This window comes from Saimiri boliviensis, chromosome 1 (assembly GCF_048565385.1).
Source record: "Saimiri boliviensis isolate mSaiBol1 chromosome 1, mSaiBol1.pri, whole genome shotgun sequence".
NCBI classification, from domain to species: domain Eukaryota; kingdom Metazoa; phylum Chordata; class Mammalia; order Primates; family Cebidae; genus Saimiri; species Saimiri boliviensis.
In genome coordinates this window covers 267481784-267548675 of record NC_133449.1, presented here as the reverse complement: position 1 = coordinate 267548675, position 66892 = coordinate 267481784, and the positions used below count along the sequence as shown (strand labels likewise).

Here is a 66892-nt window from a genome sequence, read left to right as displayed (position 1 = left end):
GTACATGTTTAGAGCCATATAATATAGTCATTCAAAGGCATGATGTAGAGTCATGGAAGAATATCCCCATATATATTGTTAGGGTTAAAAGCATGAAAACTTATATCTAGGACGTAGGATTATGGAGGGCTTTCAAATTCTATGTTATATATTTTTGTGCCATTTTCCTTTTATTTTTACAATACATATCATTTGTGATGATAAGAAAGATACATTTTAAGAGTATGGTATATGTATCAAATTTTAAGAGACTGCCATGTAGTGGTAAGGAATGGATTAGTGCCAGATGGCCTGGGGTATAATCCCAGCTCTGTCTTTAGCTGTGTAATCTTGGACAAATCACTTTACTTCTCAGTTTCCTCATTCATAAAATGGGGATGATAATAATATAATATCTACTTCATAGGGTTGTTATTAACAAGTTAATGTAAGTAAAACGGCAAAGAAGTTTCCTGGCACATAGTCTGTGCTACTTAGAGATGATGATAGTGTTGTTGATGATGACAATGATGATGACTGCAGATGGGAAGAGGATAACTAATAAGGAGCCATTATAGTTGTAAATAGAAAATCATCACTGATATTAGCATGAGCTGTATTCGTAGAGAAGACCTTTGAGATTACTGTTTGTCCAGTACCTGATTAAATAACTCCCATAATCAGAAATTTACTATCTCTCAAAACGTTCCCTTCCTTCCATTACTGGATAGTTCTGATTGCTAGAATGTAGTAGTTAAGGCCATAGACTACATTTAAAGTTAGACATGTTAGACATATCTGTGTTTGAATCCAGGTTCTACCACTTTCTATGTGTCTCATTTTTCTCTGATGAGGATTAGAATAGTATCTATAATATGGAAATATAATGAAGAGTAAATGAGATCATTCACACAAAGCACTTAGCACAGTATCTGGTATATAGTAAGTGCTCAATAAATATTAGCTATTTTTTAACAACTGCACCTAGTCATCAAACTTATTGATGTATGAATGCATGAAGTTATCAACTTAATATTTCTGTTAGATGTCTCTGGAACAGCTGTATACTGAAAAGTTAATTTGATACAACTTTTGATGGGTATAAAGCTGTAGAAGCCAACAGAAGAACAGGGAGAACCATCCTTTCTCCTTACAAGAGGGGAGCAGAGGAAGGTGCCTCAATGCCTATTAACCTATTAGTGATCTATTGATCACATGAACAAAATGGAACAGGCTCTTCTGGGCTGAGGGGCTGGAGAAGGAAAGTATGGTGGAAATGGGGATTTGGGAGGTGATTATCTCCAGAGAAAAGTGAGCAAGGAAGAAGAAAGTATATGATATGCTTCAGTATGTTTTGTGTCAGCCAGACCAGTCTTAGGCAAGACCTTAGTGATGAAAGTATGTTCCATAAGCTGCGTTGTTTCCAGGCTGCTGCATTCATCTTATTTTCTTATCATTTATTAGTAAACATTAGAACACTCCATCTACAAAATTAAGGAGAAAATATCTGGCCAAACTTTGGTGTGAGTGAGTGAGGAGCACAATCTGCTCCAGCAGCCAGGTATCCAAACAAGGGGCAGCAACTTTTCCAAATCAGGATTCTAGGACTAGCTGGAGGCATTAGGGGAGGTAAACAAGTGAAAACTTGGAAGCCTTTAGTTCCCTGCTTGACCGTCTCCTTTATGGGGAACAAGGGCTGCTAAGCCACAGTGAGCCAGCTCAGTGTGCTTTGTCTTTAGCAGAGCAGTGGGGAGCTCTGCAATCTCCAGCTACTCTGCCATGCCCACAGAAATAGCCTGGTAGTAGGGTATAGCAAGGAATAGATCAGGCAGAGCAAATCCTCTTAATCTCACGGGCCCATTCTGTTACTGGTTTCCTGGAGTGATGCTTGATGTTCAAGAGCAAAAGGCTGGGTTTGGTGGAGCTTGATCTATTAGTGTTGTCTCCTTGGGGTATGGGTGGGGGAATAGCTGGACTTCTATCACGTTTGCTGCTCAGGTATAGAGAAAAGAGCACTGTACTCTGAGTCAAGGCACCCATGTATGAATCCCCAAAACTATGAGACCTTAAGATACTTAAGTATTGAGTCTCAGTTTCTTCATCTTCATTCATTCCTTTAACAAACATTTGTTGAGCACCTACTAAGTGCCAGGTGCAGTTAGAACTGCAGGTGATAATAAGATAAATAAAACATGGTCATTAATCTTAAGGGGGCAGCATTCTAGTGTAAGAGACAAACATGAGAAATAATGAAAACATGAAGTATAAGTTCTGGAAAAGCAATGACAGCAGAAAAGAGAGACAGTCTGAGAATTCGAAAAGACTTCATAGAGAGGGTGACATTTGAGCTATTTCTTAAAGGACAAGTAGCAGTTCATCAAGATGGAGAAGAGAAGCCATCCCAGGAAGAAGGAACTCTACATACAAAGGCACAGAGGCATGACAGAGGGCAGTGTCGCGGAGGAATGGTAAGTACTTTACAGCTGTTGTACAGGGCATCATGTCCTGAAGGGGGTTGCAAGGATGCTGATTCAAAGGGATGTGCATCAGTTCTCTGGGGGAGGGAGAAAGGCTCTGTGGCAGAAAGACTAAGATTAATTAAGGAAAAATAAAAACTGGCTTATACAAAGTGACACAAATTACTTTCCTGAAGGGCTTCTCCAAACTTTTAACATACAAAACATTCCCTTATTGACATGTTGAGAGCAAATCTGTTTTTTAAATTTTTATTTTTACATTTAATTTGTAGAGATAAGGACTCACTGTGTTGCCCAGGCTGGCCTCAAACTCCTGAGCTCAAGCGAACCTCCCACCTCAGCCTCTCAAAGTGCTGGGATTACAAGTGTGAGCCACCGTACCTGGCTGCAAATCAGTTTTTTAGAAAGCATTGTCTTTTATATACCTGAAGTCTTTTTTGAAATGATCAGGGATTTAAATTTTGGCAAATAAAACTTTGTACTGTCTTTAGAACCAAAGTAGAGAAACTACGGTTTGGTTTTGTTGAAAGCAAAGGATGTAGTGTGTGTTTGCACTGAGGGAATACGTGAATACTTTTGCAGTTTGGTAAGGAATTTTGACCACATTTTAGGACATAAAGTATTTATGAACTATGACTATCTCATCAACTATTTAATCTGATCATAGAAATATGACTTCAGTGCATCCCTATAAAATAATTTTTCTTTTTGATTCATGGTGGTTAAGAGCTGTAGTTCTAGAGACAGGCAAGCCTGAGTTCAAACCCCAGGATTACCACTTTTTAGCTATGTGTGATTCTGGCTTCCTCATCTATAAAATGGGGATGAGTATAGTACCTGTGTGGCTGTGAGAATAAATGAGATAATGCATAATATGTAAAGCACCTAGCAGAGTACCTGGCCCCATAGTAATCATGTACTAAGTAACAACTATTTTTATTTTTACTGAAAGCTGGTCTTTGAGTTTATTGCCTTTTACTGACACCATTGCTGCATGAAGTAAATGGAGATAGGGGCTGATTATTTTGTAAAGCTACTATGATTTGTAAAATCTATGAAGCTGATGTGAAAAAACATTTTGCTGGTTAACATCTTCACAGAGATATAGATTTTATAGAATACATAGAGTTTATAGATATAGAAAGGGATATATATGTTCTGGAAACACAGGTAATATCATAGACAAGCAGTCTGAGACAATCACCTAAACTGAAAGATAATATATACACTGAGGAAATCAGTTGTCCTTTCAGATTTCAGGCAAGGGAAATCCTGCCACCTTGTGGTGTGAGAGAAGTGGGCCCAAGGCTGATTCCTACTTCCTAACCCTAGCAGCAACATAGCTCTCTCACAGTTCCTTGCCCATCTCTGAATTTATAAGATCCCTGAGCAATTGACTTAATCTGTGCCTATTTCTTCAGCTAATTTGGAATCTCATTATCTCCTGGTTTACTGCAAAGGAAGTTAAAGTGCCAGACAGCTTTCTGTACTTTATACAGTCCACTAACACAGAATAAACCAGTCTTTTGTGCAATTTGCATAAAAGCTCCAAGTTCATAAAATTTTGTATCTCATACTCTACAGAATATTCTTTTTAGGTAAAAAAGGGCCATGAAAACCACGCTTTTTTCATGCTTGAGGTAGAAATAGTAGGTAACTGAAGAACATTTAATAGAACTGTGTTTCTGGAGCAGTCTTTTGGATCATAACGTATCCAACTCCTGCTGAGCTCCTTCAGAAATGGGAAATCAGAGGACAGACACCTCAATGGCTAGAAACAAGCAAGAGTGATCCTTCACAGGGCTTTAGGCTCTACGTCTCTGTGCTCGTGAGAAGAAACCACGTGAAAATCATGAATGATATAAAAGGCCCTAAATTAGATAGGTTTTCCTCCTGGGATTTAAACAATCCGGGTAGCTCGGATATCCTTAGTTTGCCATCTGAATCAAGGGAAGCGCTCTCTGCTTTTTAGGAAGAAAACCCAAGACTCTAGTCCAATTTTAGAGGCCTACTAGAAGAGCCAACATTTTGAGAGTATAGTCATGTGGTGGAATAATGGTGACACAGTTGCCCCAGACTAAGTGCAACCTTTAGCTCAGGTAAGGCAATGAGATCTGCTGCTAAGGGAGGCAGGGCCAGTTATGGAGGAAGAGAAGGCAAGAACCAAGAAAAATGCTCAAATGGTTTTCTGCTTTCCTCTAGGTCTTCTGTTATCAGTAAATTGAAAACCTCTACACAGGATAGCCAACAATAAAAACAACCTTGTTGATGATAAAAATTCTGGACTACAAAATGTTTCTCAACACTGATAGCATGACAGATCTAAAACAGAAGTTTTTTTTTTTTGTTTTGTTTTTTTTTTTTTTTTTTTTTTTTTTATTAAGGACTCCAGAAAAAAGGGTCCACTTAGTAGCAGCATTCCAGGTAAAATACCCAAGAGCCATTAGAAACTAGGATCCTGATCTATGACTTGAGGGAAAGAACTCTTTTAAACACATGCTTTTGTTTAAGTTATAGTTTCCTGTGTCACTGGGACACCATTACCTTCCATTTCCCTTTTTCTCTTTTTCAGCTGTGATTAAAAAAAAAAAAATCTGCAATACCTAAGCAGTTTATTGGTGAACACTTTCATTTGCTACAGTTGACCACTGAATAACGCAGGGATTAGGGCTCCTGATGCCTTGTGTAATCAAAAATCTTTGTAAAACATTGGATTCCCCCCAATCTTAACTACGAATAGCCTACTGTTGATTGGGAGGCTTATTGATAAGGAAAACAGTTGATTAACACATATTTTGTATGTTACATGTATATTATGCATTTTTATAATGAAGTAAACTAGAAAGTAGCAAAGGTTATTAAGAAAATGAAAAGGGGCCAGGTGTGGTGTCTCATGCCTGTAATCCTAGCACTTTGGGAGGCAGAGGAAGGCAGACTGCCTGAGCCCAGGAGGTTGAGGCTGCAGTGAGCCAAGATCATGCCACTGCACTCCAGCCTGGATGACAAAGTGAGACCTTGTTCAAAAAAAAAAAAAAGTCCAGGCGCGGTGGCTCAAGCCTGTAATCCCAGCACTTTGGGAGGTTGAGGCGGGTGGATCACGAGGTCAAGAGATCGAGACCATCCCGGTCAACATGGTGAAACCCCGTCTCTACTAAAAATACAAAAAAAAAAAAAAAAATTAGCTGGGCATGGTGGCACGTGCCTGTAATCCCAGCTACTCAGGAGGCTGAGGCAGAATTGCCTGAACCCAGCAGGCGGAGGTTGCGGTGAGCCGAGATCACGCCATTGCACTCCAGCCTGGGTAACAAGAGCGAAACTCCATCTCAAAAAAAAAAAAAAAAAAAAGAAAATGATAAGAAAATATATTTACATTACTGTATTATATTTATTGATTCTGTAAGTTTACACTGTTTACAAAATGAATCCTGTGACTGAAATGAAGGGCAACCACAGCCACAGACCTCAGTCTTTGGATACATATCAAGCAATTCAGCTTTTTCTTGTAATGTCATGACTTCTCTCTACTTCTTGGGAACACTTCCAGCATCACTAATGGCACTTCATATGGGTCCCATTGTATTACTTGAGGTTTATGGTACTGCACTAACCACAATGAAAAATACTTAAGAATCTCGAGAGAGTACTTCTTTCTGCCACATGAAATTTACTGGAGAGTCTAACTGCTCATGCAGAGATGATTAGCATCACACACTGTTTTGAGAGGATATTCACAAAACCTGAGCACACTGTGCAGCAGGAGGAGGCAGCTACAAAAGGACTGTAGTACAGTATGTGCTCCAGTCGGCTTTATGCAGCTATGATTTAACCCTGTATCTTTACATTTGTTTACATTTCTCTGGACTGTGAATGGCACCATGTATTGTATATGTGTGTAAATTTTATGAATATTTCATTTTATAGTAGATTTGTGCACATTTTGTAGTAGCAAATGATAAAATAGACTAGTATATATATTTCATGCATTCATGACATACCTTTAAAATTTTTTAAAAAATATTTCTAGGCTATGCAGTTTGTGTTTTTTTCAAATTGTCACTAAACACCAAAAAAAAAAAAAAAAAAACCACTTCTAATGAATTTATTGAAAAAAATCCTTGTATAAGTAGATTTATACAATTCAAATCTATGTTAAAGGTCAACTGTATTTGGAAGTGTTTTTAGTCACAGCCTGTTTGAGGTCATCAAAACTGCCTTGTGAGGAATAGTTTGAATCTTCTGAAACACTTGCCCTGATCTGATTTACTGAACTCATCATAGCATGTTAAAAGTCAGAAAGTCAGAAAGGACCTTCTTATTTCATAAAGAAACTAGTGTCAAGAGAGAGTAAGTGATTTGTTCAAGGTCAGCTTGGTAACTATAAAGCAGACTTCCTAGATCACAGATGATTACTCTTTCCATCCAACTCCACGGCCTCCACCAAACTGGATTAAAAAGGCTTGTTTTAGGAAAAGAATACTCACTGAGGTTGTGAGTGTGAAGAAAATCGTTAACCTCTGAATAAGTGTATGTCTAGGAAAATAACTGGCAATCTTGTATGCCTTTCTTGTGAATTCAGGGACAGAGAAATCTCATTTGGGTTTGTGCTATAAATACTTTGATTTTTCCATCTTCATTTTTTCCCAGTTGTCTAACTTGATTTAGTACAGCTCAAATGGCTAGGTGTGGCGGCTCACACCTATAATCTCAGCACTTTGGGAGGCCGAAGCAGGTGCATCACCTGAGGTCAGGAGTTTCAAGGCCAGCCTGAACAACATGGTGAGACCCTGGCTGAGTGTGGTGTCGGGCACCTGTAATACCAGCTACCTGGGAGGCTGAGGCAGGAGAATCGCTTGAACATAGGAGGTGGAGGTTGCAGTGAGCCAAGATTGTGCCACTGCACTCCAAACTAGGTGACAAGAGCAAAACTCCATCTAAAAAAAAATAAATAAATAATAATCATCATCTCAAAGACTCCATGTCTTTGGGGATCCAAGTGTATCACTACCAACATCTATATCAACATACTCAAGTGCTTACAGAACCACATTTTGGTTCTTCATTCAGAAAGTTATTTCAGTCATTTGTTCAGCATGTAAAATCTAAGAATCAACCAGTACTCAAGGTATAGTGAGTTGTGTTCTGCTGTGGCAGAAGTACACATATAACAACGAAGCCAAAGACTTGCCCTCTGCTAGTAGTTGCCAACTAACTCCCAGGATGCTTTACGGTTGGCACTCAGGATCAAGGTCCCACATTGCAGCCCGGGCTGAAGGCAGCTATGTATTCCATTGCCCTTCTCTGCTGTGCTTATTAACTTGGCCTGTCATTGTTCATTTTAGCCCTGTCTGGAGATGGGGCTGCTGTTCTTCCCCAGAATATTCTGGATTATAGTAGCTTCAGAAGAGTTGTTTCCATTTTCACACACGTAGTTGAAAATGGCTTTGTGACAATGACTGACTTTAAAAATATATACCAGAAAGAAATGGCCATTTAGACTCCATTTTGGGTGGCACCAAAACTTATGAAATATTACTACTTTGCAATCCTAAGATCTCCAAACCGACAAATCTGTATCAATAAACAGTAGCATAACATTGTGAAATAATATTTTATGGTGTACCTGTTCCTGCATTTGAAATTTGTTGAAGAGAGATCCAAGATGGCCTATTACTAGCAGCTCAGGATTGTAGCTCCCAGTGAAAGTGAAGAGAACAAGAGGATGCCACACTTTCAGATGAATTTTTGTTGCTCATGGACCAGGAGATTCCCAGCGGAGGAGCCCCATGGGTCACCAGCTCAACTCTTGTGGCCGGCGCAGCAGCTTTGCTGGCGCCCTGGCATGGTTCTTGGTGCAGAGTAAATGGGACTGGGTCCCCTTTTGGTTGACGTTTGGAGCTCCAGGAAGGCAGAGTCGCCCATTCAGCTGATTGAACACCCAAGAGGGAAGCCAGACTGGAGATTCCTGGGCAGAAAAGCACCAAGAATCTTAAGGCGGCGCAGTGGGTCACTCAGATTTCCGCACTGGGAATCAAGTTGAACGTTACTCAGAGACCTAATTTGAAAGTCGGTAATTACAAAGACGACAGGTGGATAAATTTACAATGAGGGGAAGACACCAATGTAAAAAGGCTGAGAATACTCAAAATCAGAATGCCTCTCCCTCTACAGGTGATCACAGTTCCTCATCAACAAGGGAACAAGGCCTGATGGAGAATGAGTGCATTCCAATAACAGAATTAGGCTTCAGAAGGTGGATAATAAGAAACTTCTGTGAGTTAAAAGGACATGTTCTAGCCCAATGTAAAGAAAATAAGAACATTGAAAAAAGGTTTGACGAAATCCTAACGAGAATAGACAGTTTAGAGAGGAATATAAGTGAATGAATGGAACTGAAGAACACAATACGAGAACTTCATGAAGTACGTACAGGTTTTAACACTCGAACTGATCAAGCAGAAGAAAGGATATCAGAGGTCGAAGCCCAACTTAATGAAATGAAACGAGAAGACAAGATTAGAGAAGAAAAAGTAAAAAGGAATGAGCAAAGTCTCCAAGAAATATGGGACTATGTGAAAAGACTTAATTTACATTTGATAGGTGTACCTGAATGTCATGAAGAGAATGAATCCAAGCTAGAAAATATTCTTCAGGATATTATTCAGGAAAACTTTCCTAACCTAGTAAGACAGGACAATACTCAACTCCAGGTAATAGAGAGACCACCACAAAGATATTCCTCAAGAAGAGCAACCCGAAGACACATAATCATTAGATTCACCAGGGTTGAGATAAAGGAGAAAATTCTAAAGGCAGCTAGAGAGAAAGGTCAGGTTATCCATAAAGGGAAGCCTATCAGACTCACAGCAGATCTCTCAGCAGAGACCCTACAAGCTAGAAGAGAGTGGGGGGGGGGGGGGGGGTCAATATTCAATATCCTCAAAGAAAAGAATTTTCAACCCAGAATCTCATATTTAGCCAAACTAAGCTTTATAAATGAAGGAAAAATAAAATTTTTCGCAAACAAGCAAGCACTCAGAGATTTCATCACCACCAGGCCTGCTTTACAAGAGCTTCTGAAAGAAGCACTACACACATAAATGAACAACCAGTATCAGTCATCCCAAAAACTTACCAAAAGGTAAAGAGTATCATAATGAAGAATCTATATCAACTAATGGGCAAAATAGCCAGCTAGCATTAAATGACAATATTAAAGTCACAAATATCAATATTAATCCTAAATTTAAATAGATTAAATGCCCCAATCAAAGACACGGACACGCAAATTGAATAAAAAGTCAAAACCCATTGGCACCCTGTATCCAGATCCATCTTATAAGCAAGGACACACAAAAACGCAAAACAAAAGGTTGGAGGAAGACTCACTAATCAAATGGAGAGAGAGAAAAAAAACAAAAACAAAAACAACAACAGGAGTTGTAACTTTTGTCTCCGACAAAATAGACTTTAATAGTTACAAAGACTAAAAGAAGCAAAGAAGGACATTACATAATAGGATCAATGTAACAACAGGAGTCAATAATTACAAATATATATGCACCCAATCTAGGAGCACCCAGATACATAAGACAAGTTCTTAATGACTTATAAAGAGACTTGGACTCCTTATTCCTTCCTGTCTCCACTGTTAAGTACAATTATTGGCATAAAAGAGGTTTTTAATACCTATTTTTAGATTGCATTCCAGCCTGGGCAATAGAACAAGACTACTGTTCTCTCTCCCCCTTTCTCTTTCTCTTTCTTTCTTTAGGGAAAAAAATAAAAAATAAAAAATAAAATAAAGATAAGCTCGATATTAGGCCATATCAAAAGCAAAATACAAGAAAAAAAAAAAAGAGAGAGAGAGAACCAATTACTAAAAATGAGATATATTAGAAAGCCGATAAGCAAGCCAAATTATATTAGGTAGCTGTATAGTTATATATTTAAGGCCAGTATCTCTTTAAGAAATAATTTCATTAGTATTTATTTAAATTACTTTATATATTATGTTCAGCTGAAATAGCAATTCTGAGTTTAATTTTAAAAAAAGAAATTTGTTTTCAATATTTAAAGTTTTTATTGTCAGTGTAAAGTTGCTATTATCTGAGATTTTGATGTTAAAATGTTTTATAAAATGGTGGTGATACTGAATATATAATTTTAACATACTTATACCTGGCAAAATAAGTTGGCACCTATATTGGTCCCCAAAGTTTTCCCCAAAGGCTTTTTTTTAAAGCAGTTTTAGGTTCATACAAAATTAAAGGAAAGCTACAGAGATTTCCCATTTACCCCCTACCCCCACACATGCCTAGCTTCTCCCTTATCAACATCTCCCACCAGAGTGGCACATTTGTGACAGCTGATAAACCCACACTGAGACACCATTATTACCCAAGTCCATAGTTTACATGAGGGTTCACTCTTGATGGTATACATTCTGTGGGTTTGGACAAATTATAATGACATGTATCCACCATTATAGTATCATATCTATTAGTTTCACTGCCTTAAAAATCCTCTGTGCCCTGCCCCAAAATTTTACTATTTTGGGGGAAATCCCAAAGTCTTAAGAAGTCACATTAGAAATATAAAGCTGCATTCTCACTGCAAAATTATAGAAACTACTTTCTAAATTCAGTCAATCTGGATACCACAATCCAATCACACACCTGACATTTCTAACAGATCTAACATACACAGCTCTCACAATTCTTCTGAATTAGCTAACAAACACTGACATTTTTGAAATGGATGAGAATTAGCTATTTTCTGGCAATCTGTACCAAGTTAGAAAAAAAAAGTTCAAGCCCATATCAAGCTGTCTCATATATGGATTTCAGTAAACATTTATTATTATTATTTTTCATTTTTTGTTGAGACACGGTCTTGCTATCCTGCCAGGCTGGAGTGCAGTGGCATGATCATAGCTCACTGCAGTCTTGAACTTCTGGGCTCAAGCGATCCTCCTGCCTTAGCCTCTGGAGTAGCTGGGACTGCATGCATACTCCACCACACCTGGCTAATTAAAAAAAAATTTTTTTTTTGAGAGATGGGATCTTGCTGTGTTGGCAGATTGGTCTGAAAGTCCTGGGCTAAAATGATCCTCCTGCCTCAGCCTCCCAAAGTGCTGGGACTACAGGTGGGAGCCACCATGCCTAGCTCAATAAACATTTTTTAGCAAGCACACAAAATAATTTATGTATCTTGTTCTTTTTGTTCAATGAAGCCCTATTTGCTGATTTGGTAAATTCACCCACGACTGCATTAAAGGTCCACTTAAGGCAGGTTTGACAATTTCCAGAAATACTACTATCCTAACCTAGTCAGCAACATCACCAGAAATTCTTGGACAAAATGGCAGGAAGCAAGACCATTTTGGGATCAAGCGTCAGGTATTATGCCTAAGGGTACAGGCCATGGGCTTTATCAGGTTGTTTCTTCCTTTTCATTTAAGTATGAGGAATTACTCTGAAATAATTTACTAAGTTCACTTATCCTGAATACCTCTAGTTTTGCCAATGAGAGCCACTTAGTATCTATTGTAATGATCAACAAGCTACGAATTTTCAAAAATATACTTCACACATTGACTCTGCTGATTATCAAAATCTCTGAACGTAACTGAGATATAGATAGAAAAAGTACTTGAAGGACCAACTGCCTTTGGTCCTTCTGATTAGAACACTAGCTGTCCACTCCTGAGAAGGAAATCCTTGTTAGAGCTAATGACTGCTCGTGGGGTGCTTGTAACCTGACACTAGTAACAAAGCAGCACCACCTATTCCAAAGAGAATGAAAGCAAATTACAAACATAATTGGGAAAAGAAAAAATACTACACACTCCAATTTCTCAGGACCCAATAGATTTTATTTCAGGTGGGGATAAGGGTCAAGCAGTGTGAAGACCGGGAAGGAGAGAAGGAAGTCTCTAAGCTCTGAAAAATTCCCTAGCCCAAACTGTTGAAAAAGTGCCACATTCTGCCCTTTTAGCAATTTTAACCAATTTTTGATAACACCACAGAAACCCTGTGGCTTCCTATTAAAATGAGTAGGTTACAAGCCTTTTTTTTTTTTTTTTTTTTTTTTTTTGAGACTGAGTTTTGCTTTTGTTACCCAGGCTGGAGTGCAGTGGTGCGATCTTGGCTCATGACAACCTCTGCCTTCTGGGTTCAAGTGATTCTCCTGCCTCTCTTGAGCAGCTGGTATTACAGGCATGTGCCACCATGCCCGGCTAATTTTGTATTTTTGGTAGAGATGCAGTTTCTCCATGTTGGTCAGGCTGGTCTCAAACTCCCGACTTCAGGTGATCCGTCTGCCTCGGCCTCCCAAAGTGCTGAGATTACAGGTGTGAGCTACTGCGCCCGGCCACAAGCCTTATTTTTATTAGAAAAGTGGAATTTAATAAATATTTTATTTTTATTATTTTGAAGCATTTTATCAATTCTAGGTGGAAGCACTACATTATCAAATGGGAAATCAACAAATGAAAAATGAAAAATAAAAGATTACTTATCCATTCATAGTAAGCAAAATTTTGCTAGAGAGAGAGAGAAACTTCAAAAAGACAAAACTAAAAGTCTTAAATATAAGATTGTATTCTATGTTACACATGAATTTGTAGTGGTACCAGTGTCATCTGCTCTGCCTGAAGGAGCACTCCCCCTAGTGGTTTTCCATAGGAAATAAATTCAAACTTTTATTAAAGTAAAAATTCCTGGGTCAACTAGAACACACCTAAGGAGGAAATTCTTTATAAAATAAATACCTTGATGTTAGGGTGATTTAGAACCAATTCATTAGTTTCTGAATTCTAATTAGCTGAAGACATGCAGCTAAAATAATAGTTTTATTTGTTTATTTATTTTTGAGACGAAGTCTTGCTCTCTTGCCCAGGCTGGAGTGCAGAGGTGATCCGGCTAACTGCAACCTCTGCCTCCCAGGTTCAAGTGATTCTCCTGCCTCAGCCTCCTGAGTAGCTGGGATAACAGGCGCATGACACCACACCTGGATTTTTTTTTTTTTTTTTTTGTATTTTTAGTAGAGACAGGGCTTCACTGTGTTAGCTAGGATGGTCTGGATCTCCTGACCTCGTGATCTGCCCGCCTTAGCCTCCCAAAGTGCTGAGATTATAGGCATGAGCCACTGCACCTGGCCTGTCTCTACTTTTAAAGTAAATAAATCAAAATAAAATTTAAGAAAGATACACAAAACCATCTTTTGTGTCTATGTAAAACACTATGCAAATCTTTTTTTGTTGTTGTTTGACACAGAGCCTTGCTCTGTCACCCAGGCTGGAGCTCGTGGTCCTCCCACCTCTCAGCCTCCTGAGTAGCTGGAACTACAGGCATATGCCACCACACCCAGCTAATTTTGTATTTTTTTGTACAGATATGTTTCACCATGTTGCCCAGGCTGGTCTCTGAGCTCCTGGGCTAAGAGATCAACCCACTTCGGTCTCCCAAAGTGCTGTGATTACAGATCCTCACCATCACACCTGGCTAATTTTTGTGTTTTTAGTAGAGGCAGGGTTTCACCATGTTGGCCAGGCCGAACGCAAACTCCTGACTGCAGATGATCCACCCAAAGCATCCCAAAGTGCTGGGATTACAAGTGTGAGCCACCACAACCGGCCTAAAAATAATAGTTTAAAATGTGCAAAAATATCCATCCTTAGTTTTAAATTCTTTTAGATTCAGCTTTTAAAAAATACATTAAGCTGGGCGGATTGCTTGAGCTCAGGAGTTCAAGAATAGCCTAGGTAACATAATGAAACCCCAGCTCTACAAAAAATACAAATTAGCAGGTCATGGTGGTGTGCACCTGTAGTCCCAGCTATTTGGGAATCTGAGGTAAGAGGATTGCTTGAGCCCAGGAGATTGAGGCTGCAGTGAACTGTGATCCTACAATTGGACTCCAGCCTGGTCAACAGAGCAAGACCTTATTTCCAAAAATAAAAATAAACCTTAGATCAAAATAAATTTAGAGCTAAATCAGAATTAAATAGTGACTAATAAGATGCTAAAAGAAGATCTGAAATTGGAGATTCTTTCATCTAAGAAAGTTACTAAATGCCAATTATATACACTGTTCTTTGTTCACACTAGTGAACAAAAGAAAAAAATAACTATGCTATTTCACATTTAATGGTCCTTAGAATGTTGACTGATTAAATATTTTCTTAAGTATGTTTTAGGTTTGTACTGTTCTTGGTGTTCATCTAAACAAAAAATATTTTGACAACATTTAGTAAATTCGTCTGTTTCCTACTTGAATACATATACTTTATGAAATTCCAACTTCTTCTGTAGTTGCTAGGCATGCTGAGATTGAGAGACTTACTAGTTATCAGGTGCTGACCCTGGCCACCTCCCAGAACTGTCCATGTGCCTGGGAAGCAGTGCCAGCCATTGCACTGGAGCGGCTTCCTTGCAGCACACTTTGCGTAATACTCTCCAAACCAATTTTCTCTAACACTATGTGACCTATTTTAAGGTAAGCATTCCAGTATATCCTTAAATCTTGGTGAATATCATTGAACAGTTCTCAACAATGAATAGTTTGGCACACTTTTATTTGGCAGCAGATGGTGGTCACAATGACCATCAGTGGGTAAAGGTCAGAAAGGCTAAGTGAATCCTGCAATGGGATGACAGTTTTTTATCCTAAAGAACTGTCCCACCCAAAAGGCTAATAGTGCCTGTCCGTGGAGAGACACTGAGCTGTTGTCACCTGGTACAGTAACAAAGACAGAAGCTTCACTTTACTCATGTAATTTTTTCTACTAGAAAATAAGTCAGATAATTTTAGTATTGTATTTTATTTTTTTAGTGTTGTATTTTATTAAATAGAAAAATATTTATATACCACAAAAATTATTTTAGTCACAACTACCAGGAAAGTACAAAATCCCTTATAACTATTTTTTTACACCTTGATTTGTCAAGAAACTCAGAGGTAAATGCAAAGTATCTAATAAGTACTTACTGCAGTGAACAGTTTTGAGAACAAGAAGAAAAACCTGTAACTCTGAAAATTGTTTTATATCCCATTCATAGATCTCTTCAAAAGTCTACTCTAAAAATGAATCACATAAAAGAATTTTTCAGACTTGCTTGGTGATGCTTCAACTTCAGAACATTTGTAAGGAAATGACATGTAAAAGCAATCACCTCAGTACAATTAAATGTTTTTGTTTTGTTTTGTTTTTTAAGTTTCCTTTAAAACAGTGGTTCCCAAAATTTAGCATGCAACAGAATCTCCTGAGGGAAGCCTGTTAAAATACAGAATGCTGGCTTCCTCCGCAGTTTGCTACAAGTTTGCAGGCAGTTCTGATGTTGGAGGGGACACAACACTTTGAGAACCACTGCTTTAAGATCTAGTCTCTAGAAGTCAAACTAAGAAGCAATGCTCATATGCCTTTCCCATTCTAACAGTAAATAAATAAAAGAATATTTTCGGTAGCTGCATCAAACTTTCAGTCTTTAGATTCTTGGGAAGTTCTAATGAAATAAAACGTTGTTTCTCATGGCTGACAATTATTCTCATGAGTTCAGAAAGAACTACAGGACAGTCCTGAATAATCTATGACTACATGAAAACATGTATTTACATACCCTCTACAAACTGTATTTATAAAACATATAGTAACGATTGCGGTACACAACCTTGCTCCAATCTTCTCCATGCTTCTTCTCTATAGAAAATCTAATATGAAATTATAAAGAGTATTGTACTCAGAATAAGAACTTCATTTATGTACACATAAGTATCAGTGAATTGTCATATTCTAGATTCAGATTCAGGAACTTCTTCATCAGGGCAGCAGTAATATTCTACAAAACATATTTGTCCATCTTCATTTCTAATCATATACTGCAATGAAAGGAAGCCTCTGTTATCTGTCCGAATAGATACCTTACAAGATAGGACTAATGCCTTTGTAGAGGGTTTCAGTAAGGAAATCTTGTATCTGTAGAAGAATAAAAAGCTGTTATTCAACACAGTTAACATTGCTCAGAGCTCCAAGTAAAGGACAAAAAGTAGCAAATCTAAGAATAAAATCAAGTACTTATCCAATTTGCTAATATTTTCTTTTTTTAAAAAAAATTCGCCGGGCACGGTGGCTCAAGCCTGTAATCCCAGCACTTTGGGAGGCCGAGGCGGGTAGATCACGAGGTCAAGAGATCGAGACCATCCTGGTCAACATGGTGAAACCCCGTCTCTACTAAAAATACAAAACATTAGCTGGGCATGGTGCCACGTGCCTGTAATCCCAGCTACTCAGGAGGCTGAGGCAGGAGAATTGCCTGAACCCAGGAGGCTGAGGTTGCGGTGAGCTGAGATCACGCCATTGCACTCCAGCCTGGGTAACAAGAGCAAAACTCCGTCTCAAAAAAAAAAAAAAAAAAAAAAATATCATCCACTGTTAGCATCCTACAACTCCTAGTAAGTCCAGTACTCTACTGTTCATGTTTATAAAATGCTGTGCATTTTTATTAACAAAGTGGGTTTTTTTTTTTTTTTGAAATGGAGTCTCACTCTGTTGCCCATACGATCTTGGCTCATTGCAACCTTTACCTCCCAGGTTCAAGCAAGTCTCCTGTCTCAGCCTCCCGAGTAGGTGGGACTACAGGCGCCTGCCACCATGCCCAGCTAATTTTTGTATTTTTAGTAGAGACAGGGTTTCACAATATTATTGGTCAGGTTGGTCTTGAACTCCTGACCTCAGGTGATCTGTGCCCACTTGGCCTCCCAAAGTCCTGGGATTACAGGTGTGAGCCACTGTGCCCAGCTGAAAGTGTTTTTATTTAACAGAAATCTGGTATTTAGCTTCCTCTTTATCACCAATGGCAACCTCTATATTAAGGACTAACCTGTTGACTTGGGTCTGATTACAATGAAATGCTTCCATCAAATCAGAATCTTTGGGATAGTCAAGGTGAGAACTTCCTGCATTTCCAAAAGTAGATAACCTATAGAAAATGATTACTTCATTTATTTATTGGTCCAGAAATAAACCACATTAAGATCCAAATAAATTAAACACTTCCTTAAGAAATTCATACTAGTGGGTGAAACAGACATGTATACAAATGGTTACAATACACGGTAACAAGTACCATAATAAAGCTCCCACAGGATACTGTGGGAGTTCAGGGCAACTAGCAACTAATCAACAGCTTTGAAGAAAGTTAATCGTAAAAGGAAAAGGGCAGGGCACAGCTTTAATTTCATTACCCTAATCCTATTCTGAAAGCAGATTTTCTCCGTCGTTAAGTCAGAAATACATAATAGGAGAGAGAATAGAGGACTGATGGAAGACCTTGATCGAAGTTAACTGCAAACCTTGGGTTCTGTTCCCAATCCTATAGCAAGCAATTAGAGCTTTTCTGAATCTTAGATTGCTCTTAAGGTTATTTCATGGTTTTCCTCACTAGGTAATACCAGAAGTTATGTGTAAACAACTTATAAATGTTAATGTGCTGATTTCATCCGCTAGACTGGAGCATTTCCTGCAGCTGCTAAGCATTACATGAGCATAGTGATATGACCCAGGTGTTGGTTTTCTCTAAGCTCCATTTCTACCCTCATCTTCCAGGTGCTGTTTTTCCCCAGGCCCATCTTTTCTTTCTAATATAATCGCTCTCTCTGACCCGTCTCATCTATGCCCAGCCATGATGGTGGTTCCCAAATCTAAATTCCCAGTCTAGATGGATCTCCTGAGCACCATAACCATATATCCAGCTATTCCCTAGTGTCACAGGTACTTAAAATTTAACATATCAAGAAAAAAAATTTCAACTCCAACCTCCCTACCACCAAATTGTTTCCTATTTTGGAGATGAAAGATACCATGATCCATCTAGCTACCCAGGCTGAGAGAGATTACTGAGGAGATCCTCTGAAATATTGTTTAAGTACCTGAATTTTTCACTTCATTCCACTGCTAAAGTAGGGTTTTCAATTTCCATTTTGGTTAATACTTTGTCAGACCGTGAGACAAATTTTTAACCACCCAAAGTCATGAGAAGGACCTGTAATTCTTTTTCTTTTCTTTTCTTTCTTTTTCTTTCTCTTTTTTTTTTTTTTTTTTTTTTTTTTTTTGAGAGTCTTGCTCTGTCACCTAGGCTGGAGTGCAATGGTGCAATTTTGGCTCACTGCAACCTTTGTCTCCTGGGTTCAAGTGATTCTCCTGCTTCAGCCTCCTGAGTAGCTGGAATTACAGGCACCTGCCACCACACTCAGCTAATTTTTCTATTTTCAGTAGAGACAAGGTCTCACCATGTTGGCCAGGCTGGTCATGAACTCCTGACCTCAAGTGATCGAACCACCTCGGCCTCCCAAAGTGCTGGGATTACAGGTGTGACCCACCACACCCAGCTGGGCCTGTAATTTTTCTAAAGTAGTTACAAAAAGAATACCTTATACCTTTTATTCCATTATGTATTTAGTGCCTTTACTTAATATTCTGATATATTTGAAAAGAGAATATTTAGATCCTCTTACTAGAATTTCTAAACTAAGTCTAATCCTGGAAAGAGACTTGTGTTAAGGTATCAGAAGCAGCTTTTCTGACATTGTCTTCCTGCTGAAAACTGCCCTCGCTTTGGAAGTGAGCATTGAGCTATCCTCCCTAAATCTTTTTTCAGTGTTTCCCAGGGATCTCTGTGTGCTATCTTGGTACTTAACGGTTTGCTGTTTCACATATCTTGGCTTCACCTGAATTTTAAGTTGTTCTTCCCACAATGTTCAATAAGATGAATAAGCACATGTTGGGTGATCAACAGATACTTAGTGAATGAATGAACCACGTGCAGAAAACATGTTCTGCATCCTGAACTTAACTTGAAAAAGATACCATATAATACAAACACCCTTTCCAAACACTTAAACCCAATTTTCCTCACGATGTAACCTGATATATGACAGTAAGTAGTAGCACAATGAAAGCATCACTAGTTTAGAAATTAGGGGACCGGCCTTCTCATCTAGATGCCAACACCATCTAAATAGGAAATAGTGAGTTAATCTTTCTGGGTCTTAAGTTTCTTGATCCATAAAATTACGAGTAAGAGTACAAGCTATTTAAAGTTGTGAAAGCTCTCAAAATGTGGATAATAAAAATTTTGCATCCTAAGCAAATGTCTAGAGGGAAGACGGAGTACAGACCACATGAACTATAACTGCACTGCTCTCGAGTACCTGAAATAAGGCTTGTCAGGAGACATCGTAATTTGTAAGACTTCACTCGTCATATCCAATTCAGAAAATGCTTCACGGAGCCCCTCTGACTGCAGAATAATTTTATTAATAACATTGGTGCTGCAGAAGTCAAAGTCCAGGGTCTCCTCAGGCTCCTGCGTATTGATTTTGCAGACCGTCACCACTCCTCCTTCTTCTAGGAACAGCATCAAAGGGTAACCGTAACCTTGGTAACACATCCGAAGAGCAGTTAAAGTCCCTGCAGTAAAAAGAGATCATACTTGGCCTTAGCTTTATAGCTCTGGGTTCAGCTTCTCCTAAAAATAATAAAAAAATTTCTCAAGAATAATTCATTCCACTCAATTTCTCACATACATGTTATCTCCTCATAAAAAGGGATTATATCTTCCCTGATGATAGTTGTGTGTAGACAATTCTAAACACACAAGAAAATTGGGAACCAGAACAAAACGTAACGTGACTCTCTGGTATCATTTTCAGGTTATCATAAATACCTCAGAAATAGCTTGATTTTATATACATACAATTTCAGAATAGAGAATCTACATGGATCAACACAGCAAGTAACCAAATTGCTGCAGAACAGAGTATGCTATTTCTTGAAGGTTCAATGTGTGTAACAGTGGACTGCTACGTGTACTGTAATGTCAGTGTATTCACTCTTATGAGGATCCTTCCAACTTTTCCAACTCAGATACTCTTTATATTTCCTCAAATGTCAAAATCAAATTGAGACAAAAAGACGGTTAATAGTGGTGTAAATTTTAACACTGCAAACCATTAGGGGATGGAGGAAAGTGACAGGATATTCAAACTCCTCCTTGATGCATGGAGAGCCACAGTGAGTAATGGAAGATGACAGATTCTTTTATGAAAAACCAGCTGGAGAACACTGTATTAGAAAATGTATAGTTAATAACAGTGGAATTGTCAGTAGAAAATTAAAATACATTTTTTCTGGCGAACTATATTGAATTTTTCCTAATCTCCAGGTTGCTTTCCTATGAAATAAAATCATTCTTCTGGGGATTCCTTACAGTTTTAGACCCACAGCAACTGAATTTCACCATTCTTAAAATTAATTCCTTTAAGAAAAAATATATGTTTTAGAGAAAATCATTTGGCAAAATAGACATAACTTATAAAATATGGCTTGAAAGAAACAAACTTTGAACACAGTATAAACTAGGAGTCAGTAGAGCTGGCTTCTGTTTTTCCCTGCCACTAACTAGCTGAGTAATTCTGGACAAGTTCGGGAAAAGAAGCAATTACATTTCACAATGTTAAAGATATTTAAGACATGCCCAAAGTATTCTTTTGGCCAGTTCAAATTTAAAATCCCTCAAAGCCTTGTAAATTAATAAAAGAAGAATGTAAATACTTTTACAAATGAAAAGAACTATAAACACACTTGCAATTAACATTGGGAAAAGTTAGAACCTATGACTGTGGCCAATGAAAAATGAATTGGCAATAATTTTCTGAACAAATGTTTATATTCCAAATAACTTCCTGAAAATTACTTGCTTCTTTTCCCTAACTTGTCCAGAATTATTCAGCTAGTTAGTGGCAGGGAAAAACAGAAGCCAGCTCTATTGACTCCTAGTTTATACTGTGTTAATTTTTCTGACCATTGTATATAACATTTTTATGTCCTTCTAATGATAATAGTTTACCTGGCATAGGACTTGATCCAAAAATAGATAAACAGTCTAAAAGGACAGTTAAATTAATTCGAAACGTAACAGATTCTTCCTGAACTTTAAACTCCTGAAATATTCCAGCCTATGAAAAAAGTAAAAATGAAAATGGTTACATAGAAGAATGAAAACTAATATATAAGGTCCTAGATTTCACTTTATATGTTTAAAAAATACAATACTGTGCTAATCCCATGAGAATAATTTCTCATTAGCAATCAAAACATCTTAGAGACATCCTTGTGACGCATCCTTATCTCCATGCCTGGATCTAAAACTATCCCTCTGTGACTATCTCTTGTCTCATTTTTGTGCCTATCACTACTGCTAAGGTCACTTGGAAAATACACAAACGACTTGGTAACGCATTAGCAATATTAGTTTCAACTTTTATTATTTTTTATTGATATGGGGGTCTCACTAGTGGTTGCCCAGGCTGGAGCCATCTTCCCACCTCTGCCTCAGCCTTCTGAGCAGCAGGGAATACAGGTGTGAGCCAGTATATCATGCCCTGCATGAGGACAAGAACCATGACTTACTTACCTTTCTATCCCTGAGGTCATGCTGTGCACTTAGGTGTTAAAAAATGCTTAGCTGAATTTGCAATCCTATCTTAACCAAACAAATATTACTTTGGAAGAATAAAAATTCTATTACAACCAGTAAAAGGAAAAAATACTCTTTAGTAATAGCAAGGTGGTAGTATCGCAGTGGTAAAGAGCATATATTCTGGAAACAAATGTTCAGGGTTCTTATCCCAATTCAGTCACTTAACAGCTGTGGGGCTGCTAGCAAATCACTTAAATTGTGCCTCGTTTTCCGCATATACAAAATGGGAATAATAACAGAACCTACCTTACAGGACTATCGTTAAGATTAAATAAATTAAATACTAAGAGGAGAGCCTAGCCAATAGTCTAGCTTTTTAGTCGTTACTAACCATTATCTCTGTAAAACAAGATGGGAAAAGAATTTGTTACCAGGAGAGAAAAAAAAATTCAAGTAATGACGTGTTCTCTGACTTAAGACTATAAAGTTATTTATTCATATATTATTTATTTACGACTATTGACTATAAAGTTATTTATTGTCTACTAAAACCTTCAGATTTCATTAAATTACATTTAGAATATCTATGGCACAGGCTTAAAGGCGCCTATTTCCATACCTGAATAAAAGCATTTGCTTGCACACACTTTGCATTTTCCACTGTTACTTTGATTCCATTTTTAGTTGCAAAACACGTGGCATGTTCACGGAAATGAATAGCTTTCAAGATAGTGGAGAGATTCCTAACGTTGTCAAGGCTGGCCACAAGGCTGTACTGATCATCCTCGTCTTGGATCTGTTGGGTCAGAAGGGGCATTGTCCGCTGCACATTCGGCCCCGAGGGATGCTTCTGGGGCCGACACCTGCTCCCGCGGATCGCGAAATACCTGAAGGGATTGGACGATAAAACGCCCGTCAGGGCTGGCGAGGTCTGGCGAGCTCCACCTGCGCTGAGAAATGGAAGGGGGCTGGCCAGCTGAACTTGGCTGACCAGGCCGAACCCCACCAATGCCACTTAACCGTCTTTGTAACTCTGGGAGAAAATTATCTAAGCTACGGTTTCCTCATCTCCGTAAGGGGACAATAACCTGAAAAGTTGTGAAGAATGAAGACACGCAACTGACACGGGATCTTCGCTTGGGGCCAGCTTATCCCGGCCAAACAGGAGCTACGAATCCGCACGGAGTCGGTTTTTGGGTCGCCCGCGCCACAAGCCTCGCCTCCAGCGCAACAGGCGACGGGGGGCGGGCTCGGAGTGCCCAGAAGATCCCCCAAGACAAGCCCATTCACCAGCTCGCCCGCTGGACGGCATCACTTACTACTCTCAGTCCTCGAGTGCTGACACCCTACCTTTGCAGTAGGGTCTGGACGCCCGAGAGCCCTTCCCGGCAAAGTCCCTGAAGAGTAGCAAGGCGGCTCCGAAAAACCGCGGAGGAAGGGAAGCGGCGGGTCCCTGCACTTTTCAGCTCGGCCCTCCACCTCGGCCACCGTCACCACAGAGCTGAACGAAGCCTAGAGAGCCAAGCGGGCACAGCCTTCAAGAACGGAAACCGGCAGGCACCGCAGAGCTGGAGGACGATCGCTGAACCGAGCGCTTAGAGCTGTCGAACCATAGAGATCGGAAAAAGGAGCGAGCGGCCACACCGGAAGGAAGGCCAAGAGCGCGGGCGGCGAGACAAGATGGCAGCAACCAAGAGGAAACGGCGTGGAGGCTTGGCAGTTCAGGCGAAGAAGCCAAAAAGAAACGAAAAAGATGCCGAACCGCCAGCTAAGCCTCGCGCCACTGCAGAGGAGGTGGAGGAAGAAGAGAGAAACCGGATCCCAGGCCCCGTTTGCAAGGTAGAAGGGTTACATCTGCAGCGGCGGCTCTGTGCGTCTTTTTGGGGTTACTTACTTGACTACAGGTCTGCTAATTTTACAGTAGCTAGGGTCTTAACGGTAGGTCGGTTTTAGTAATTGTCACGGCCAGACTGGGCACGGAGTTTACAGCTAATTCTTGTGCACGTGGCCGCCCTGCTGGAGGCGGCGGGTTTTAGAACCCTTAGCCGGCCCACGCGGAAGCGACTGTCGGAGTGCTCAGATCCAGCGTTGTCTTCCTAGTAGTTCGATTTTTTTTTTTTTCTTTTTGGAGGGTAGTACTTTTCTTTGGTTATTTCTCGCTATTGGGTATTTCTTCCAGTGATTAGTATTCCCATATACTGCCAAAGTCGGCTTCTCTCAGGCAGGGATCCTGAAGCTTGTTAGGTGAGCCTTTAAAAAGTTGTTGCTTTTGGAACTGTGAATTGTTAACCAGGTCTTTAACTCAAGGGATAATGAAAGATAGTCCAGATACTTTGAGCTTTACTTGTATTCAACAGACACTGAATGTGCCAGGCATTGTTCCAAGTTAGGCTTCCTTTGGCAAAGATTGCAAAGGTGACTAGAATGTGACCTCTTCCTCCTGAAATGTTGGCGTTCAGGAGGAAACTTAAGTCAAATAAGTTGATGGTTTTTATTCAACAGAAGTGCACACAAGTTGTTTTAGTTAACTTTCATTCAACTAAGAACTATTCTTAAGCTACACAGTATACTGTGGAGAGAAGGATTATCTTTGACATTAATTTCTCTGTCCTCCGCACTTAGCAGAGTACTCTAGTAGGGAGTAGGTGACAAGGAATGACCCCGTGTGGTGTGATGGTGAGCTCTGAGGAATGAAAGTTAAGTTTAAATTCTAGGATCGTTATTAACAGCAACATTCTGTGCTCTTTTCTCACCTTCAGATCAGGTGGGGGTGGGGGAGGAATATTTACTTTTTATGAAAAATAAGCTGGACTTGTACACTTTCAATAAATGTTAGTGCTCTCTTCGCTTAAGGCGCTAATTTCTATAATCTGAGCTACACTTTAAATACATTCTGTGGAAATGCAGGAGATTGAGATTACTTTTACCCTTCAAGATAAAGAATCTTGAAGGATTTAGATTCAGCCTTTAAGCTGCATATCAGAGGCACGGTAGAATTTTGACATTCAAAAATGAGAGGGAGCACTCCAAGGGAGAGAAAGAACTGATGAAAGACTTTGAAATAGGGAAATGCTGAAAATGTAAAAAATAGAACCAGATTGGATTGCGTTAGGCTTCACTTGGGGCAATAATAATGTAAAAATGAAAATTTATTTTACAATTCAGTGTCAAAGCTATGTCATTCAGACTTTGTTTAGAAAACTCTGGGAAGTAAGGATGTGATTGAACTATTTAAGAAGTAAGCTGTTGAAAAAGCTTAGTCAACCATATCTATTGGAAGAGCTCATGTCTGGGATGGTTAGTCATTTAGGAGTTTTGTGGTTAATATAAGACACTAAATAAGTGCCGTGTGAATAAGAAAGGATTGAGAATTGTTGAAAAGAGAAATTGATAGCATTTTGTAGTGCTTATGATGATATGGGAGAAAAAGGGCAAATTGAAGATTTAAAGCCTGAGGGACTGAAGTGACAGCATCCAAAAAAGAAAAAAAGAAAAAGAAAAGAAAGAAAACGAAATAGCAAAGAAATACACCAGATTTAAGGTCTAAGATAATGTTTAGTATTGTAGAGTTGAGTCTGAGATGTTAATGAAATACTTGGATTATTAGGGCTAGAGAGAGTTCCTTTCTGTAGAGTGGACGACAATTAAAGTTGTGGGAAGTTATTGTGAGACCTGTCATAGAGAGCACAGAAACGAGAGGGCTAAGCCTAAGGGTTAGGAAGAGGTATTGGAGAAATTGAAGATGGAAAACAAGAAAGAAACCAAGGAGGGCATTTCTGGGTGGCAGATGTGGTTAGTGAATGTTGCTGAGAGATGAAATTAAAGGAGTCAGGATGGTTTGACTTGCTACTAGAAGCTCTTAAAAAACAAAAGGGCCAGGTGTGGTGGCACTCATGTATAATCCCCGCACTTTGGAGGCCAAGCCGCGTGAGCCCAGGAGTTGGGGACCAGCCTGGGCAACACAGGGAGAGACCCCCATCTTTACAAAAAAGTAAAATTAGCTGGGCATGATGGGACATGCCTGTAATTTGCAGCTACTGCAGATGCTGAGGTAGGAGGATAACTTGAGCCCTGGAATGTGAAACTGCAGTGAGCTGTGAGCCTGCAGCACTGCACTTCAGCCTGGGCAACAGCGTGAGACCATCTCTCAAAAACAAGGTCAGTTCAATATGATATTTTAAAATCTTTTAACATTTTCTCTTTCTTTAGGGCAAGTGGAAAAATAAGGAACGGATTCTCATCTTTTCTTCCAGAGGAATAAATTTCAGAACAAGACATTTAATGCAGGACTTGAGAAGGTTGATGCCTCATTCTAAAGCAGGTACCTTTACATCATATACTTTAGAAATTTCTATCTATAAACTTACCTATTTATATGTTTATACTTATTTTATATATTCTTCATTTGTTCAGTCTTTTCAGGAATAAAACACAGTAGCTTTTATCCTTTCAAGTGCCACAATTTTTCCAGTTAACATTTTGTTAGAAATTCTTTAGACTTCATGAGGTAGTTTCTTTACTTTTTAAAACAGATATCCTAGTATTACTGAAACATTTCTTGAAGGTCCAGGAATGCCTTGATTGTAATGCTCCTAAAGGTCATGACATACGTGGGATAGTTTGTCCTAAATGATTCAGGACTACCATATGTTACTTTTTAAGCTTTTTTTTTTTTTTAAACAGTTTTATTGAAAAATGGATGTGGGATAGAATTTGAAGCACCTTTTAAGTTGAAGTCAGAGCCTATTTCTAAATGCCAAGTTATTTATTTATTTTTAAGCAATGGGTTATTTTACAGGCACAAACAGTATGGCTGGGCATGGTGACTCATTGCCTGTAATCTCAGCATTTTGGGAGGCCGAGGTGGGTGGAACACTTAAGTTCAGGATTCCAGACCATCCTGGGCAACATAGTGAAACCCCATATCTACAAGATAAAAAAATGAAAAAAGTAAAGTAGTTAGGTGTGGGGGCCACCCACCTGCAGTCCCAGCTACTCAGGAGTCTAAAGCAGGAGGATTACTTGAACCAGGAGGTCACGGCTGCCATGAGCCATGATCATGCCACTACACTTCAGCATGGACGATGAGCAAGACCCCGTCTTAAAAAAAAATAAAAAGTTTATAACAGTGGAGTGGCATCACCATCATATGGCTGTTGTGCTTATGTTAAGAGGTGCTTTGGTTTTTTTGTTTTTTTAATTTTTAAATTTGGGGAGTATATGTGCAGGTTTGTTACATGGAGAGTCAGTTTTCTTTGACACCTGTGATTAAAAAGTGAAAGATATTTTCAGTGAAACTGGTTTCCTTTAACATAGTCTTTGGTTTGTGAGAATTTTTCCATTTTTGAAAAGGTTTTCTAGAATACCTAAAGATTGAGAAACACTGCTTAAACTATAATTTATAGTTGTTGCAGACTATTTTTTACTTATTTTTTTTACAGTTACAAAGAATCAAGATTTTTTAAGTGATTGTTTTCAGGTCTTTTTTTTGAAAATTAATGATAAAAATCTCCTTTAAACTGAAGAGTGTAAAAACAATTTCTAGATGGCATATGTGATTTGATTGAAGTAACTTTGAAATCACCTTTAATTTACTTGCTTTTTTTTTTTTCTAGATACTAAAATGGATCGTAAGGATAAGCTATTTGTGATTAATGAGGTAATTTTGGAAAGTAATTGCAATAAAATATTTTAGAAACACTAACAATTGCTTATTTCAAAAGTAAGTCATTCAGTGACTTTAAAAATTGTTTTTTAAAAGCTGTTCAGACACATTTTGTTATCTCTTCAATAACTGGTCTTTCAGATTTTTATATCTCACAGTTTAGTGCTTCACACATTTCTGTTTGTCTTGTTTGAACAAGCATATTGAAATTTCCTCAGGACAATGATTGTTATCTAATTTTTTTAATCCCGTGGTGTCTAGTATTATGCCAAATCCCGAGTAGGTACTCAAAAAATTATCAGTCAATATATGTAAAGTAAAATAAAAAGTCCATTAAACATATGTATATGAAAACCCACATGGTAAAACGCATTTTGCCAATATTAATTCGTGATTCATGTGGAATTGGCACTTAAGCTATTACAAATTAGGAACAGGTTACATTTTCAAAGTATTTTTTAACATACTAAACTCACATATTTTTTTTTTAAGTTCTAGAAGCACAGCACATAAATTTACATTTTAAAGCAAAATTTTCAAAACTTAGAAAAATTAAGATCGTTTTTTCACTATTAGAAAGCCTTCTTTAGAGCACAAACTTTAGAACCTCTGCTATAATATCACACTATTCTGTGTGCTGTAGAAACTGTTTAACACAGCAGTGTTCCTATCATTACGGAACTACGTTCAAATGGAGACAGGCCATAAACAAGGTTTATAATTTCAAGTAAAGGTAGGAGAAATAAAACAGGTTATAGGTTTTCGACAGCTCAGGCTAGACCGGAAAAACATTTTCAGAGGGATGATGTTTAATTTAATATAGAGAAAATGGCAACTACAAAGGCCCAGAAGTGGCACAAACTTCCCATTTTTATGTTTATCTAAGACCAGTAAGAAACAAAAGCATTGGACCTAAGATTTTTTTTTAAGTTGTTATGGTTTATTTGTTTGTTTTAAATTTTTTTGGAGACAAAGTGTCGCTGTGCCGCCTAGGCTGTAGTGAAGTGGTGTGATCTCAGCTCACTGCAACCTCTGCCTCCCGGATTCAAGTAATTCTCCTCCCTCAGACTCACTAGTAGCTGGGACTACAGGCACATGCCACTATGCCCAGTTAACTTTTGTATTTTTAGTAGAGACAGGGCTTTGCCTTATTGCCCAGGCTGGTCTCCAGCCCCTGAGCTTAAGCAGTTCACCTGCCTCAGCCTCCCTAAGTGCTGGGAGTACAGCCATGAGCCAACTCGTTCAGCCGTAGTTGTTAGGTTTAAATCTGAAATATGGAGTTTATGAATACTATAGCAATAAAAGACTTCACTCCTATAATGTTTTTGTATATTTCTCAAGTGTGACTTTTGTAAACCTTCAGGACATTGAAGTTTAATTTGAAATAGGTTTTATTTATTTATTTATTTATTTATTTATTTTTTGAGACGGAGTTTCGCTCTTGTTACCCAGGCTGGAGTGCAATGGCGCGATCTCAGCTCACCGCAACCTCCACCTCCTGGGCTCAGGCAATTCTCCTGCCTCAGCCTCCTAAGTTGCTGGGATTACAGGCATGCGCCACCACGCCCAGCTAGTTTTTTTGTATTTTTAGTAGAGACGGGGTTTCACCATGTTGACCAGGATGGTCTCGATCTCTTGACCTCGTGATCCACCCGCCTTGGCCTCCCAAAGTGCTGGGATTACAGGCTTAAGCCACCGCGCCCGGCTGAAATAGGTTTTATATAGACTTTTTACCCAATCTCTTAGTGATTTTATAGAACCAAATCACCAGAAATGGTAGTATAAATGAAGAACAGCTTAAGTTTTGCCATCTTAAAATCAAAAAGCTAAAAAGTTAAAAATCTAAATAATCATTAAAAAGGATGTTTTTAGTTCTGTAAAGATCTGGATTTTCATAAGATTGGCTAAGAAGATTGATTATGAAGGATTAGCATAAGAGGATTAATTGTGGTATGCCTTATCCCTAGGGCAACTATTTTCAGTCTTTGTAGTTTGTACATGGGACTATGGGCAGAAGAGGTTCCCAGTAATCAGAAGTGAGACCATTTTAGATACTAGGCCCAAAAATATGATAGATACTTTCACCCAAGAGATGGGCAGAGCATCTAGTTTACCTTGAGTAGAATACCTCAGAGGAACTTTAAAGCTTCCTTCTATGAAGAAATAAATGTTCAGGCCTTTGTAGCCTGTTAACCTAGTTAGATGTTTTTGAGGGAATCTAGATGATATTAATCACATCTAATTACTTTAGTTCTCATTTATATTATCTACTTCATTTTCATATACTTTGCTTCATTTAGGTTTGTGAAATGAAAAACTGTAATAAATGCATCTATTTTGAAGCTAAGAAAAAACAGGATCTCTATATGTGGTAAGAGAATGTATTAAGATTTTGGCTAAACTCATTTTAGTTGATAAAGAAAATTAAATATATGAATATTATAAGCATATTCTGTTTTTTTTTTAATGATGAGTAGGTGGTAAACATTGACTACATTTGCTAATTAGTTGAAAAAGCGTCCTCCATATCTTTCAGGCTTTCAAATTCACCTCATGGACCATCTGCCAAATTCCTAGTTCAAAATAGTAAGTTAACTCAGTAAAATTTTTTAGGTGAGAAAATTAAAAATGATCTTTTGGAATAGTTGTGCAAAAGTTATAACTATTTTTGTTTTTGTTGTAATTGTTTTAGTTCATACCCTTGCTGAACTCAAGATGACTGGGAACTGTTTGAAAGGTTCTCGGCCCCTTTTGTCTTTTGACCCGGTAAGTTTCTCACTCAGTGTATGAGGTCTAATTTTCTTAGCCGTCATGATTGTATAGTTGTGTAATTCAGTTTAGTTAACATAGAAACAAATGAGCAAACAGTTTAAAACAAGGCACTCTACTGTAGTTAAATAATATGCTTATTTTACTTTTATAGGCTTTTGATGAATTACCACATTATGCTTTGTTAAAAGAACTCTTAATTCAGGTAAATATCTTTTCTAAAAAGTATCGTTAGTGGTATAAGTGAGCATCTTCTTTGAACTTTTTCTTAGCTATCGAAAATATACCTGATATATTTTGGAATAAGGAACTAACATATACTTTTTTAAACTAGATCTTTAGTACACCACGGTATCATCCCAAAAGCCAACCATTCGTGGACCATGTGTTTACTTTCACCATTTTAGATAATAGGATATGGTTTCGGAATTTTCAGGTAAGCTTTACTTAATTTTTAATTATGTTTTTAAAAATTGAATTAAATTTTTTTTTTTTAAGAGACAGAGTATTGTTATATTGCCTAGGTTGGTCTTGAACCTCCTGGCCTCAAGTGATAATCCTTCCTCTAGGATTACAGGTGTGAGCCACTGTGCCTGGTCAAGTTTTAATTAAACTTTTAGATAAGGATATATAGGGTTTACAAACGCAAAAAAATGCAAATAATTCTTTTGTTTTAAATAGTTTCCTTTCCCTACAGAGATTGCTGCAAGTAACTATGTATTGCATCTTTTTTTTTTTTAATTCAATATTTGCAGTTGAACTGTCTTGTGTCTTAAGTGATCTCTTCCTCCTCCTATTCATGACTGTTAGTTGATAGAGAGTATGGACTTCCTAACAACCATTATATATTTCACTTTATTGAAAGGGAATAGCTTGAAGATCCATGAGATAATTGGGTTCCTAATTTGTGTGAAGTGCTGTAAGGATACAGTAAAATAGAAGCTTCTCTCTAAAAGCTTAAAAATCACCTCAAGGGTTAAAACCTAGCAAAATTTAATTGCTGTAGAAGCCATTCAGTTGGAACTGTTAGATAATGAGTCATACATTGATTCATTCAGGAGAAGAGAAGAGGTGATTCTAGAAATCTTGAAGCAGGAGTTTGGCAGGATAAGTCTGCAGAAAGATGAAGAGGTGGAAGGGAACAGCAAGAACAAAATTTTAGACAGCATCTGACATAACTGAGCTCTGTTTTGCACATTTTATATTGGATACCTGGCATGTGAGTTGAACACATCCTCTTAACCTCTGAGGGCAGACATGGCTGAACCAATAGATAACATAAATATTTGTTGTTCAGAAGTTGCGTTTTAATTCCATAATCAGTAGCTATTAAATTTGACTACATATAATTTTAATCTAACTTGAAAGAGATTTATGAATTTAGGGATTGATTTAAGTTTCAAGAGTTCTCCCATAATGCGCTTTAATACATTTTGTTAATAGTGGTTACTATTTTAAAATCTTATTTAACCACAGTTTTTTAGGAATATATGCATTGTGAGAAGCAAGATGTGAACCAAAATCTAATTACTCAATTTTAAAAGAACACACACACACAAATTGTTCCATGACAACTTCCTATAAGTACTAACAGATTTCAGAAAATATTGATAATTTGGCATTTACCAGGTTTCGCCCCACCTTGATTTTATGGATTATCAATTCTTTCAGGCACATTTATAATGAGATTATAGCTAGTATACCTTTTAGGAATAATATATCCAAACCAAAATGAAATGTTTCCTTTTTATTAAAGATTATAGAAGAAGATGCTGCTCTCGTAGAAATAGGACCTCGTTTTGTCTTAAATCTCATAAAGATTTTCCAGGGAAGTTTTGGAGGACCAACTTTATATGAAAACCCTCACTACCAGTCACCAAACATGGTAAGCTGTTGTGTTGTTCAGTAGTCTTCAATGTACCAGAGCCCTTTTGCCAAAATGATTCTGTGAACTTATTACTGTTTTATTACCTGTGAAACTCAATTTGGTTTTTGCTGCCTCGAGACTTGCAAATCACTCCCCCTTTTTTATGACACTGGGTGAAGGGATGTAAGGTTTGTAACTGAAAGTCTTTGCCTTATATAAAATGTTTATTTTTATTCAAAAGCATCTAATCGTTTTTTCCTAGCATCGGCGTGTCATAAGATCCATCACAGCTGCAAAATACAGAGAGAAACAGCAAGTGAAAGACGTGCAGAAACTGAGAAAGAAAGAACTGAAGACTCTTCTTCCACACGATCCCACTGCAGATGTTTTTGTTACGCCAGCTGAGGAGAAACCAATAGAAATACAGTGGGTAAAGCCAGAGCCAAAAGTTGATTTGAAAGCACGAAAGAAACGGATTTACAAAAGGCAAAGAAAAATGAAACAGAGGATGGACAGAGGGAAAACAAAATAAGTCAACGAAAACCTGATTTGTTTTCAGTTATTTTATATTTATTTTGTATTCAATGTGTAAATACTTTTATTATCCAGTACTACTTATGTCTAATTAGTGTGGCATTTAAAAGAGAGAAAAATTAAAATCTTAAAATCAGTGATTATCTTCTTCTAAATAAAACAACACCAGAATTCATCAGTTAATTTCTGATTTCTTTTTAAAGTTTGTACTGCTAAAAATTTAGCACAGTTAAGGTGTGCCTGCTCTCTTGGGTTAGAATTTTTGGTTTAGCAGAGCTGAAATGCAGACATTTATTAGGTTATATTATTTGTAAAACGAAGCATTTGATACTCAGACCATAGGTTGTGGATGGTAAAGCATGAGTAGACTGGTAGAAAGAAAAGTATCTCACTGAAGTTTACTCTGAGTCACTAGTTAATGAAGCCATGGAAGAGCCAACCTCTGTACATTAAAATGTTTGGGTTTTGAGAATTAAATGAGTTAATGCCTATCTTGAAAGCATTTTGTAAATTATACATTATGTATGTGTGTATGTATTTTGAGATGGAGTCTTGCTCTGTCACCTAGGCTGGAGTGCAGTGGCGCAATCTCAGCTCCCTGCAACCTCCTCCGCCTCCCTGGTTCAAGTGATTCTCCTTCCTCAGCCTCCTGAGTAGCTGGGATTACAGGCATGCATCACCATGCCCAGCTCATTTTTGTTTTTAGTAGAGATGGGGTTTCTCCATGTTGGTCAGGCTGGTCTTGAACTCCTGACCTCAGGTGACCCACCCACTTAAGCCTCCCAAAGTGCTGGGATTACAGGTGTAAGCCATTGCACCTGGCCAGATTACTTATTTATTTTAGAAGCAGTGTGTATAGATTGCTTATTTAAAAACCTAATAGTAAAAAAGAGAAAAAAATAGGAAAGTTGGTTAGAGGGAATACCAGAACATTTAAATTTCTCCCCACATAAAAGAGAAACTGCTTATTGTATAAGGGGCACTGGACTTAAGCTCTTATACGTAAATTAGTAACAGGTAAAGAAAAGATTGAGTACCAGCGACCAGGGAGGTAGGTGGCTGCTGACATGAACAGATATAAATTTGATACTACATAACACATATATCTAATGAAATTGCACTGTTTCATCACCTACTTTTTGACTTCACATTGATCATTTTTCTCTGTTTGTGTTCTACATGCTTACTTGCTAACTTCATAGTGTTCTGTGTACCATAGCTATGTAATCAGTCTGGTCAGTATTTTAAGTTTTTCTTTTGCTGGTATAGGTGTTTGCAGTGAATACTTGTCTACATATGTTACATACGTCTTTTTATACAACACTCATGGTTTCCTAGAAGTAGAATTTAGGTTAAAGGTTATGAACACTAGGCTCTTTGCTTGCTCCCTCCACCACCGTATCCTCACTAGAGGTTAGAGGGTTCATTTCCTTGTCCCCTTACTAATTTCATTATGTATGAAACAATCTGTCAATAGGTTAAAAACACCTTTTTTTAAATTAGTTACTGGTTTATCCTTTTTGACTAGTAATCATGTTTGTTTTTCTGTGGTAGGATTGTCTTTTACTGATTTTATAAGAGCTTTTATATAGTAAGTTTATTACAGGTATCTTTCCTAGTTCACTTACATTTTAATTTTATGTCTTTATTATTTTAACCGTAGGCAGGCTGATCAATATTCATGGTTTAAAAAAAAAAATTTTTGTTAAGGCCTTCCTGAGTGTTTAATTGGCTATTTATCTTGAAATAGTCTAAATTAGGATACTTGAAATCTTGAAGTCATCTGAATTATGCAGGTAATTCAGGTCAGAGGTTCACCTGAAATACTTGTATGTGACTAACTAGGACTAAATATGATTAAATGGATAAAACCAAAGTGGCCATTTTATTTAGGCAGTTGAATATAGTATTGGATAAAAATAAGACAGCCATATTCAGAATTTATTTTTGAACACCTACGTTTCAGGAACAAGTTAATTATAGGTTATAAACTATAGAGTTACAAACTTGTACTTTTGTTATGTGCGTTGTGGCATTTTGGTGGAATTTCCAATTTCGCAATTTTGAATTAACAGTTTCCATATAGAGATAACCTTATTTCTCAAATTCCCCTTCACAATTATATGGATACATTATTTGAGAATTCCTCAGGACTGGATCATCTATCAAGTCTGTAGTCATTTAAAGGGTACCTGTTTAATAAAAGATGTTCTTTTATTTATTAGAGGCAGTGTCTTGCTCTGTCACCCTGGGCTGTAGTGCAGTAGCGTGGTCATAGTTTACTGCAGGCTGTAACTTCTGGGCTCAAGTATTTCTGCTTCAGCCTCCTGAGTAGCTAGGGCTATAGGCCCATGCCACCACACTTGGCTAGTTTAAAAAACTTTTTTTTTTTTTTTTTTTCTGTAGACATAAATTCTCTCTATGTTGCCCAGGCTGGTCTCGAACTCTTGGGCTGAAGGGATCCTCCTGCCTTGGCTTCCCAAAGTGTTGGGATTACAGGTATGAGCCACCACGCCTGGTCAAGATATTTCTTTATAGTGAAATTTATATCCAGCATAGTTAACTTTCTGTACAATGCTATCGGCAAAAATCCCTCTTTCTTAAGAAGGTAAAAGGTGATTCCTAGAGGTTGTATCCAAAACCAGATTGAATTGGAGGGAGAAAAAGCTACTTTTCTTGTCCGTTTTTGTTCCCCCCATCATCCCAATTCTGTTCTCAGGAGGGAAAAGGTTTCATTTTCCCCCAAACTCAGACTTCTCAATCCCTATCCATTACCAATTTACCAACTAAGTGAGACTGTGTAGAATCTTCCTCCGGAAAAAAGGGAAGTGTATGAATTCTGAGTAGCGAGTTGGTTGGACAGTGGTGTGTGAAGTAAACTGATAAAGCTTAGAGTTGGTTTCTTCTGTTGTACTGCGGGCAGCATATTGGGGAAAAGGATAACCTTCCTAAACTGCTTGGGTACCCCCACCCTGTGCAATAGATATTAGCAATGCCGCTAACCATACACGGTTGGTAAATACAACTCACATCTGATGCATGTAAACATTCCACATTACAATGAAATAAATTGGTGTATTAATGCATTTTAAAAACAATTACGGTATTATTTTGATACCTTATCAAAGTGTTTGGAATAGTTGTACAGATCTCCCATCTCATAATACAATGTAATACAGCTAGTCAGATCAACCAAAACTTACTGGTTAAATACTATCCTTTAACTGCTTTCTTAAACTAAACCAATCTTGGAAAGGTAGGATTAGAGGCCAGAAAGTTAGGATTAAAGAGTGATGGATGGATAGGTCAGCACAATTTCATCCATGTTGGTGTGTAGGGCCACATCCCTAAAGGGTCATGGGGTGTCCCCTATCGCTGTGTTGAGGCGCCGGATCCAAGACGTAAAGAGACAGGACACAGAAGGACTGGAAAAGACAGCTGGGCTGGGGGTGGGGGTGGGGCACGCCACTTACAAGCAGAGACAGGCGAGGCCCCGAACGTCCAGGAGCATCTGTATTTATTGGGTACAAGACAGGGGGAAGGGTAGTGGGTGAGGTCATCTCAAGGACAGTGATAGGATCAAGACAATCACGTCTGCGACAAGCAAAGTGTCCACCCCCATTAGGTCACGAAGTCAAGGAGGTGGGCCGTGTGTAGCAAGGGGTCCACCCCCATTAGGTGGCCTAGGCTAGGAGGTGGGTCATGCGCGGTGAAGAGTGCAGTGTGCAATATCTCTTATCTAGGGGCAGGCTACTTCTAAGGAATTCTGTAGGAGGATGCTTTTGAGTCACACAGCAGCGACAGAGCTGACAGGGTCTACCGCCACCTGCTGGCAGCTTCCGATGATTTCTATAGGAGGATGCTGCGAGCCAGCACAGTAACTAGAGATTTGACAGGTTATACAGCTACCAGGACGTGATTATACTCGAGGGGTTTTAAGCCCTCGGTCGCTCGTGGGATTGCAGGTCTAAGGGCAGTCTTCCACAAGAACTGGACGTAAGGTACTGCAACTCCTTTTTCAGGAGGAGAGGCTCTTGCTCCAAGCCTACCATACAGCGGGTATCTTGACGATAGGGAATGCTGACGCCTGGGCCATAGATTCTTGTCCTGGTATAACTTTTTCCCTTAAATCATGCTCTGCACCATGTCTGCTCTAGACATTCCTCCAACTATAAGCAAGATATGCATAGCTGTTTAACCCTTAATTCATGCTCTGTACTGTGTCTGCTCTAGGCATTCCTCCGACTACGAACTAAGATATTATTTTATATATATATGGAAATAACTGAGTAGTAAGACATTCTTCAGGCACTAATTGTTCCCATTATAAACTAATACATGATTGATTATATAAAAGATTATATAGAGGAAATAACTGGGTAGTAACACTATAAACTAAGATATTCTTCAGGCACTAATTGTGCGGGGGATCTGCTTAGCTCTCCTTCCTCAGTGACCAGATGGGGGGTTACCCACATTGGTGGTAAGGCTTTTCGTTATTTATTTATTTATTTATTTGAGACGGAGTGTCGCTCTTGTTGCCCAGGCTGAAGTGCAATGGCGCGATCTTGGCTCACCGCAACCTCCGCCTCCCGGGTTCAAGCGATTCTCCTGCCTCAGCCTTTCGAGTAGCTAGGATTACAGGCATGCGCCACCATTCCAGGCTATTTTTTGTTTGTTTGTTTGTTTTTTTGTATTTTTAGTGGAGATGGGGTTTCTCCATTTTGGTCAGGCTGGTCTCAAACTCCCGACCGGTGGGTGATCAGCCCATCTCGGCCTCCCAAAGAACTGGTATTACAAGCATGAGCCACCGCGCCCCACCTCGTTATTTCCAAGTTGACGCCTTCCCTTTTAAATTGTTTCCGATTACATAATCCACTGTCCTTTGTCATGCATATTGGTCAAGAAGATCAATACCAGAGATCTTAAGTGGCAGCTGAAGAGAACCGAAAAGATAAAAAACCCTGGTATTCAATCCAACTGAATTCTGCTATTGTATTAGTTGAGGAGGCTTTAGCCAATCAATCACTTGACCACTTGGAGCCTGAATCACCTCATCTATAAAAACGGGCTCCATTGAGAACGTATAATCAGATATTTTCCAGAATCCTCTCCCATCCCAGCTCCTATCTCCCCTTTCAGCCCTCAGGTCGGCTGCCACTCACACTGACCGCCAACTGTGCCCCTCACAATGACACCAGCGTGGCCCCGCCTCCCTCCAAGGCCCCGCCTTCCTCCTGCGCTTCCCCACCGAGGCCCGCCTTCTTCCCACGCGGCCTGCCTCTCTCCCTGCCAAGGCCCCGTCTTCCTCCCGCACGGCCCGCCTCTCTCCTCGCCAAGATCTCGACTTCCTCCCGCGCGACACACCTCTCTCTTCGCGAAGGCCTCATCTTTCCTCCGGGCGTCCCCGCCTTCCTCCCGCGCGGCCTCGCCTCTCACCCGGCCAAGGCTCCGCCTTCCTCCCGCGCGGCCCCGCCTCTCACCCCGCCGAGGCTCCGCCTTCCTCCCGCGCGGCCCCGCCTCTCACCCGGCCGAGGCTCCGCCTTCCTCACGCGCGGCCCCGCCTCTCACCCCGACGAGGCTCCACCTTCCTCCCGCGCGGCCTCTTCCGGAATAGGGCCCACCCCCAGCCCATGCGAAGCCCCGGCCACCGGCGCCGCCCCCTTTGCGCTCGCGCGAGCCGCGGCCGGCGTTGTCCGCCGCCACCGCGTGCCTCCACCGCCCCTCGCCGCCGCCGCCGCCGCCGCCGCGCTCGCTGGCTGGCCCGGTGCGGGCGGCGGACTCCCGCCGGAGGAGAGGACAGCCAGCGCCGCCGCCGCCGCCGCCGCTTCGGCCAGAGCCAGGACCCCGACCCCGATCCCGTCCCGGGCCCCAGCGCCAGCCGGCCGCCTGGTCGGGCGATGAAGTGTCACTACGAGGCGCTAGGGGTGCGGCGCGACGCCAGTGAGGAGGAGCTCAAGAAGGCCTATCGGAAGCTGGCCCTGAAATGGCACCCGGGTAGGTACCTGGCTCGCAGCTGCCGCGGCCCCTTGGAGAAGCCCGGCCCTCCACGACCTACCCCTCCTCCGGGCGGACTCCGCGCGACCCGGCGGCTTCGGAGCTCCTTGCCCGGCCGGGCCAGTGCCCGGCGCCGCCCCGTCCGCCTTGGTGGCCGCAGCACTCCGCCCAGGCGCCCCTCGCCTCACACACCGTCTCCTCGTCCCCGCGACCCCGGTCCCGCGTCGCCACTGTGCGGGGAAAACTGCGGTCCCGCGGCCTCGCCTGCTCCCGCCACCGGGACGCTGACACCGAGAGGGAGCATTCCGGGACCCGGAACTCGAACCTGCCCCAGGCTTGCCCTTTCCTGCGTCCCTTGCAGCGCAGCCTCTCGGTGTTTTTCCTCGGCTGCCCTCCGCTTCGTCCGGTAATCCTAGCTGCTTAAACCTGATGTATGTCCCCTTTCCATTCTTAAGACACGGGAGCTAGTAAAATATCTTTGAAATAGGGATGCGCTTTTTTTTCTTTTAATAGGCTGATTGAGCAGACTCTGTACTTCACTTTGGACAGGCTTCTGCCGAGGAAGAGTTAATCAGGCAGCTTCCCTAGTGAAGTTTGTATGTTTAATTAGAAGTATCCTTCCTTTGGGTGTTTCACTGGGCTATAATCCAGGCCTGTGTGACTTTTATGAAGTAATTTGATCTTCCAGGCTGGGAAACTAAGACTGTAGTTGATGCTCAGCGTTTTGAAGTTCGTATGAATAGGCTTTTATATTAGCATTAATCAGTATACACAGTTACAGAGTATCCAATATATGCAAGTCACTGTACTGCTTTGTAGATTTGGAAATGCTAAGACAGGGATCTTAGAGTCTTGTTAGGGAAACAACTTACTGCGTCACACAAACGAAAAGTTAAATACAACTGCCAAAAAAAAAAAAATTACAACATACATAAATGGTAGTTAGATTAATAGAATAACTAATACATGCTCCAGGAATTCAGGGAGGCAGTTACCATTTTGTATTGACTCTTCCCCTTCTCAGAGGAGTTTGGACTGGATCCTAGAGGAATGTAGTTTGGAAAAGTGAACTCAACAATATGGAAAATAGCATGGTGGAGGAAAATAGATGTTCCAGGGGACAGTTTGATTGAAGGTGGTCTTTATTGCAAGTCTGAAAAATCTGGATTGAGAGAGGAGTGGAAGGAAGAGCCAGGAACACAAAGTCAAAAGGGAATGGCTATGGTTGATGGAATGAGAGATAGAGGTATGGATCTGTTACTTAAAGTCATGCTTACCAACAGAGGCATGAAAAAATGTGGTTATAAATATATTAGGGCCAAGCTTGGTGGCTTACGCCTGTAAATCCCAGCACTTTGGGAGGCCGAGCCAGGCTGATCACCTAAGGTCAGGAGTTTGAAACCAGCCTGACCAACATGGTGAAACCCCATCTCTACTAAAAATACAAATATTAGCCCAGCGTGATGGCAGGCACCTGTAAGACCACCTCCTTGGGAGGCTGAGGCAGGAGAATGCTTAAACCTGGGAGATGGAGGTTGCAGTCAGCTGAGATCAGGCCATTGCACTCCAGCCTAGGGGACAAGAGTGAGACTTCCTCTCAAATAAATAAATAATAAAATAAATAGAAGAGCAGAAGTAAATTAACTGATGTTCATCATAGCAGCAAGCTAGAAGATACAAGCCAAAATTAATAAATGTAAAAGTAGTGTAGAAGCATATTCTTAGAGTTGGGTTAGTGTAGAAGCATATTCTTAAGAGTTTGGGTTATTACTGATTTTGAATTTTAGGCTAAGAACTGTGAAATTAGCTTTGCTAAATAATGGAGAGTTGTGTCTGGTTTTATTAAGCTGCCTTGGGAGGGTACTATGAAGGCAACTGAATGGATTGAAGAGGGCTGGAGACAGAGGGAGGGTCCACAAGTGGACATGTAAGGGCCCAAGCCAGGCCCGGGGTCAGTGGGAGGGGGAAAGCCCAAGGGAAGGAGATGTTGGGAAGAAAAAAATGACCAGATTTGGTGATTAAGTAGAACTCAGTGCAAGGAAGAAGCACGCAGATACGACTAAAATCTCAGTTAACTATTACTAAAATATAACTAAAATATCACTTAGAACCAAACCTGTTAGGAACTGAATGCAAATATCTTCTCAGAATAGCATCATAATTTATGGCATCAGTGTGATGGTATCTGAGAATGGGCAGCCGGAAGCCCTGAAGAGCCATATTCTAGGGCTGCAAAACTATTTGTAGATGGTACATTGCTGGCTACTCTGGGAGTGGCCAGCTGTCATGTTTTCTTCTAACTTCTTAGAAGGGGAAGTATTGAGCTGTAGCTTAAAGAACTTTAGTGTGCTCCAATTCAAAATATTTTACTTTCTGAATGTATTAATTGTCTATTGCTGTGTAACAAATTACCAGTACCTTCGGGCTTAAGACAACAAACAACAAAAACAGCAAGCATCTGTTCACCGTATGGACTCCCATAATTTTTAAGGATCAGAATCTGAGAGCGGCTTGGGCTGAGTGATTTTGGTTCACTCTCATTATCTGGGAGAACCTGCTTCCAGCTCACCAACACAGCAGCTCGCCAACGACCAACTCACAGTTGTGGCAGGCCTCTGTGCCCTGCTGGCTATTGGCCAGGGCCTCTTCACCACATGAGCTTCTCTGTAAGCAGCCTGAGTTGCTCATGCTATGGCAGCTGGCCACTCCCAGAGTAATCGAGAGGAAAACCCAAGGTAGAGACTGCAGTCTTTTATAGACTGTCACAAGGTGGGGTGCTGTCTTGTAAGCTGACTGCCACCTGGAGGCAAAGACGCTTTCTGAATTCTGTGGTTCAGAAAGCACAGCTAAGGAAAGAATAACTGATCAGTGTACATTTTTTAAACTTTATGAGATTCCTTTCGATATACACTGATGAGAAAGAAAAAAACAATGTGAGCACTGAACATAATCTAGCACAGAATAAGCCTTTCTAGAACTGATTTTATTTATTTTACTCCTTTTAAAAGTAAAATTTATACTACTCAGGTTTTTTCATTGTGGATACCCAGTTGACTTTATTTTCCAGAGATAGTGTCTCGCTCTGTCACCCAGGCTGGAACGCAGTGATGCAGTCTCGGCTCACTGCATCTTCTGTCCCTGGGTTCAAGTGATTCTCCCACCTTAGCCTTCCAAGTAGCTGGGACTACAGGCCCTCACCACCACACATGGCTATTGTTTTTTTTGAGATGGAGTCTCCCACTGTGGCCCAGGCTGTAGTGCAGTGGCATGATCTTGGCTCACTGCAATCTCCACCTCCTGGGTTCAAGCAATTCTCCTGCCTCAGCCTCCTGAGTAGCTGGGACTACAGGCATGCACCACCACACTCAGCTAACTTTTTTGTATTTTTAGTAGAGACAGGGTTTCACCATGTTGGCCAGGATGGTCTGGATCTCCTGAGCTCATGATCCAGCCTCCCAAAGTGCTGGGATTACAGGCGTAAGCCACTGTGCCTGGCCTAATTTTTCGTATTTTTAATAGAGATGGGGTTTCACCAATAATCCTGATCAATGACTGTTACGTGGGGTCTCTTTGCCTTATTTGTGTGTCTTTGTTTTGTACACTTCTCATCTATTTATGGCATTTCTGATGGAAGAAGTCTTATTTAGATTCTGCCCTCTATGTTTTCAATCGACTAAATTTTCATGACTTTATTTTAACAGATAAAAATCTGGATAATGCCGCAGAAGCAGCTGAACAATTTAAATTAATCCAAGCAGCATATGACGTGTTGAGTGACCCTCAGGAAAGAGCATGGTGAGCATCATCCTGTCCTTCCCATCCTAGTTTGTGATGTTGGGAGCAGTTATCAATATAGGTGGTGGTTTTTTCAAATTTAATACATCAAATGGTTTTTGCTGTGTTCTGAAGCATCTGTCACTTAGTCATCACATAAAATCTAATATTTGGGTCAGAAGAAACCTTGGAAATGATTGCTCCAATTGTCTGATTTCATAGCGGGTGAAACAGAAAGTTTGGTGATATTATATAGTTTTAATTTTGATACTTTAGGTGACTTCTCAGTAAATACCATTTGGTGTATGACAGATTTACTGGTACCAGACACGAAGAATGTTGACTTATCCTTAAAAACAGATACAGTGTTGTGTTGTATTTTGTTTTGTTTTTGAGAGTGTCTTGTTCTGTCACCAGGCTGAAGTACAGTGGCATAATCTTGGCTCACTGCAACCTCCCCCTCCCAGGTTCAAGTGATTCTCCAGCTTCAGCCTCCTGAGTGCTGGGACTATACGTGTGAGCCACCACGCCAGGCTAATTTTTTGTTTGTTTGTTTTTTTAATAGAGACAGGGTTTCACCATGTTGGCCAGGCTTGTCTCAAATTCCTGAGCGATCCACCTGCCTTTACCTTGCAATGCTAGGATTACAGGTGTGAACCACTGTGCCTGGCCAGTACAGTGTTTAAATACAAGGATAGTAATCCTCGAAACTATGTAAAGGAATTGAATTAAGCTTCTCTGTCTATGACAGATATTACTAATGATGGTCTGATCATTTAAAATCATTTCCAGGTGAAAACTACTATGTTTGAAGTTCTGTGTTTTCAGATTCTCAATCTTTTGCCACAAAGAAAAAGGTTTTAAGCCTTGACATAACCGTGCAAGATCCTACTCTCACAAAGAGCTACTGTGCAAATCGTCTTTCTGTTAAACAAAGTACAGCACAGGTGATTGTCAAGAAAGAAGGGCTGTAAAGAAGAATTCTTATAAAATTGTATTTTATGAGAAAATAAGAGAGGATCCTGAACATTTCCCTACCCAAGGAATTTGGAGATCTGGTCTTAGAATTGCTTTTGCCATCCTCTCAGAACTTGGAAATTCTTTCCTGATTTCCTTTTGCCTAGTCTCTTCTCAAGATCTTGGGTTGTTTTCTGATCCTTGGGATTTTATGATCCTTTGTCTTTTTATTCAGAGCTCTTACTTTAACTCTTTTTGCCTGCAAGCAGTACCAGGTAGTGGCTCCTAGATTAAGTTGACATAAACATAGGAAGAATCTTACTCTGGTGCATCTTGTAAATTTCCAAACCACAGACGTGTAATGATTCTATGGGCCAGATTTCCTATGTCATGTTTTATATTTCTTTCCTGTGGAAATGCAGGACTCAGAGACAGTCATGAAAATTCCCTGGCTTTTTAAATTCCCCTGTTCATATGGACTAGCATTGTGTAATGTATCAGAAGTTGCAGGCCTATTTGTAATTAACAGTTTATAAGGAAAGATTATGAAGTCTTTTCATGTTGCTGTTTTCTTAAAATTTTTTGATTACAGATTGGACACGTCCACAGCCAAAAATATAGAGTAATAATATTAAAAAGGAGCAGAAAATCCTTTTGAATTCTTATTTATTCAGCCTTCACTGATGATGCCAATTTTTGTTTTTCAGGTATGATAATCATAGAGAGGCCCTACTTAAAGGTGGGCTTGATGGAGAATATCAAGATGACAGCTTAGATTTGCTACACTATTTCACTGTTACCTGTTATTCTGGTTATGGAGATGATGAAAAGGTAAGATAAATGAAATCATCCTTAGTTTATTATCAAGAACTTCATTAAGACTCACATACAAAGAGAATTCTTAACATTATTCTTGAACAGAAAGCGAAGCAGTGTTCATTTTGAAAACTGAAGATGCATTGTCTTCATATTTAAACTGTCAGTGTATAAAAACCTCCAGTTGAAATCTAAATGTACTTGCAGTGACTGAACTTGGTCCACAAATTCTTCAACATTACAATTTTTCATTTTATATTTCAAAATCTTACTCTGTAATTATGCTGCAAAAGTATTAAGTATTTCTTTTGGTTGCTGTTTTGTAGGGCTTTTACACGGTGTATCGTAATGTTTTTGAAATGATTGCAAAGGAAGAACTAGAATCTGTGTTAGAGCAAGAGGCTGATGATTTCCCAACTTTTGGAGACTCCCAGAGTGACTATGATACGGTAAAAGAAAAATGCATTGTGTTCTATAATTAGTATTTATCACTGTGCCATTTCTTTTCTTTTCTTTTTTGAGACAGGATCTCATTCTGTCACCCAGGCTGCAGTGCAGGGGTATGATCATATCTCACAGCAGCCTCAGAGTCCTGGGCTTAAGCAATCTTCCTACCTCAGCCTCCTGAGTAACTGCAAACACAGGTGTGCACCACCACATCTAGCTAATTTGTAAATTTTTTTGTAGACTTGGGGTCTTCCTAAGTTTCCTAGGCTGATCTTGAACTCCTGGCCTCCCTCCTTGGCCTCCCAAAGGATTGGGGTTACAGGCCTCGGCCACAGCTCCCAGCTTCCCATTTCCTTGTTTTAAAACAATCGGTTCCAGTTTTCGAAACTATCCCATGACCCCTCTTCATCTCTCTTCCTTTCGGAAGTAGATTTTGGATCTCTTGCAACCTTCCCTCTTTACTTTTCTCTTTTTATTTACTAATTATTTACTTAGTCACTGTTGTCCCATCCAGTGATTAGTAAGGCTATTTTTATTTTCTCATTAAGTCCATTCTGAAGAGCGATTTATTCTGGGTAGCCATAAAGTACAGTCTTTTCCAGTGATTAATAGAAGTATTATATACATGAAAAATGAAAGCTAAAAGATGTTTTGCATCACTAATATTTACTGCTGTTCTAAAATTAAAAAGAACAGAAGTTAATCTGTTTTCTTTGTCGCTAGGTAGTCCATCCTTTCTACGCTTATTGGCAGAGTTTCTGCACTCAAAAGAATTTTGCATGGAAGGAAGAGTACGATACACGACAAGCTTCAAACCGCTGGGAAAAACGAGCCATGGAAAAAGAAAACAAAAAGATTCGGGATAAAGCAAGGAAAGAGAAGAACGAGCTTGTCCGTCAGCTGGTAGCTTTCATTCGTAAAAGAGACAAGAGAGTGCAGGCGCATCGAAAACTTGTGGAAGAACAGAATGCAGAGAAAGCGAGGAAAGCTGAAGAGATGAGGCGGCAGCAGAAGCTAAAGCAGGCCAAGTGCGTAGCATGCGTAGGGTCCTCTTCTCAGTATCAGTGGGGTCAGAGGCAGCACCAGAGGTATCTGAGGTCATGTTCATGTTGGCTTCTGTCAGGGTCAGTCATCAGCCTGGCTTCATCTGCTTTTTCTTATTTTAAAATTGTGGCATTGGATAGTGTTTTTTCATTTACTGTATCAAAATTATTTTGGGGGGATGGATTCTTGCTCTGTCACCCAAGCCGGAGTGCAGTGATGTGACCTCGGCTCTCTCTAGCTTCCGCCTCCCAGGTTCAAGTGATTCTCCTGTCTCAACCTCCCAAGTAGCTGGGATTACAGGCATATGCCACCAACCCCCACCGATTTTCGTATTTTTAGTAATGATGAGGTTTCACCGTGTTGCCCAGGCTGGTCTCATACTCCTGGCCTCAAGGGATCTGCCCACCTCAGCCTCCCAAAGTGCTGGAATTACAGGCATGAGCCACTGTGGCTGGCCTAAACTTTTTATTTGAATTGATATTTTTCTTCAGAGACACTTTACATTTGAGAGATCCTTTAGACTCTTGTAAACTTTAATAATTTTAACTAATAACATTAATTGAATTCTTCCTCTGTGCAAGTTCGTGTTCTAAGCAATGCTGTGAAATAACTTCTCTGATTTTGTCCTCCTATTCTTTTGAGAAAACAGGGCAGACAGGCCTAAGATCACAGAACCAGTAGTTGATAGAGCAGAACTGGACCTGAGAATTCTAACTCTAGACTTCCCTGCTTTAGATCAGTGTACTCTGAGATACTCAGTTCACTTTAGTTCCTCTAAAGTTGTGTTGTTAAAAGTTACTGTAAAAGCATTGTGTCCAGAGCATTATAGCATTCTTTTAAAACTTGTTCATTTCTTTTTTTTTTTTGAGACGGAGTTTCGCCCTTGTTACCCAGGCTGGAGTGCAATGGCGCGATCTCGGCTCACCGCAACCTCCGCCTCCTGGGCTCAGGCAATTCTCCTGCCTCAGCCTCCTGAGTAGCTGGGATTACAGGCACGCGCCACCATGCCCAGCTAATTTTTTGCACTTTTAGTAGAGACGGGGTTTCACCATGTTGACCAGGATGGTCTCGATCTCTCGACCTCGTGATCCACCCGCCTCGGCCTCCCAAAGTGCTGGGATTACAGGCTTGAGCCACCGCGCCCGGCCTAAAACTTGTTCATTTCTTAAGAATTCTATTCATCCCACCCTCGTCTTTTGAAAATTAACACTACCGACACAAATTAAAATCATCTGAAGACTTTTAATAAGTTGCTGAGTTTACATGTAACAGGTAAACAGGTTTAAGTGACTTTGCCTTGGTTTTAAGTTTGTAAGCATCAATAAGCTTGGAGCAAGCTCTCTGGAGGGGATGGATTTTAAGCCTAAGTTGGAAGTGAAAACCACATAGAAGCGTGCTTGTCTCTATAAGACTATGCTGTATGTGTGCAGACTGGCGGAGCAGTACAGAGAACAGAGCTGGATGACCATGGCCAATTTGGAGAAGGAGCTCCAGGAAATGGAGGCACGGTATGAGAAGGAATTTGGAGATGGGTCGGATGAAAACGAAATGGAAGAACATGAACTCAAAGATGGGCGGGATGGTAATGTTCTCCATTTTTTAAGAGATTAAAAAAACAAACAAACAAAAAGTCATTGTTCATAGTAGTGTACACTCAGGTACCTGCCTGTGTAAGGCAACAGGGAATGGCAGTGCAGATGAAAACCTGAGTTCCAGTCAGCTGTCGCCAGGATTATGCCAAAGTTTTTATTTTTATGGTATTTATTTTGTTTGTTTTTTTTAAGTGAAGCTGGAAATCTCCCCACTTATTTGACATCTCCCAATTTTTAAATGTGGCAAATAATTAAAAACAACGTTGTATGGGCCAAAGGTAGTCTGTTGAGCTAGTCTAATTAAAGTAATTTGATTAACAAATTTTTTTCTGACCATGTTCTAAACAATTTGTACTTCCAGCTGCGTAACATGACAAATGGCCATGTTTACAAGTGTGACTGTTAAAGAAAACTCAAGCTATAGGTCAAGTTTTAATAGTAGCTGTTTCTAGAAAAGCTGATATTGCATGACAATCTATGTGTTGTGTATAAATTCTTCCTCTCCCTTCTGACTTTAAAGAAGGGCTCCTCTTGGTGTGCCAAAATGTTTTCTCTGCCGCTGTCATTAGAGAACAGGTATTTGACTACCTGAAAAGGCAAAGATTAGGCATTTTTGAGAATAGCTGTATGTCTGATTTTCCTCGCTGTCTTTAACTCTTTCATGAGGAATAAAATTGACCCAATTTTACCTTATCTACAAATGTGATTTTTCAGACTAGTAGCCCAAATGATAAAATGACAAACTTCATTCAAAATGACTATGAAAGGAAGTGTTTTATTAATGAATCAGAAGAAGTACTTCTGTAAGTACTTTGAAAATTATAAAGCACTCTATAAACATGAGGTGGCCTAATTTACAAAGAGTTTTACAATTTATAAAGTCCTTTCACATAAAAGATCTCACTGGGTCCTCACACAGTTTCCCTTACTTGGTGGTTTTGCTCATGGAATTGTCTCTCTTTTACCATTGTGGAAACTAGGACTCTGAGAAGCTGAGATGTGCCTGAGAACATATGACCATTGTTAGATCCAGGTTTTTTGCTTCAAATCCAATATTGTTAACTATTTGATTAATTAAAATGTCATATATATTATACAATATTGTAATGGAAAATTAACACCATATATTAAACATTAACACTAGATAGGATATAGTTTGATCATTTATGATTTGAATGAGAGTCCTTCAAAATCATACTGACATCACTTATAAAGAATGAACATGTAGAATATAGAAGATACACCTTGAGATATTTTTTGGTCCTATAATCCCAAGTGACAGTTTACCTGTTTGTTTCTTCAAAAATAGAATATGGATTTGTGAAAATAATTTCAGTTGAACTTTTTAGTCACTTTGTTTTTGTGGACTATACTGATAGTAATTACTCAGTTGTTAATAAAGCCAAAAACTTATTATAAAAAAGTTTGTAATGTTAAACTTTGCATGTAGTATGTTAACTTATGACCTATGAGTCTTACTGTGATGGGATATTATAAACTAAGTTTATTAAGTATTTAAGAGTAAGTCACAGTTGCAAATGTGTTTGGATCAAATCTTGTTCAAGAGGTAAACTAAGAAAAGACCTTTGTTGAAAAACTGCTTTGTGGTAGAACTATGAAAGTGGGATTTAATTTTTTAAACTTAGCCCACATTCAAGACTTTAAGGATGTTTTAAATCTTCTTCTAAGTAGACTTATGAAAAGAACTTCAAAGGTAAGGTGCTTTATCTGGAAGCCTTTCCTTATAGTATAGTGCTGCTTTTAAAAAGCCAATTCAAATCCTGATAGCATTATTTGTTTTTTTTCTTTTTTTGGTAAAGAAAAAAATTTAATTTCTAATTTGTGTGCAGCTTTAGATTCTTACCAAAGAGGTGAAATTTGTTAACATATTTTAGATTTGTGCTCTGATCTAAGAGGGTTCTTACTGCAGGCTTCCCTTTTCACAGGTAAAGACAGTGATGAGGCCGAGGACACTGAGCTCTATGATGACCTCTACTGTCCAGCATGTGACAAATCGTTCAAGACAGAAAAGGCGTAAGTTTATTTATTTAATTTAGTTTAATTTTTTTGAGACAGGGTCTTTCTCTGTCACCCAGGCTGGAATGCAGTGGCGCAATCATGGCTCACCACAGCCTTGACCTCTTGGACTCAGGTGATCCTTCTGCATCAGCCTCCTGAGTGGCCGGGGCTATAGGCACCCATCACCATGTCCAGCTAATTTTTGCATTAGGCTGCTACAAAAGTAACTGCGTTTTTTGTCATGACTTTATGGCAAAAAAGCAGTTACTTTTGCATCAACCTAAATGTTTTTTGTGGAGCTGGGTTTTCGCCATGTTGCGCAGGTTGGTCTTGAACTGCTGGCTCAAGTGCTCTACCTGCCACAACCTCCCAAAGTGCTGGGATTACAAGTGTGAGCCACTGTACCCAGCTAAAAGGAATAAGTTTAGTATCCTTGAACTTGTGTTTTCTTTTTTTTGCAACAGAGTCTCACTCAATCTCCAGGGTGGGGTACAGTGGCATCTCAGTTCACTGCAACCTCCTCCTGGGTTCGAGCGATTCTCCTGCCTCTGGCTCCCAAGTAGTTGGGACTACAGGTGCATGCCCAGCTAATTTTTGCATTTTTAGTAAAGATAGGTTCTCACCATGTTGGCCAGGCTGGTACCAAACTTCTGGCCTCAGGTGATCCACCTGGCCCAGCCTCCCAAAGTGTTGGGATTACAGGCGTGAGCCATGGTGCCCACCTCTTGTGTTTTCTTTTGAGGTGAAGCGTAACACTTTGAAAGTCCTAAAAAGAATGTGCTGTAGCAGTTGATAACTAGCCCCACATACTGTCTTGGGGGATTCCTTTCAAGCAGGGAAGGAAGAGGTATTTGTACCTACAGTTAAACCTATTGTACTGATGCTCACCATCCCAGTATTCCTATATAAGAGCTGCTTTTAAAACACATGCACTGTCTCCAGAAATAAACATTGCTTGTTTTGGCAAGGAAGACGTAGTCACATGAGTGAAAAGTCTAGGCCATGTCTAATCATCTCTCTCCACTGTTGGTGTCAGACTGACTTCCTACCATCATTGTCCCATGCAGGCTGATGCTGCCAATATAGGGGCTTTAGAGTTTCTTTGCTGAAGTGGAAGCACTTCATCTTAGGGGAACAATGATGATGAGAGAAGTATTAAAAAGGGTACCATTATTATAAAGGAGAGAGGAAAGAGCATGGGAGAAAATGAGAGTGGAATCAGCAAGGGAAAAGAAACAAAATGGGCATTAAGAGAGAAAGGAGGCCAAAGGATGAGAATGGGGATATGAGAGTTGTACGTGGTATTACCATATGACCTCAAGGAGAAATAATGGAGCAGTAAGGGCATTAGAAAGAGGAGAAAAATTAGAAACAAGCAAGAAAAAGTCAGTGAAGGAGATTAAAAAAATTTTTTTTATTTGGAAATAATGACAGACTTAAAGGTAAGTTGAAAGAAGGTAATATAGTGTGTCTGACTGACCTGTTACTAACGTTTTGCAGCATTTGCATGTGCTCTTTCTCCACACTCACACACACAGTTTCTATTCTGAATAATTTGAAAGTAACTTACATATGTAGTGTTCCTTTACCTCTAAATACTTCACTGTATCTTAAGAATAAGGTTATTCTCTTATGTAACCACACTACAGCTACCAAATACAAGAAATTAATAATGTTGATATGGTATTTTTATCTAATTTACTGCCTGTATTCCAATTTTGCCAATCAATCATTTATTTATATAGGACTTTCTCCTCTTCAGTACAGAATCCAGTCTAGGATCATAATATGGAACAGCTTGTATTGTCTTTTATGCTGTTTACATTTTAGAAGTATACTGTTCCTTTAAAATACTTTTTTTCATAGAAGTCTTCTCATTTTGGGTTTGTCTATTCCTCATGATTAGATTCAGGTTATACAGCCCCAGGTGGGATGTTGCACAAGCATGTTGTGCTCTCAGGGATTCACAGCTGGAGATAGGTAAAGTCCTCTGCCCCTCATTTGTGGTGATAATTTCGTCACCCAATCACAGTGTCATCCACATTTACAACTACAGAGCTAGTATTTTTTCCCTTGCAACAAGTTTTTCCTTGCAATATGTTTAATCGGTGAGGAGACACTTTGAAACTATGCAGATACCCTTCTTCTCATAGCTTTAACATCTGTTGATGGTTTTAGCTTGTATCAGCTTTATTATGATGGTTGCAGAATGGTGCTTTTCCAGCGCCAGTGCCCCCTCCAGTAGCACTTGGCCTTGTGCTGTAACCAGGAATCTTCCCTTTTATCCATTTATCTGTTCATTATCAATTGGAATTTATGAGTTTTTAAAATTTTATTTATTTATTTTTGAGACAGAATCTTGCTCTACAGCCAGGCTGGAGTACAGTGGCATGATCTTGGCTCACTGCAACCTCTGCCTCTGGGGCTCTAGTGATTCCCCTGCCTCAACCTTCTGAGTAGCTGGGACTACAGGCATGTGCCACCACACCCAACTAATGTTTTTGTGTTTTAGTAGAGACAGGGTTTCACTATCTTGGCCAGATGGTCTAGATTTCCTGACCTTGTGATCTGCCCTCGGCCTCCCAAAGTGCTGGGATTATAGGCGTGAGCCACTGCGCCTGTCCATCAATGTTTTATAATTCATTACTCACCTTTTCATGCTCAAATTTTTCCAGATTTGGTTAGTGAGCATTCCTTCAAGCCAGTTCCTGTGTCCTTTTGACATGTTACCATAACTTTTTTGGAGGACTTACTTTCTGTCACAAGATCTTCTAGTATCTCCAGGGTAGCTTGGTCTGAAGGAGAATTTTAGTGGGAAGGAAAAATAGCAACCAAAACTATAATACCAAAAGTCTAAACAGATGAGATGAAGTAGATAGTTGACAAAGATAACTACTTTTTAGTTGATCTAACTCTTGTAGCTTATGTCATCAGCTCTGTTTCGTGTGATGCTTTTTAGTTACCTGTAGGTATACTGAGACAGACATTGACAGTAGGCTTTTGAACCAAGGGGAGGAGGTGTGTCTGAATTTACATTATGGTGGTGGGAGTGAGGAAGGAGACCTCTCTCGAGAAGGTGAAAAGCAGATAGTGAAAAAGTAAGAGGCTGTAAACTGTATTTCAAGCCCTCCCACCACCATTTCTGTAGTTGAGGACACTCTTCCTTTTAACGTTAGAATGTGTGTCTTCTAATTTCCAAGTGATCCCTCCAAGTCTGTAGGATAGCCTGGCAAGTAAAACCAGCAGCAAATGCTTAGCAATTAAAAGGAAAAAATGGGGGAGGCTTTAAGAATTGAAAAATCAGAGCGATATACCATTCTCTCCCTTAATAATGACGTTGGTTTGCAAAACCTAAAGAAATAATAACAGACTATTTCATACTTTCAAGCAAGTCTTTATAATACAATACCTGTTATTTCTCTAAAATTTAAATAAAGAATTTTTAAACTAAAAAAAAAAAAAGAATTGAAAAATCAAAATAATAAGTAGAGAATTTGGCCAACCCCTGCCCCCCACCACCACCACATATCCCCATCCCCAAAAAGGAAGAAAACATATGTAGATGAAAGGACGGAGAAAGGCAGGGAAAGCTGTGGCATGCGAAGAAAGAGCATGGCCGCAAGCTTCCAGTGTGCTTTCTGCTGGAGGAATCCTGACACATTCTCTTTCTCTGTATAAAATAATGAACAAATAAAAACAAAAGAAAAAAATAAAATCATAAACGTTTTGCTTAGTGGGAAAAAGCAAATTTTATCTTAGTTGCAGTTATCCAGCAACAGTATCTGGACATGCGAACTAATTTTGGTGCAGCTGCTCACATCAGATTCCTCTTTCAGCATGAAGAACCACGAGAAGTCAAAGAAGCATCGGGAAATGGTGGCCTTGCTAAAACAACAGCTAGAGGAGGAGGAAGAAAATTTTTCAAGACCTCAAATTGATGAAAATCCATTAGGTGACAATTCTGAGGAAGAAACGGAAGATGCACCAAAACAAAGGTACTTTTAAATACTAAGTGTCACTTAAAATACTTATCACTGTCAGAGATTGCATTTAAAGGCTTTTTTTTTTTCTTTTGAGATGGAGTCTCACTCTGTCGCTCAAGCTGGAGTGCATTTGGCATGACTCCCGGGTTCAAGCAATTCTCTTGACTCAGCCTCCCAAGTAGCTGGGACTACAGGCACACACCACCACATCCAGCTTATTTTTGTATTTTCAGTAGAGACAGGGTTTCACCATATTGGCCAGGATGGTCTTGAACTCCTGACCTCAGGTGATTCACCTGCCTTGGCCTCCCAGAGCTCTGGGATTACAGGAATGAGCCACCGCACCCGGCCTTAAAGGCTGTTTTATCCCAAGGAAGTTATTCTGTTATGCTAACGTTGCCTCCATATTTTCTAGTTAGTGGAACTTTATAGTGTTGAAGTGGATACAGATATAATATCAACTATTATATTTATAGAACTTACTATATTAAAAGCAGTTTTTATATCTGGCAGTTGATATGCTGATTACCATCCATTGAATTACAGACTTTTGTTATTTTTTAAAATGACAGTGTGAATATTTTCCTTGTAATGCTTTATGATATTAAATATTTTTAATCTTCTATGTTACTGCTTTATCACTAGTGTTTCAACTTTTTTTTTTCACTTAATCTTTACAGAGTCAAGTATTTGACATTTTGATTTATATTTGCTCTTAGGCTTTCTAAAAAACAGAAGAAAAAGAAACAGAAACCAGCACAGGTATGTTCGAAAGGTTTTGTTATCATTAAATGCCAACTATGAAGTTGCATTTATTTCTGTTAAAAAAAAAACTTGTCCTAGTGGGATTTTTATAAAAATTGTATTGAATTTGTTCACACTGTAGGTTGTATTGACAACTTAACAAAATTAAATTATTTGACCCATGAACAAAAAAAAAAAAAAAAAGGAATTAAGTGAGTAAATTGTTACTGGCAACCAGATTCTTTTTTTGTGGAAAGAGGGAAATACAAATATAAATTGAGAGAGAGGGGAAGAATACTGTGGAGATGGATTGAAGTGGAGATGTTGGTATGAGCTCAGGATTTAAAGAAAATAAGTGTGTGAGTAGTGTGCTTTGTGAGGACCTAGAATCAGTGACACTCCTGGCAGTAAGCACACCTAGTGCAAATGTATTGGTTTTTAAGTTTCCTTTTCCATGAAAAGGAAACAGGTTTGCTCTTTGGAGAAGTAGCTGATTTCAGGGTTGAGACCAGGGAAGTAGAAGGTGGGCCTCAAGCATCTTATACTAGAAACTAAGGAAGTGCTCAAAACTGATGGGGATATGTTAAAAGTACTCAAAATCCAGCATGTAGGCCTACCAATTTGGGAAAATTTGAGTCATCAAAAGGAATAAGTGTAATAAATCTTCATACATTGCGTTTGTTTAGAAAACATTTATGTATCTATATTGACTTTAAAAAGAGTGAGAGTTGGCCAGGCCTAGAGGCTCACGCCTGTAATCCCAGCACTTTGGAAGGCCAAGGTGGGTGGATCACAAAGTCAGCAGTTCGAGACCAGCTTGGCCAACATGGTTAAACCCCGTCTCTACTAAAAATACAAAAATCAGCCAGGTGTGGTGGCACACCTGTAATCCCAGGTACAAGGGAGCCTGAGGCAGGAGAATCATTGGAACTCGGGAGACAGAGGTTGCAGTGAGCCAACATCGTGCCACTACACTCCAGCCTGGGTGACAGAACAAGACTGTCTAAAAAAAAAAAGTGAGAGTTGAAGAAAGGAGATGGGAAAGCTTTATTATTACAGAAGAATATGAATTAGTACAAGTGCAAATGACACAAGTAATAGAGAAAATCACTCTTTTACATCCACCAGTATATAAATGTTTCCAGCAAGAATCATCAATAGATTCCAAGTACACCCAGTAAATGGTTATTGGAGATAGGATATTCAGACAGTCTTAGAGTCATACTCTGAAGATTACTTATTATACTTTACAGTTGAAAAATCTGGCAATACCACCCTAACCAAATGATCAAACTTAATAATATCATTGAAAAATGGGACAAACTGGTATTTTGCCTCCCAGGATTATTTTTATAGTATTATGCTAGAAATGTTTTACCTGAATCTGATCATTTGGAAACAACCAAAGCAAGCCAAATTATGGGACATTCTACGAAATGTCAAATAGCATCATGAAAGACAAAACAAAAATGTGGGAGAACTGTTACAGAATAAAGGAGATTAAAGATACCTGACAACTAAATAAAACATGTGATTTCTGATTATACCCCCTATCCGTATGTTTCTATACAGGAAAAGGAATAATTGCTAAATTTGAATGTGGGTTGTGTAACAGATAGTATCAGCATTAGATTCTTGAGTGTGAGTATTGTGGACCTGCCAAAGAATGTTTTGATTCTTAGGCTGTACCTGGCAAAGATTCATATCTGCCTGCAGCTCACTTTCATATGGCTTAGGGGGGAAAAGTGTGTGTTGAGAAAGAGAAGAGGGGGAGGGAGCGAGCACAAATGTGGCAAAATGTTGCTCGAAAACAGATGGGTGCGCTTAGTGAGGATAGGTGCACCCATCTGTTTTGGATGCCGGCCTCTTTCTTTTATAATGCCTGTTTGTTGTTGCGGTTTGTGACTATAGAAAAATAGTTGCTCATTGCTTATCATTTGCAAAATATGAAAAACTGTCATCCTTAATTTTTCCTGTAGAGATTACGTAATAATGAATTAAATTGTGATTACACTGTAGGTATAATTTTCTCTCTTCTACTTTTGCTAATATGTTGTATTCTTTTACATAATTGCATATCTTTGGAAACATGATACTTAGGCACTTCAGAACTTTTCTTCATATATTTAACCATTCACTTTTAGAACATTTGGATTGTTTCCAGATTTCCCCTAATTTCACATCTCTGTAATGAACAACCATGTTCTCAACTTACCTGTTTCTCCTTTTTATTTCCTGAAGATATATAACTATTTGGCAACATAACATAAAAAGGTAGTATTAGTATTATATTAATTTTGTAATGGTACCTATGTTTTATTACCTAGAATTATGATGACAATTTCAATGTAAATGGAACTGGAGAAGGAGTAAAGGTTGATCCAAAAGATACAAACTTAAATCAAGACAGTGCCAAAGAATTGGAAGATAGTCCCCAGGAAAATGTCAGTGTCACAGAGATCATTAAACCATGTGATGATCCAAAAAGTCAAGCTAAAAGGTAAGTCAAAGTTGCATATTATTTGTAAATTACTAAATACTGATAGTAAGGATATAGCTTTTAATATCAAATAAAATCTCCTTTCCCATGACTGACCAAGTAATTTAGAGTTATCTGTACATATTTACAGACATATGGACACACACACACACACACACACACACGTATACAGATGAAGAGCATTGAGAAGAGAATGCTAGAAGAATGTGCCTACACACATCTCGGCAACATGGCCAAAATCAGAAAGAAGGCACTTTGATCCAGTTCTTATTTCTCTTATGCTGTGCAGTGGCTCTGATTTTGTCCTGGATCATTAACCATTGACACTCACATGGGAACAAGACTCCTGCTGAGTCCCTGGAGTGTCACTAACCAAATCTCCGTGCTCATGACAGCAGCCTTTGTTGGTTCCCACCATGTTGCGAGGTCGTATGGCAGCAGTTGGGGCCCTTCCTGCTCAGAGGAGCCCTGGACTCTTGGTGCTGCACAAGGCCCTGGTATGAACTCGGAGGAGGTCTCACGCAAGGGAGGTAGCCAGTCCTGTCCTCTTCTTGCTCTTGTCTTGTCCTGTCCTCTTCTGTTCCTCTAGAACAGAGAATCATTTCTTATTCCTTGAGGAGAGATCTCATAGTAAGGAGCTTCAGGTGTCTGTCATTACAGGACCCTGAAAAGAAAGTGACAGAGTAAGGTGGGAAGATAAGGTGAAAATGCTAACACTGGAGCAACAGTGATGGGGTGGGGGATTGTGTGTACTTAGGGGTTTAAGACACTTAGTAGTAGGAAGGAGGAAACAGATGTGCCTGAGGCCTGTGGTATGGCTCTGGCTATAGAAAAAGGGATGTAAAGAACTACACAAACTGGTAATGTTGAAGCTTTGAAGAACTTTGGAGAGTAGAAGCCTAGAAGGGGAAACTCACATTTGTTTCACTCTGACGTCAGGTGTTTGTTCCCATTTTACATATGGGGGGAACTGAATTTCAGATTAATTGTCCAAGGACAAAAGCTGTTGAGTAGAAAGGCTGACACTTCATTCCATCTGCCTGATGACTTAAAAGCACCCAGATCACCTGGCTCCATGAAGCCGGTGTGTCCTGTGGGATGGGCATGAGGGGTAGGCCAGGAGGTGGGGCTGTGGGGCTGTGGGCCCCTGAACCCTTTATTCATCTAGAACTAAATTTTTTTTCACTTTTTCCATGTCACTTTTTTTTTTTTTTTTTGGAGATGGAGTCTCGCTCTATCGCCCAGCTGGAGTAGAGTGGTGCAATCTCGGCTCACTGTAATCTGTGCCTCCCAGGGTCAAGCAGTTCTGCTGCCTCAGCCTCCCAGGTAGCTGGGAGTGTGGGCATGTGCCATCCCACCCAGCTAATTTTTTGTATTTTAGTAGAGATGGGGTTTTACCATGTTGCCCATGCTGTTCTCAAACTCCTGACCTTATGATTTGCCTGCCTTGGCCTCCCAAAGTGTTGGGATTACAGGCATGAGCCACCTCGCCTGGTCTCTATGTTACTTCTACATGAGAATTTATCTGGAGAGGAAAAAGGGTTCTCAGACTTGGACAACCATTGATATAGTTCAGCTTTCTCATTTCACTGATACGAGAAAAGGATTCAGAGAATTCAAGTGACTTCTTCACAGCTGCAGAAAGGCAGGGCTAAGATAGACACATTACACCCACCACCCCCCTGCACCAGTCCCGTTGTCCCCTGGCATCCATAGTCTTTCTGCTGGGCTCCTTGGCTGCTTCTCTGGAGCAGTGTTGACACTGGCTACCTAGTGAGAAGTGTTTTATTTAAAAGTGTGTGTGTGTGTGTGTGTGTGTGTGTGTGTGTGTGTGTATATAGTAGTAGTAGTAGTTTTAAAAAATAAAAGTCTTAGATATCAGCTTCAGAGATGTAACTGTCTTTCATAATATAAGTGATGTTTGCCAGGAATATTATACTAAATTTGTTAGACATATTTGTGGAATATCTGTGATAGCAGTTTGAAAATTAGTATGTATTATTTGTTGCCTTTTATGCCATTGTTTCCTTTTCTTGATGTTTTCAAAGCTGGCGAATCCTACACAATGATATGTTATACTCCTAATCTGCATCTTTTAAATACGTGGGACATTTAACTTAATACAGACTCTTGGCCTCTGCTTGAAGAATAGTATAAAGTAGAAGGATTATCATAATTTACTCATTATAACCCATCCTGTCTGTTCTGTACAGTTGCACCCAGATTTTTATCCTACAAATTTGGTTAGCACAAATGAGGGAAATTATGAAATGCCTAAGGAAAATTGAAATTCATGTAGGAGATGGGTAGAGGAATATTCAGGAGTTCAAGCAGAATAGGAGTAACCCAACTACACTGCTGGCAGTTTCTGATCTAAATGGTACGGTGGGGAAAACCCAACCAGATCAACAGAAAAGACAAATTTTTAATAAAAGTAAATTTCTTACATTGAACAAATTTAATTTTATGAAAAGTGCATTACAAAGCGTTTATTTAACTCATTTCTCTGTGGGACTGTTGAAATGTTTGTCAGACTGGATTACTTTCAAAAAGTTAATGTTAGGCTGGGCAAGGTGGCTCACACCTGTAATCCCAGCACTTTGGGAGGCCGAGGGGGACAGATCACGAGGTCAGAAGTTCGAGACCAGCTGGCCAATATGGTGAAACCCTGTCTCTACTGAAGAATACAAAAATTAGATGAGTGTGGTGATGCACGCCTCTCCTGGCTGTTCAGGAGGCTGAGGCAAGAGAATCACTTGAACCTGGGAGGCGGAGGTTGCTGTGAGTGAAGATCATGTCACTGCACTCCAGCCTGGGCAACAGAGTGAGACTCTGTCTCAAAAAAAAAAAAAGTTAATGTTAATGTTTTTGGGGAACCATACTTCATGACAAGATTATTTATAATTACTATTGGCTGGTTATAAGATGGTTTGCTCGTTTGTTAGTATTTTACTTTTTTTTTTGGAAACAGAGTCTTGTTCTGTCGCCCAGGCTAGAATGCAGTGGTACAATCTTGGCTCACTGCAGTCTCTGCTTCCTGGGTTCAAGTGATTCTCTTGCCTCCACCTCCTCAGTAACTGGGATTACAAGTGCCTGCCACCACACCCAGCTAATTTTTAGTATTTTTATTAGAGACGGGGGTTTTACCGTGTTGGCCAAGCTGATCTCAAGCTCCTGACCTCTGGAGATCCCGCCTCAGCCTCCCAAAGTGCTGGGATTACAGGTGTGAGCCACCACACGCACAGTGCTTTGCTTTTTATGGAAACACTGGATACAACATTCAGAGATATTTTAAGGGCCTTGTTTTAACTTTGTTTCAACTGTTTTAAGTAAATTCCTTAATTTTTATGCCAAATTTGATATTTGAATTTTGAAGTTGCTTTTTAAAGTTCATTTGAGATGTAAAAAATTAAATTGCCTTTAAAATTAATGAACTGGGGGCTGCAGTGGCTCAGGCCAGGTGTCCCGGCACTTGGGGAGGCGAGGCTATGCGTTCGAGGCCAGCCTGGGCAACATAAGAACCTTCATTCATTTAAAAAAAAAATTAATGAATTAACCTTTAAAGTTCATCTCACTCTTTAGAGTGTTCTTGAGAGCACTCAAATGATGATTAAAAGGAGTATGTTATTTTTGGATTATGCCAAATTATTTATTTTCCAGTGTTCCTAAACCCAAAGGAAAGAAAACCAAAGATATGAAAAAACCTGTCAAAGTACCTGCTGAACAACAAACAATGGTAGGTCAAAATTATATTTATATCTCTTTAGCAGATCTTGCTATTTAAGCTGTATAATGATCTAAAGATGTAAATGTGTATTTGGTGAGCCATTCCCTAGAGAACCTGCAAAGATGTGGATCCGTCAACAGTTTTGCTTGATAAAGGTAGCATTTGTGTATATAATGTATTTTTAAAATTAAAGTAAAAAGAAGGACATTGGAAATGCTAGATGGTACTAGAATAGTTACTATTGTTTTCCATTACTTTTCAATCTAAAGCCTTGGTGATAAGAATTACATGTCAAGTTCTGGAGATTAATTTTGAAGCATAAACTCTTCCTCTGTTCTACTAGACCATGAGGTACATGCTATTGAAACCCTCAGGATCCTTAAAGTGAATTGTGTTAGTGGTATTTAACCTCCAAGAACATCTGCCTTTGTTGAACTTGTTTATTAGCTGTCCATTCTGTTAAAACATCTTTATTTTACAATTGTTTGATTCTTTATCTTGACATTAAAACCTAAACAATACTTTCAAGTGATAACACTTGCTTTTATTTATGATTTTTTGCCCTTCTCAGAGTGATGTTCTTATCAACTGCACAACCTGCCATAGTGAATTTCCATCTCGAAATAAACTTTTTGACCATCTGAAGGCCACAGGTCATGCAAGAGCACCTTCATCATCATCTTTAAACAGTGCAACAAGTAGTCGAAGCAAGAAAGAGAAACGTAAAAACAGATAGAGATTCTGCCTATGCCTTTTGTTTGACTGTCTCTAGATTTTGAAACCAAAAAACTGAACTGAAATCATCTAAAGAGTTAAAATTTCAGTGATCTGCAATTAATTGCATTGTGGAAGATTATTTTTTACCTTGTAAAAACTTTTTTTGGTTCAATATATATATTTTAAATATTACACTAGTGATTGAATTCTACTTTTGCCATCTGAATTGACTTGAATATCTTAAAACAGGTAAATACTGTAAAGTATGTATTCTTGATGTTTGTTGGCTCCTGTGGATAGAAATATACAGGGAGAATTACATTATTTTAACACATGGAAGTGCTCCTTTCTGCTTTATTTTGTGAATTTCACATTATTTTTATTTATTTAATGCTTTTATATTTTGTTAATGCTTTATAATATGTCAAAAACTCGCATCTTTTAAAAAGCATCATAGATCATTTTTCCACTTGACATCATGACACTGGCTCTGATTTTTAAAATTATTTTTAAATAACTGATTATTGATTAATGTATCTTTTTTCTCAAGAACAGTGATAGAAACTAATTGAACATTTGTGGTTGTCTTTCAAGAATAGTATCTCTTCAATGTTTTACTATGTTGATTTAATTTGATATTTTACTGGTTTACCAGCAAGATATATTGTTCAGTTTTTTGCTCAGATTGAAATTGTGGAGGTGGAAGCAAATTAGTTCACATGGCACGTCCTCCCTAGGCACAGTAACAGCTGTAAAGTAGGATGGAACAAGGTAGCAGATGGTACAGAATTTATGCTATTTAACAAGAGATGTGTTTATTCATTGGGTTTTTTTCTTCACTATTTTCAGAAGTTTTCTTTTTTTTCTATCATTCAATGGAGAAAAATTTTGTTAATGAAAGATGTTGTGATAGAGCTGATGCTTATACCATCTATTTTATAGCAATGATGAATATTAACACGAAATATGGAGAACTGTTATAACTGAGCGTTTTAACTGAGTGTTGTAACAGTCATGTACATTGATTAGTGATGAGTCCATTTTTAGGATGGATTAGTCAGTTCTTTTAATTGGTCTTGAAAGTAATTTTAAACTAACCGACTTGAAATGTATACTTTGTAAAGTTAGTGCTTTCCATATATCCTTGAATCTTCAGATGAATAATATGAACAAATTTTCGGTTATAGATCAGCTCTAAAACACTTGAGTTCCTAAAGGCAAGGTCTTTTCTTATAGCTTCATGGATAGTATTGATGATCGGTCGTCTTCTGTTACCGACTTAAAAAAAAGTATTTGAACCTTAAATTTTTTTCTTTTCCATTTAGAGATACATTTTTTTTACTTTTCTTTCATACCTTTCTATTTCTTGCTAATTTCTATCACTAATTCCTTATAACTGTCTCTGCTCCCCTTCTTGATCTCTTTAGGGAGAATACTAGCTAGCTTTGTATCTTCTGATCTCTTATCCAGAGACTTCATCTGAATGTGCTGTACCTTCTTTGTATCTAAACTAGATGAATTGGCCATAATTATGAATAGGAATAGTAATAAACCAGAGGACATACTAGTCACATGTTATTATACAGTAAAAAATATGAAGTCATCTTGAAAGGCAAATAATGTACTGCAGATGTCCCTTATGACTTCTTTGCTTTCTCTTGTACTGAACATGCAGGTTTTTAATTTGTTTCATGAGCATTGATTGGAGTTACTTGTCACTTTTATTCAGATCAACAAAAACCAACCATAATTTTCAAGGGATCTTCATGAGTTGTGACTGGAAGCTGACCTGAGTCTTGGCGTTTCATCCTTTGTGATGTCAAAAAAATCATCTAGTTTCTCAGAACTTTTTCTTATCTCTAACACGGTTCTTAGCGTTATAATATTGTCTCCATTTATCATCCAGTGATCATAGGATCATTATGAAGGTCAAATGAAATAGTATATATGAAAATGCTTTTTAAACACAAAAGCTTTATACAAAATATTGTTAAATTTGAATAAGGTAAATCTTTTTTAGTTTATATATTTGCAGACAAAAGTGTATATGTTGGATTAAATGGGCAATTAAGTTTTATAGGAATTTACTTCCTAAGTCTGTATCTAAAGAGGAACATACCATATATTATACTAAGGGTAAAATATTTTTGGTGAATTGCAGACATTTAATTTCACTTGTCTGAGGCAAAACAATAAAATACATGGGCATGAATTTTACATTGATCTCATTAGAGGTCAGTTCTAAGTACCTATCTTGATTGAAGTTAGCTCCGATGTGGAGATTCATAGAATGAGGGTTCCAGGAGGAGACGGTTAAGGAAATCCCATTTTCTTTCTGTAATTCATTAAATGGTCCCAAAGCTGGGGGTTCCCTATAAAGCCCATTTAGACTTTCTCTACTTCAAAATAAGGGCAGGATCATTAGCTCTAGCCAAGCATTTTTCTAATTCCTGCCTTTGGCCACAAAGAAGAAAAAGCAAATCTGTGAATGAATTAGTGGAAGGTCAGTCACATCAGAGCTCATGTCCTAGTGATTGCTGGTGAGGTAATATTGACATTTTGGGACCATGAAAAGACATATAAAGAATTTCATCAGAAGTTTTAATTTTCTCTAAGTGTTCCCCTCCAAAATTTTCAAATTGGAAACTACTCTTGTAGAAGATTGTCTGTAAAATTGTGGTTTAACTCATGCAGAAAGTAAAATTCTTATAGCAAGGCATAGTTTCATTTTAGAGCACCACCAAAAGCCCATGAATACTCTGTGTAACCTTCAACATAAAATAATGAAGAGAACTTTTAGACTCTTATGAATTCCTAAAATTATTATTTATGTGGTAAAAGTTCTGTTTCCTATAATCTGCAATGCTGAAGTATCACTACTCAATTTCCATTCCTTACCTGTTAAGTTTAATGCCTTTATACTAAAATTATAGGCTCTTGGGATTGGAGAGGAAAATAGAGGTGATTTTCAAATTTCTTGTTCCATGGAAGAGGAAGCTGAGCTCAGGGATATATGAGCTTTACAGCCACAGATGGTTAGGGGCTCCTGCCATTAAAACAAGGCAGATGCCTGGACTCCCGACTCAGTAGGCCTTCTGCTACACCCCAAAATGTGTTACAGGGAAGAAAAAGATTACTTTTAAGAAAAAGCAAGATAATTTTGAAGAAGGCCAAGAGGGAAAGGCATGAACTTGTCCTAACAATATCAAAGAATATTTTAAATGTATACCAGTTAAAGCAGTGTGTGGCTGGTGCCAGTAGAGGTCAGTCAAGGAATCTCTGATAAGAATAAAGAGCCCAGAAACAGGTACATGTTTATATGGGAACTTGATTTTTGACAGATAAGGCAAGCTCTCTGGGGAAAACAATATGTACTACCTTCTACCCTTCCCCAAAAACAAATGGATTAAAGACCTAATATGAAAAGCAAAACTTTTAAATGAGAATCTATAAGGTTATTTTTCATTTTGCAAATGGGAAGGATTTTTTAAAAACGAGGCAAAAGCACACACAGGAAAAAAGGACTGTGTTAAAAAAGAAATGGCTTCTATAGAACAATAGATGCTGTGAATAAAAGAACAAGCTACAGTCAGGAAGGAAATGTTTGCACTTCATATAACTGACAAAGGATTTGTATCTGGAATACATTAAAAAATGAAAGAACCTCTTACAAAAGTCACTGAGAAAATGACAGCCATGCATTAGAAACTTATGGTCTCAAGATTTCTTTACACTCTTCAAAAGTGAGAACCCGAAAGTGTTTTTGTGTATGTGGATTAAGTCTATTGATATTTTCTGTTAGAATTCAAAAATTAGTTATTAAAAAATAATAAAAATGACTAGTTTTCAAAACAAAAGCTTAATGAGAAGAGTGGCATTGTTTTACATTTTTACAAATCTCTTTAACATGTAGCTTAATAAAAGATAGCTGACCTCTCATACCTGCTTCTGCAATCTGTCTACCGCTTTGTGCTTTGGTTGAAGTAGGTGAAGGAGAAAATCAGCCTTACATGGATAGGTAATTGTAGGAAAAAAAAATGGGACCTTGCATACCCAGTGAATGGGCCTCAGGGGACCCTTAGGGTCCTTGGACCACACTTACAACTGCTGCATTAGAAAAATGGATATACTATATGAACAGAAAAATCCTGAATAGTCAAAAAAGTGGAAAGATTATTACTGCCTGATAATAAGTGAAATGGGATCTAATGTTTTCATGCTTTCAGATTAGCAAAAGGTAAAAAGTCACAAGATCTAGTGTTGGTGAGAATGGAGCAATGGGAATGAACACATTCACTTCTTTTGGAGTAAAAACACGTTCAATTTGATGATGTCTAAGAAAGCTGAAGTTGGCATATTCTGTGACCCAACAATTCTAGGTATACACTTAGAGTCTCACTTCTCAAAGTGTGGGCCACAGAGCAGTGGCATGGGCTTTACCTGGGAAGTCGGCACCCCTCAGGTCCTGACCTGGAGTTGCTGCATCAGACTCTGTGGTTAGGATTTCTTAGGTGACTCATGCTCATGAAAGCGTGAGAAGCAATCCTCTGGAGAAACCATGCACAAGTGTACAAGGAGATGTACAAGAAGGCTCACAGCTGAATTATTTGTATCCCAGAAAAGGTGGAAATAACTTAAATGTTCATGAGCAAGAAAATGGATAAATAAATTGTGACCTATTTATAGATGGTAGACAGTTGGAGCAGTTAAAAGGAATGAACTTGATCTGTAACGTGGATGGCCCTTGAAAAAATACTGAATGAAAATAGCTGTCACAGAAGGTGAAATGCATGTCTTTTATACTGTTTAAAAAAACACTATGTGGATTGTTAGTTTTAGAAAGAAAATAAAGAAATAATGAGAAAGCAGTTGCTCTGAACTCAGAAGGAGAAGAGTGGAACTGCTCGTGGCTGCAAAAGGGCTCTCTTCCGTGTCAATTTTTTTTTTTTTTAAAGGATCAGAAGGAAGATGTAAACATTTATTAAATTCTGGATGGTGGGTCCATGGGGATTTATTACTCTGGTTCTCACAAATACTTCAACTATCAAGAAAAGTACAGATGAATGTCCCACTTTGCTAGTAGAATATATACACTTGGATGAAGGGAAAGATGAAAGGATTTAAGTTCTACTTTTTATTCCTGGCACACTCGTTAAGCACACTGTGGCAGAGGCTCTTGTCTCTCAATATTCATTCTCCTTTTTATTTATTTATTTATTTATTTATTTATTGCATTTTAGGTTTTGGGGTACATTTGAAGAACATGCAAGATTGTTACATAGGTACACACATGGCAGTGTGATTTGCTGCCTTCCTCCCCTTCACCTATATCTGGCATTTCTCCCCATGCTGTCTCTCCCCAACTTCCCTCCCCCCACTGTCCCTCCCGTATTTCCCCCCAACAGACCCCAGTGTGTAGTGCTCCCCTCCCTGTGTCCATGTGTTCTCATTGTTCAACACCCACCTATGAGTGAGAACATGCGGTGTTTGATTTTCTGCTCTTGTGTCAGTTTGCTGACAATGATGGTTTCCAGGTTCATCCATGTCCCTACAAAGGACAGGAACTCATCGTTTTTGATGGCTGCATAATATTCCATGGTGTATATGTGCCACATTTTCCCTGTTCAGTCTATCATCGATGTGTCTTTGTTGTCGTTGCTTTCGAAGAACATCTTTATCTGCCTTCATTTCATTGTTTATCCAGTCAACGTTCAAGAGCCAGTTGTTCAGTTTCCATGAAGTTGTGTGATTCTGAATTAGTTTCTGCATTCTGAGTTCTAACTGGATGCACTGTGGTCTGAGAGAC

The 66892-nt window shown here is 39.1% G+C and overlaps 3 protein-coding genes across 6 annotated transcripts; 2 read left to right on the top strand and 1 right to left on the bottom strand.

The window, feature by feature from the left end:
* Positions 1 to 10508: 10508 nt before the first annotated feature.
* On the bottom strand, positions 10509 to 23508 carry RAD1 (RAD1 checkpoint DNA exonuclease). 3 transcript variants are annotated; one of them, XM_074386635.1, is made up of 6 exons: positions 23285 to 23508; positions 22554 to 22884; positions 21362 to 21470; positions 19665 to 19923; positions 17336 to 17434; positions 10509 to 16431 (listed from the first exon to the last, which is right to left on the bottom strand). In XM_074386635.1, exons 2-6 carry the CDS (start codon positions 22749 to 22751, stop codon positions 16242 to 16244), a joined length of 855 nt encoding a protein of 284 aa, XP_074242736.1. In that variant the 5' UTR covers positions 22752 to 22884; positions 23285 to 23508; the 3' UTR covers positions 10509 to 16241. The 3 variants fall into 3 exon arrangements, with proteins under 3 accessions (XP_074242736.1, XP_074242742.1, XP_003925987.1); XM_074386641.1 differs by having other exon boundaries at positions 22554 to 22879; XM_003925938.4 differs by having other exon boundaries at positions 22554 to 22821.
* An 18-nt stretch (positions 23509 to 23526) lies between these two features.
* On the top strand, positions 23527 to 34993 carry BRIX1 (biogenesis of ribosomes BRX1). The gene is made up of 10 exons (XM_039460950.2): positions 23527 to 23773; positions 26144 to 26255; positions 27550 to 27593; positions 29900 to 29970; positions 30136 to 30185; positions 30292 to 30365; positions 30523 to 30573; positions 30703 to 30804; positions 32125 to 32253; positions 32498 to 34993. The coding sequence occupies exons 1-10, from the start codon at positions 23615 to 23617 to the stop codon at positions 32765 to 32767; spliced, it is 1062 nt and encodes a 353-aa protein (XP_039316884.1). The 5' UTR covers positions 23527 to 23614; the 3' UTR covers positions 32768 to 34993.
* Positions 34994 to 38419: 3426 nt separating this feature from the next.
* Positions 38420 to 66004, top strand: DNAJC21 (DnaJ heat shock protein family (Hsp40) member C21). 2 transcript variants are annotated; one of them, XR_012513997.1, is made up of 13 exons: positions 38420 to 38766; positions 42468 to 42561; positions 44205 to 44328; positions 44640 to 44762; positions 45484 to 45788; positions 47235 to 47386; positions 49343 to 49430; positions 53252 to 53410; positions 54118 to 54160; positions 56470 to 56642; positions 60303 to 60378; positions 60941 to 61335; positions 62816 to 66004. XR_012513997.1 is itself a non-coding variant. In XM_074386633.1 (12 exons), exons 1-12 carry the CDS (start codon positions 38670 to 38672, stop codon positions 61103 to 61105), a joined length of 1599 nt encoding a protein of 532 aa, XP_074242734.1. In that variant the 5' UTR covers positions 38420 to 38669; the 3' UTR covers positions 61106 to 66004. The 2 variants fall into 2 exon arrangements, 1 of the variants encoding a protein (XP_074242734.1); XM_074386633.1 differs by having other exon boundaries at positions 60941 to 66004.
* Positions 66005 to 66892: the final 888 nt, after the last annotated feature.

Coding starts and splice junctions, on each gene's coding strand:
- RAD1 (XM_074386635.1), bottom strand. CDS start 22,751: ATGCCCCTTCTGACCCAACAGATCCAAGACGAGGATGATCAGTACAGC. Junction 21,471..22,553: donor AAGCAAATGCTTTTATTCAG/GTATGGAAATAG, acceptor CTTTTTTCATAG/GCTGGAATATTTCAGGAGTT. Junction 16,432..17,335: donor AATCAGACCCAAGTCAACAG/GTTAGTCCTTAA, acceptor ATTCTTCTACAG/ATACAAGATTTCCTTACTGA.
- BRIX1 (XM_039460950.2), top strand. CDS start 23,615: ATGGCAGCAACCAAGAGGAAACGGCGTGGAGGCTTGGCAGTTCAGGCG. Junction 30,805..32,124: donor TATGGTTTCGGAATTTTCAG/GTAAGCTTTACT, acceptor TTTTTATTAAAG/ATTATAGAAGAAGATGCTGC. Junction 32,254..32,497: donor ACTACCAGTCACCAAACATG/GTAAGCTGTTGT, acceptor GTTTTTTCCTAG/CATCGGCGTGTCATAAGATC.
- DNAJC21 (XM_074386633.1), top strand. CDS start 38,670: ATGAAGTGTCACTACGAGGCGCTAGGGGTGCGGCGCGACGCCAGTGAG. Junction 54,161..56,469: donor AGAAACAGAAACCAGCACAG/GTATGTTCGAAA, acceptor TTTATTACCTAG/AATTATGATGACAATTTCAA. Junction 60,379..60,940: donor CTGCTGAACAACAAACAATG/GTAGGTCAAAAT, acceptor TGCCCTTCTCAG/AGTGATGTTCTTATCAACTG.